The 57,334-nt window shown below is 41.7% G+C and overlaps 1 protein-coding gene and 1 non-coding gene across 5 annotated transcripts; one reads left to right on the top strand and one right to left on the bottom strand.

The window, feature by feature from the left end:
- Positions 1–14,854: 14,854 nt before the first annotated feature.
- LOC139533879 (anoctamin-4-like) lies at positions 14,855–57,074 on the bottom strand. Of its 4 annotated transcripts, XM_071332334.1 has the most exons (29): positions 56,579–57,074; positions 55,299–55,379; positions 49,422–49,658; positions 37,680–37,874; positions 37,241–37,377; positions 36,769–36,921; positions 35,839–35,939; positions 35,379–35,423; positions 35,144–35,275; positions 34,676–34,782; positions 34,278–34,333; positions 33,819–33,940; positions 33,438–33,572; positions 33,054–33,150; positions 32,373–32,433; positions 24,565–24,647; positions 23,240–23,380; positions 22,796–22,960; positions 21,572–21,608; positions 21,274–21,385; positions 21,122–21,179; positions 20,500–20,597; positions 20,266–20,408; positions 17,054–17,206; positions 16,598–16,745; positions 16,372–16,491; positions 16,165–16,273; positions 15,871–16,065; positions 14,855–15,515 (listed from the first exon to the last, which is right to left on the bottom strand). In XM_071332334.1, exons 1-28 carry the CDS (start codon positions 56,817–56,819, stop codon positions 15,883–15,885), a joined length of 3,450 nt encoding a protein of 1,149 aa, XP_071188435.1. In that variant the 5' UTR covers positions 56,820–57,074; the 3' UTR covers positions 14,855–15,515; positions 15,871–15,882. The 4 variants fall into 4 exon arrangements, with proteins under 4 accessions (XP_071188435.1, XP_071188434.1, XP_071188436.1 ...); XM_071332333.1 differs by having other exon boundaries at positions 14,855–16,065; XM_071332335.1 differs by lacking the exon at positions 55,299–55,379 and having other exon boundaries at positions 14,855–16,065; positions 56,579–57,073.
- trnas-uga (transfer RNA serine (anticodon UGA)) lies at positions 32,573–32,646 on the top strand. Its single transcript has one exon. It is a non-coding gene; the product is annotated as a tRNA-Ser (tRNA).
- Positions 57,075–57,334: the final 260 nt, after the last annotated feature.

The following is a 57,334-nucleotide window of genomic DNA, read 5'->3' as shown; positions in this document are numbered from 1 at the left end:
TGATAAAACATGTTTACTGGAGAACTGAGACGAAGTAGAGGCTCTGGACAGGGTGGATGAGGTTTAATTAAATGCAATTTATTCAGAGGTAAAGATATCTGAAATAGCGTGCACGGACCCTTTCATCAAGCTCAAATGGAACTCTCTGAAAAAAGCCCAGATAACAGAGTGCATATACATTTTATACAGTACAGAAAGTAGGTTGAGTCTGGAAGTTCTGGTCCTCTGGTTGGTTCTGATGAGTTGGGCGAGGTCTCCTTCAGGCCAGTATCACTGTCCCATTGGCTCTGAGTAGAGTTCTTTGTCTTCAGAAATGTTCAGCTAAAACAGGAGATTAGGTGTGTGCGTAGATGTTCCTATTTTGACATTTCTGTGTGTCTCTGTAAAATGTTCAGACTGAAGAGGAGTTTTTGTGTGTGCGTAGATGTTCCTGTCTTATCTGTGTTTATGAAAGGTTTACGTCAGCCCTCTGTCCTTGGGTATGTGTGTGTCTCAGTTTCTCGTGATATGCAGTACCCGGCACCACTTTTCTTATCAGTCTTTATGAAAAAGGCCTGTGTCAGCCATCTGTCTCTGGGTGTGTGTGGGTTTCCGTATCTGCTATGAGTTTGTGAGTAACCCTGTTTGGAAAGAGTTTAGTTATAACAATGTATTAGCAAATATGCTTGTGTTATAATAAATGATATTTATTACAAATCCCTCTCTTCACGTCTCCAAAGAGACGTGACATAAACTAGGTAAAAGTAAGAAAAGCAAAAGTAAACAACCAGGGAAACTTTCTCAGAGAGAAAGTTTTAATTCCCTCTCTTCACGTCTCCAAAGAGACGTGACATAAACTAGGTAAAAGTAAGAAAAGCAAAAGTAAACAACCAGGGAAACTTTCTCAGAGAGAAAGTTTTGATTCCCTCTCTTCACGTCTCCAAAGAGACGTGACATAAACTAGGTAAAAGTAAGAAAAACAAAAGTAAACAACCAGGGAAACTTTCTCAGAGAGAAAGTTTTAATTCCCTCTCTTCACGTCTCCAAAGAGACGTGACATAAACTAGGTAAAAGTAAGAAAAGCAAAAGTAAACAACCAGGGAAACTTTCTCAGAGAGAAAGTTTTAATTCCCTCTCTTCACGTCTCCAAAGAGACGTGACATAAACTAGGTAAAAGTAAGAAAAGCAAAAGTAAACAACCAGGGAAACTTTCTCAGAGAGAAAGTTTTGATTCCCTCTCTTCACGTCTCCAAAGAGACGTGACATAAACTAAGAATGGCGTTTAATTAGTCATCAGTCCAATAGCCTGGCTCAGCATCCTCCAGGGCAAGCATAGGAAACATCTGTCCCTTCTCTGCCTGGTTGGGATCAATAGCAGTAGTTATGATCCTAGTGGTCAGCGTTCGAATACATGGAATGCAGCAGCATCCACAAAGCACCAGTATCGCAGTGAAGACAGATATAGATACCAGTATGGAGGAAACAAGCATCTTATATTTCCCAAACGCATCCATCCAAGAGTCCCACATAGAGGTGTCAACCCCGGAGTGGTGCTTCATCTTCTCATTAAGTGTACGAAGACCCTCTAAGGCAACAGTAAGACTACCATCAGTTGCTGTGTTATTGGGAATGAAAGTACAACATTGCTCCCCGAACATGGCACAAACACCTCCGCGTTCAGCCAACAACATATCCACCGCGATTCTATTTTGGAATGCCATCAGGGATGTAGCTGCCAATTGTCCATGGACCGCCTCGAAACCTTGTTGAGTCCAATTACCTAATTTTTTAACCAAAAAACGAGAAAATGTTAAACCCTCAGGTCCATCCCTCTATACAACCTGTACCAGGTGGGCTCGTCGCCACCCGGGAACTTCAAACCTTCACAACAGGGAGGACAAACATCACTTTTTATTCATTCGACAACCTCTACTACAGCAAACCAAGGGTCCTCCTCTGTCAGGCCCACTCTCCTGCGAAAGCTTGATTCCGTATCAGCCTCTCCAACTGGAGCATCAAGCAACGGCATCATACCAGAGGTCCTTGCCCCATCTGTAACAGACTTCTTCAAACAAGGTATGATACAGGTAGCACAGCACATGAGCATAAGAAAAACAACAACTAGAGTCAGAAATCCAGTAACCATCATTGTAGTGCCAGTATCCATCATTGTAGTGCACTTACCAAACCAACCACCCAGCCAGGGGAACAGTCCACTCTCCTCCACACCTGCAAGACCCTCCATCTCCACCGATAACCTTGCCAACCCACTCAGAGCTTTTTGAAATGCTCCCATCCGGACTAGTATTGTTAGGGACAAACGTGCAACACTGTTCTCCAATCATTTTACATACACCTCCCTGGTTGGCCAGTATCATGTCTAGTGCTAGCCTATTCTGTCTAGCAGTTCGAGAGGTGGCATCCAATTGTTCAGCCATCCCCCTAAGTGCAGTGTGGGTGTAGTTGACAAATCATTGTTGATTATATTAAAGATAATTGATCCAGGCATTTTGTTTAGTATCACCAATAGCTGGGCCAATGGTGGGCATCAGATGCCACAGACCATCATTTCTGTTTAATGCCTGGAATTCGTGGGGGGACCCCTATTGGGACCCCCAACAGGTTGGTGTGGATGTTATCTGTACCCTCGGACCAAGGAGCGTCACGGCTCTGCCATCTCCTGGGTTGGTTCCGAGCCTCTGTGTCATGTGCAGCTCTCAGAAGTTGGTCAGCTGTAACCTCAATAATAGGCAATGGTGTTATCAGACTGGCCAAAGCACATGTGCCCTGACAATCTCCTTTCAAAATGGGGTCAATCGCCTGGCAGGTCCACACATCCACCATACATCAGCAACACCTCCAGTTAATAGTGGCATTGGTGATGCAGGTAGCAGTAGGGAGCCTCCCATAGTCTATACCCCTACCTGTACCAGTGTTACAGCTGTAATATCCCCCATATGCCTTAACCCCCCATGGTGTCTTCTGGGGAGGGACTTCTGGGAACACAAGACTCAGAGTTTTACACAGGGTTGAATTTGGCTTAAACTTTCCAATATGCACATCCAACCTTCCCCATTACTTAGGGCAAATGGGTGAGCAGCCAGAATAGGTCTGGCATGTCCACATACGACACAGTCCTTTCTATTTATTGTTTTGCAGGCCAACCACATATTCTCCCTTTCCTCATAACCAGTTTCAGTCCCCAATTGTTCACTATCTGAGATGTCTTTTACATTTATTACCTGTCCCAGATTGGAGAGCTTAGGTGGTGGTGTGGGACTTGGTCTTGAAGTGGTGGAGGAGGCCGGCTGAACCCTGGTCCGTTGGAACTGGTGGTGGTTCTGGCAGCACCGTGATGGTAACATCCCCATCGTATCCTAAACAGACAGCTCAGGACCACAAGCAGTCCTGTAAAACCCCATCCTCTCCCAGAGAACACATCATCAGCTAGAGACCAAGCAACACTTTCACTTCTATGAACGTACACAGTGAGGAAAGGTCGGGGTCAGGGAATTCTTCATTAAGGAGTTGACCCCTGAGCTTTATTAGCATCAGTTCTTCTCCTTAACTCTGTGATCATTCGGCAGTGTCAGTGTGTCTCACCCTCCAAGTGCGATATGCCCCCAGGTCGAGTGAATCACCTTCTCCTTTAATTCATCTGTAACGCATAAAATCCTGGACATACAGGTTTGGTTAACCACCAGTTTCTCATTTGTTTTATCTGATTATATATTTAACTTCTATACCTATTTGTTAGCTATAATTATTATTATTATTTTTTTTTTTTTATAATTAGTTTATTATCCAATAGGCCCCATCCTATCCTAGACCACAATGTACCCATCCCCCTCTTGATACCTGGCTCTAGCCAGGTAACAACCTTACCTATTCTAAATAATGACTTAGGTAAGAATAGTAAAATATTCTTATGTTCTACATTATCATGTAGGAGCGCCCCTTTCATGTCTCCATTCAGTAACTGTTATCTACCCATTCTGTTATCCATGTCCTGGCGCCCCTTCCGAAACTCCCCTCTCTGCTCTCAAACCTTCAAGGTCTCAGCAGTGTAGGGAGGGCCTGTCTGTCTGCCCTTTCCCTTATCTGTCTGTAACAACTGTTTTGTTTCCAAATTTTAACTAAATGTCTCACTGTTTGGCTTCATCTAAACTCATGGATTTTTAGAAAAACATGTCTATGGTGGCAATTTCTAGAGTCCTTACATATTAATTTACCTCAAAACCAGTATACCAAATGACCACAAATGCTTTATCTACATGACCATCCCCCGAAGCTGATCAGACTTCAAGAGACAGCCATGATGCAGGTCAAAGGTTACAACACCCCCTTACATTCGTGTTCCATACCATGTCTAGACCTATTAAAGAACCCCTTATCTTTAAAAATTAAACATTTCCTTGTCTAATTAAAACTCAGAAAATAAAACTCTGAATATTCCATATATGAGTGTGCCCCTTTAAGATACCTTGTCTCTGGGAACATGTAAATCCCCTTAACCCAAACGTTTACTACAAACAAAACATAATTACATAGTTATACCTGTCACAAGAATTTAAAACATGGCCAAGAGGATTAAGTCCTCACCACATTAAAGCTCAGGCTTGGACTTAGGTACCGAGCGGCGACCAGTTAAAAAATAGTTATTAACCTGACCCGGATTTGCCAATTCAGCACGAGCTCCCGAATGATCAAGCTCAGTTTAATTCCGATGCTACCTAGAAGGGTGTCCGAGGCGTGTACGAGGTTGCCAACAACTTACATCTTCAACTTACACTAACTTCTAGTCCCGGACACTGATACAAACTTGAACAGACACTTCAATCTTATGGATACTCCTAGTTCTAGCAACTAGCCCCATTTCTAAGATGTGTCATTACTTCTCACTTATCTTACGGATACTCCTAGTTGCAACTAGCCCCGTTTCTAAGATATATCAGAATAAATGGCAGATATCTTTACACAAGTGCCTTCACATGTAAATACTTTATACCCTGCCATTGGACCTTGTGATTTGTTGTACATCAAGAGCGGGCATATGACCTCCCTCTCTTGGTGTACCACACATCTATCTTAGCCTTCAAAGTCTGATTGGCCCTCCCACGAGGTCTTGAGATTGGGGCCTGTACATTTATATTGTTCCTTTCCCCCTGCCCTGTCCTGTATTTTTTGTTCTAGGTATTCATTGAACTCTAGTTTTGGGCCATTAGCGGCTGCCATGGTAAATTTCAGGATCAGGTTTGACTATCTTAGTGCACTTAGCCCGTCACTGGCCGAGGCCAGCAATGTATTCTCGGTGCTGACACCGACTTATCTCTGGTGCCCCACACTCGTACACAAAGAATTATTTACAGCAGTTATTACTGTTAAACAGATTTTGTTAATCGAGTTGTTATATATTTTCCCAGAAGGTATCAGAATCGCCCTTCTGGAACAATATATCTACGAACTCAAGCGCTGCTAAAATAATTATCAATTCAATTATAGGAATTATTTTGCAAAAGTTATCAGCGTTTTTCAGTTTTTCGAGTTGTTATATATTTTCCCAGAAGGTATCAGAATCGCCCTTCGGGAACAATATATCAACGAACTCAAGCGCTGCTTAAATAATTATCAATTCAATTATATGAATTATTTTGCAAAAGTTATCAGCGTTTTTCAGTTTTTCGAGTTGCCATATATTTTCCCAGAAGGTATCAGAATCGCCCTTCGGGAACAATATATCTACGAACTCAAGCGCTGCTAAAATAATTATCAATTCAATTGTAGGAATTATTTTGCAAAAGTTATCAGCGTTTTTCAGTTTTTCGAGTTGTTATATATTTTCCCAGAAGGTATCAGAATCGCCCTTCGGGAACAATATATACACGAACTCAAGCGCTGCTAAAATAATTATTAATTCAATTGTAGGAATTATTCTGCAAAAGTTATCAGCGTTTTTCAGTTTTTCGAGTTGCTATATACTTTCCAGAAGGTATCAGAATCGCCCTTCGGGAACAATATATCTACGAACTCAAGCGCTGCTAAAATAATTATCAATTCAATTGTAGGAATTATTTTGCAAAAGTTATCAGCGTTTTTCAGTTTTTCGAGTTGTTATATATTTTCCCAGAAGGTATCAGAATCGCCCTTCGGGAACAATATATACACGAACTCAAGCGCTGCTAAAATAATTATTAATTCAATTGTAGGAATTATTCTGCAAAAGTTATCAGCGTTTTTCAGTTTTTCGAGTTGCTATATACTTTCCAGAAGGTATCAGAATCGCCCTTCGGGAACAATATATACACGAACTCAAGCGCTGCTAAAATAATTATCAATTCAATTTTAGGAATTATGGAAATACCAACATCACAATAGAGGACAAATACAAGTCAGTTTTCAGCTCGGCGGCTGCACCACGGGCCAAAAGAAAACTCAGCTGTCCTCCCAAAAGTTATCAACTAGTGAGTCTCGTGAAAAGGCCAATCTTACACAACATTTCAAATTAACATTTCCACATTTAGTTTTATTACATAACAACACTAACACATTGATCGCAGGTTAAGTTCTTCACAGTGCATTTAGTTAAGTGCCACGTCAACCATTCGCCCGACTATCTGAACTTGTATTTTTGTTTTATTTTGTTGATTCCCCCTAGGTAACTTCCAAGTGTTTTAACCAATCAAATGTTGTTAAGTCTGGGGAACCTTTTCTAGACTTGGATTCTCACGGAATTCTCACTCAACCCGACTGTCTGAATCTTTTTATCAAGTCAGTTACAATTATCTTCTACCCGACTATGTGGATTTATCACAACACCCATTTACTTAGATTCTCACGGCTTCTACCCGACTATATGAATCTGAGTCTCACGGCTTCTACCCGACTATGTGACTCTCTATATCTCAGATATCTTTACATGTTTACTTTTACATTTACAATAGACATTTATCATAAATTTGACAGTAACCCATACTCAACCTCAGTACTTCTGATCTTTAATTTGGATTTTCCTAATATACAATATGCAGATTTTTGATTTAACAGGTTTCTGCTTACCTTTGTTTTGTAGGCCTTATAGATCAGTTTCCTGAGGTGAGCTAGATTCCCGGCTGCTCCTTCGACAGGTCACCCTTCCTTTCTGATCCGTCTCTCACTTGTCTCTTTTCTCTATCAACTTTTTATGGACCGAATTCAGAGAAGAAAACCATCCTCTGCTACCATTTGTTGATAAAACATGTTTACTGGAGAACTGAGACGAAGTAGAGACTCTGGACAGGGTGGATGAGGTTTAATTAAATGCAATTTATTCAGAGGTAAAGATATCTGAAATAGCGTGCACGGACCCTTTCATCAAGCTCAAATGGAACTCTCTGAAAAAAGCCCAGATAACAGAGTGCATATACATTTTATACAGTACAGAAAGTAGGTTGAGTCTGGAAGTTCTGGTCCTCTGGTTGGTTCTGATGAGTTGGGCGAGGTCTCCTTCAGGCCAGTATCACTGTCCCATTGGCTCTGAGTAGAGTTCTTTGTCTTCAGAAATGTTCAGCTAAAACAGGAGATTAGGTGTGTGCGTAGATGTTCCTATTTTGACATTTCTGTGTGTCTCTGTAAAATGTTCAGACTGAAGAGGAGTTTTTGTGTGTGCGTAGATGTTCCTGTCTTATCTGTGTTTATGAAAGGTTTACGTCAGCCCTCTGTCCTTGGGTATGTGTGTGTCTCAGTTTCTCGTGATATGCAGTACCCGGCACCACTTTTCTTATCAGTCTTTATGAAAAAGGCCTGTGTCAGCCATCTGTCTCTGGGTGTGTGTGGGTTTCCGTATCTGCTATGAGTTTGTGAGTAACCCTGTTTGGAAAGAGTTTAGTTATAACAATGTATTAGCAAATATGCTTGTGTTATAATAAATGATATTTATTACATCTCCCAAGTTGTCCCTCTTTAAACACTTGTGCCCAAATACTACTTCCCTAAATCAAACTGCCCTCCATCTTTCCCACCTGACTATCCTTCTTCCTCTACCTGGGTAACACTTTTTTATCTTCCATGCCAAAGAAACCAAACGTCAATCAAGCCTGATTGATTGCACCTGCTGCTCATTCCTGGTACATAGTTATTTAAATTAGTAAGGAGCTAGGTTTCCATCCAATTGGCGACAGATTTTCATGTTGATATTCTAAAATCTGCGCATTTCCCAACAGTGGTGTGTCCACCAAACTGAATTGTTGTGGATAAAAATCAGTGCATGATGATGTAGTGCACACAAAATGTACTTTTCCGCCTTAGTTTTAATTTACCAAATAAAAATCTAATGTCCAATGTATTCCATCACATTTTCAACTCTCCCAATAGTTTAGTCACAAAGAATATTGCGTTAAATAAACAATGAGCCTACTCTGGTCTTGGCACGTGCGCTCTAGCCAACAGCTAGCAGATACTCGGCGGGTATGTTAGTCTGCAATACATGAGATTATTTTGTATTTGTCAAATTGCAGTCAAGCATTGATAATCATGTCAACAGAATAAGACCAACATTTATTGGAAAGGAGCATCAAGCTCATACTGTGCACTTTCACCACCCTGTGAAGTTCATCATCATTTATTTCATCCGTAGCCTAATAAACGGCATGATTTTCCGAATCGTAGTGGGAGGACCACACACCATGTCATCGCATGACTCCAAGTTTACTTCGATATGTTGGTTATTATATCAATATTTGTGCATAAAGGCGTTTCCACCGCCATTTCTCGCACAAAAAGAAAGAACAAATGATTTCTTAGAAGTTATAAAAATGTACCAAAACCTGTTTCCATCACAGCTGTTGTGATTTTCTTATATATGGTATGTCTTTCCGTGCATAAAAACTGTGGATGGAAACGCGGTTACTGTTATGAATTGCGACACTGTCAACTTTTTCCATACTGCACCTTTGGGCTCCCGAGTGGCGCAGCGGTCTAAGGCACTGCATCTCAGTGCTAGAGGCGTCACTACAGACCCTGGTTTGATTCCAGGCTGTATCACAACTGGCTGTGATTGGGAGTCACATAGGGCAGTGTACAATTGGCCCAGCATCGTTAGGGTTTGGCCGGGCTGTCATTGTAAATAAGAATTTGTTCTTAACTGACTTGCCTAGTTAAATAAAATACAAAAATAAACTTTACATGGGTGAATTACCATAGTGAAACACATGGGAGATTTTGAAAACACAGAGAGAAATACTGTCTGATTATGATAAACAGCTGACTGCACGTGTACAAACCCCTAAAGTAGATGCTGGGCTAAGTGCTTGTGTGTGTGCGCATCTGTGCGTGTGTATGTGTTAGTGTTCATAATTGTTGCAACCCCTATTACTAGCCTGTTCAACCTTTCTTTCGTATCGTCTGAGATTCCCATAGATTGGAAAGCTGCAAAGGGGGAGACACTCTAGACCCAAACTGCTACAGACCTATATCGATCCTGCCCTGCCTTTCTAAGGTCTTCGAAAGCCAAGTTAACAAACAGATTACTGACCATTTTGAATCCCACCGTACTTTCTCCGCTATGCAATCTGGTTTCAGAGCTGGTCATGGGTGCACCTCGGCCACGCTCAAGGTCCTAAACAATATCATAACCTCCATCGATAAGAGACATTACTGTGCAGCCGTATTCATCGACCTGGCTAAGGCTTTCGACTCTGTCAATCACAACATTCTTATTGGCAGACTCGATAGCCTTGGTTTCTCAAATGACTGCCTCGCCTGGTTCACCAACTACTTCTCTGATAGAGTTCAGTATGTCAAATCGGAGGGCCTGTTGTCTGGACCTCTGGCAGTCTCTATGGGGGTGCCACAGGGTTCAATTCTCGGGCCGACTCTCTTCTCTGTATACATCAATGATGTCGCTCTTGCTGCTGGTGATTCTTTGATCCACCTCTACGCAGACAACACCATTCTGTATACCTCTGGCCTTTCCTTGGACACTGTGTTAACTAACCTCCAGATGAGCTTCAATGCCATACAACTCTCCTTCCGTGGCCTCCAACTGCTCTTAAATGCAAGTAAAACTAAATGCATGCTCTTCAACCGATCGTTGCCCGCACCTGCCCGTCCGTCCAGCATCACTACTCTGGACGGTTCGGACTTAGAATATGTGGACAACTACAAATACCAAGATGTCTGGTTAGACTGTAAACTCTCCTTCCAGACTCACATTAAGCATCTACAATCCAAAATTAAATCTAGTATTGGCTTCCTATTCCGCAACAAAGCATCCTTCACTCATGCTGCCAAACATAGCCTCGTAAAACTGACTATCCTACCGATCTTCGACGATGCCATTTACAAAATAGCCTCCAACACTCTACTCAACAAATTGGATGTAGTCTACCACACTGCCATCCATTTTGTCACCAAAGCCCAATATACTACCCACCACTGAGACCTGTACGCTCTTGTTGGCTGGCCCTCACTTCATACTCGTCGCCAAACCCATTGGCTCCAGGTCATCTACAAGTCTCTGCTAGGTAATGCCCCGCCGTCTCTCAGCTCACTGGTCACCATAGCAGCACCCACCCGTAGCACGCGCTCCAGCAGGTATATTTCACTGGTCACCCTCAAAGCCAATTCTTCCTTCGGCCGCCTCTCCTTCCAGTACTCTGCTGCCAATGACTGGAACGAACTGCAAAAATCACTAAAGCTGGAGACACTTACCTCCCTCACTAGCTTTAAGCACCAGCTGTCAGAGCAGCTCACAGATCACTGCACCTGTACATAGCTCATCTGTAAATAGCCCATCCAATCTACCTCATCCCCATACTGTATTTATTTATCTTGCTCCTTTGCACCCTAGTATCTCTACTTGCACATTCATCTTCTGCACATTCTACTATTCCAGTATTTAATTGCTATATTGTAATTACTTCACCACCACGGCCTATTTATTGCCTTACCTCTCTTATCCTACCTCATTTGCACATACTGTATATAGATTTTTCTACTGTATTATTGATTGTTTGTTTGTTTATTCCATGTGTAACTCTGGGTTGTTGTATGTGTCGAACTGCTTTGCTTTATCTTGGCCAGGTTGCAGTTGCAAATGAGAACTTGTTCTCAACTGGCCTACCTGGTTAAATAAAATTGAAATAAAAACAATAAAAAAGAAATAATACATTGGGTCTTGTAAGTAGTGTCTTCTGCAGGTCACGGCTGTAAGGGGGATGTGCTACTGGGTCATTGGTATTTCATACATCCCCTCATCCCCTGCAGGTCAGGGGTCACCAAGGCTATGACATTAGAGGTGTAACTTTAGCCCACCCTTCAAAGTTCCCATCCAACTTTGTTTACGACCTACAGTGGCAAGAAAATGTATGTGACCCCTTTGGAATTACCTGAATTTCTGCATAAATTGGTCATCAAATTTGATCTGATCTTCATCCAAGTCACAACAATAGGCAAGCATAGTGTGCTTAAACTAATAACACACAAATTATTGTATTTATCTTGTCTATATTGAATACATAATTTACACATTCACAGTGTAGGGTGGGAAAAGTATGTGAACCCCTAGACTAATGACTTCTCCAAAAGCTAATTTGAGTTAGTAGTCAGCTAACCTGCAGTCCAGTCAATGAGACTAGATTGGAGATGTTAGTTAGAGCTGCCTTGCCCTATAAAAAACACTCACAACATTTGAGTTTGCTATTCACAAGAAGCATTGTCTGATGTGAACCATGCCTTGAACAAAAGAGATCTCAGAAGACCTAAGATTAAGAATTGTTGACTTACATAAAGCTGGAAAGGGTTACAAAAGTATCTCTAAAAGCCTTGATGTCCATCAGTCCACGGTAAGACAAATTGTCTATAAATCGAGAAAGTTAAGCACTGCTGCTACTCTCCCTAGGAGTGGCCATCCTGCAAAGATGACTGCAAGAGCACATCGCAGAATGCTCAATGAGGTTAAGAAGAATCCTAGAGTGTGTGTGTGTGTGTGTGTGTGTGTGTGTGTGTGTGTGAGACGGAACAGGTTGCTGTGTCGCTCCAGGCAACCAGTGAGTGGTTCTTTCTCTCCCTGTAGCAGGTACAGAGGAAGACAGTCATACATCTAATCTGTTTGGGCAAACAGCCTGCGAGGAGGGCTCTTTATCAGCAACATTAGGGCCGACAGCTGGGACCCTGACATTCAAAGACATGCACCATGGCACTGTCGCCACGGGAGTGCTGAAATCATTTATGACATATGATAAAAATACAAGACCATGTTAGAAACCAACACACATCAGTTGTGTGTTGGTGCTTTCTGTTGCTCAAAGGGCCTATGCATTATTCTGGCAAAGCTCTCACTGGGGTTGGGAAATGTCTGAGGGACACTGTGTGATTCAGGTGTGCTAGAGCTTTTTCACCCTCACATTGTAGTTCCGGATCCTGACAAAATAGCTTTTACCCGTGAGCCTTGATCTTGGGGTATACAAATTTGACCATTATCAAATCCAAGTTGTCTGTGGTAGCCCACCGAGCTAAAGCCTTAGAATTAGCTCTAGGAGCTGACATAAGTTTTCAGGTATCAGGCATGGTTGATCATTAGGCAAGCAACATTCAAGGAACCACACAATGCAGGGGGTCTCTTCAATTAAAATCTGAATGTCTATATTTGAGAACTCCGATTAAATGTTATTGAACACCAATAAGTCTGGGTATAACGTGAGACATTGTGTTTGATGTCTGAATCGTGGCTGAGACAGACTGGAGAGGTAGACTGAGTAGTCCTGCATGAATAAGTATTAGAAAATGAGTTAGAATGGATTAATTAAAAAGACTAGCGAGGGATACAAATTTGAAGAAAGAAAAACCAGACGGGTCAAGGAACACTGGTCACTGGTCTAAACGAAATGGATGAAAACTCAAAATGAAGCTTACATCCCATCAAACAGGAGCCTGGACATATACATATAATCTATTCATTCATTCTATTTCTATGTTCCCAGGTCCCCTACCACTTCATATTGGACATTTCTGCAAAAATACCGGATATGAGGCCATGGTCAAAAAATACAGGATATGAGGCCATGGTCATATGATCCATATGAGGCCATATGAATCGCAGATTCCCAGGAAAGCCTTACGCAACTCAAAGCCGATGTCAGGGATAATCCTCTTAGAGGAGAAAATTTGCCTTAATAGAAAACAAACACGCCATGTTTCCCCTCCTGTTTTTAGTTCTCAAAATGGAGAGTTTACGTGTGGATGGGCACCCTACGCTAACTCCTCCACCACACCACAATAATCCACCCTGAAGGACATGGCACTGGACTAAATAGAACTTATAGCCTCCAATTTGTAGTGATGTGCATCATGTGCATCATGTTCAAGCGAAAGTTACAGCAGATTACAAGCATTTTGCAAGGGTCAGGAGGATTAAGCATTTTGAATATATAATATGGAAAAGTTATGAAGCTTAAAACAATATAGAAAGACCCTTATGGATACGGTGGTTATTAGATTAGTACATCCATGCATTATTACTTAATACTTAAGCTACATCTCAACGACTCAGATGCTAATGTGATTTCCAACAGCTTCCAACTCCACATGTAACAGTTCCAGTCAAGGTCAGACAGTTAGACTAAGAAGGGATACTTTATGTAACCTCAGAATGGCTTTATAATGCTAACACAATATGACCATAGACAAAATACTGTAAAAGCGGTTTTCATAAAACCTACAGAATGGTTTGGAACTTCCCAGTGGCATTACAAAGCCCTTTTCTCAGGCTTCCAGGGTCAAGACAGTTGCAAGATGAGTGTGATTCCGTTGTCAAGACAATCAACTTCCAACCAAAATGCTGTCTCTCTTCAATGACATTCAGCCAAGAAATTTTCCCCCAACATTTGTGTATTTTGTGCTCAAACAGGAACATCCAATCTCTGCTTGAATCCAGCCCTGTGGTTGCTGCTGAAAAGGCCTTTCAGTGTGCTCTGTGTGCCAACATGACCTTGACTGGCCACTTCAGCAATCTTCTTGTTTTGTCTTATTAGACCCCTGAACCTCAATCATGAATAGGAGCTGTAACAGTTTAAAATGACATCTTATCCTCAATGTAACTGTTACCTATCACAGAAAGGGATAACAAGCTATTTCACCTTGATAGGCTGTTATAGTGCCAAATGTGTGAAACAAGTCTGACAATTCCTACAGATATGAAAGAAAGTGGTTGACATTGAGGTGGTGCTTGGGGAACCAACTGTTGCCCTTGGCAAAATGTGTATTACGTAGACACTAGGAATTATATAAACGTACAGGAGAAAGCTGCCAACAGTAGAGAGCATTCAAATAAACATAAAGCTTTAAGGATTTGACAGATATTTTACACCAATAATGGTGTAAACCAAACAAGAATTGCTCCAGGGGCACAAAACAAAAACACCCTACAATGTCACTGGTAATTTCCCCTACAATAACGTAAATAAAGATACTTCTCATCTTCAAAGTATCAGAACATGACTGTTTATTTTTGGACACTTGTCAAAAAAATGTGAGAACTAACTGTAAACCTATTCCCTTCTCTCTCATTGTTTTGAGGCCTCTAACTGCATCAGAAGATAGGTGTATTGGCGCCCCTTGGTGGCCAAGTAGGGAACTGCAGAGGGGGAATCATGTGTTACCACACTAGACACTAGAGGCAGACAGTAGCTGCAGCTACAGTTACTTGGTGGGCAGCCTCTAAACGTGCTGGAGGAGACATCAGTGTTTGTGATGCATACTGTGTTCTGACAACCTGACCTACCCACTAAGGATGTGCTAACCTTCATGGAGATTCTCATAGTGGCACATTCTGTCAGATGGAAACATGTTGAAACGGTTTTAAAATTACATCAAAGTGCAAATTGGACAATTACAAAACCGGTTTGTAACAAATATGAATTTTTATTACTCTTGTTATTAGTATCCATTGTAAAGGAAGGCATTGGATGTTTGAGCAGTCTGCGTTCACTAACGCAGATCTGATGGAACGTTTCAAAATAACATTGTAAGCAGCACACAACGTAAGCAGAGAACATGGCCGAAGGTTTACAACCTTGTAAAAGCAATTGATCATGATTCCTCATGAGTTTGTCCTCAAAATAAAAAGACTAGGATTGTAAACAGGGTTTGTCATTCAACCGCACAGATGACTTTTTTAAAGTTGTGACAATAGAACTGCAAAAGTTAGTTTTTTGTGTTTCTTTGAAATCTACATTCAGGTTTTCAAGAAATGTACAGTTGTGAGTCCAAAGTGGAAGGAGCAATCTGGAAAAAAGTAGTAAACCCATTGTCAAATGTTCCAATGTATGTCCTCTTTTTTCCCCTCACCCACTGGCCTCTCAGATTCAGAATGACGTACAGTACGTTTGAACACCATGGCGAGGAGCATGCTGAATGCAGGTTTGTTGGACGGTCCTCTTGGGGGCGCTCACCTGGTCCAGTGAGAGACGCAGACAGGCAGGACAGTCCCTGGCGTGCATGCAGCCAGTTCTCTGTCATTCCCACACACAACGCCACCGAGCAAAAATGGACACCAGCATGACCTGTGGAGTCATAGATGATCACAACAGTAGTGGAACTTCTAGACAACAGGAACAAATAGGACATTACTTTATTTTATTTACTTATTTCCCTTCCTTGCACAACCTGGTCCCTTGTCGTCCCGTGCTTCAATTGGCAAATCTTACTTCGATAGCTGATGTGTGTTGAGCGTTCAGGCATAAAATGACAGCTGTGCTTCACCCAGATGAGTGGTGCTACACATTGGTCATACAGGTGAGTTATTCTTCCTATATATAAATGTAATTCCTATGCGCCACACTCTGCAGCCTGCAAACTTATAGATTGCCAGTCAGTATTCCGTGCTGGTCCCTTCAGTGCAGTGTAGTTATTTATCACCTGTTTGTGCATTCAGAGCAATGCGTTATGATGGGCCCTGTAATTCTTCTTTTTCTCCTTCTGCAGTCTCTCTAGCTCGGCCTCGTACATCATCTCTTGGATCAGGTACTTCTCCCGCCGCATGCGGTCCCGTAGGTCCTTGGGCAGGTCTGGGATCAGGTAGGCGATAAGGTTCTTGATGGTGAAAACCATGTGCTACAAAAGAACAACACCAATAGTACAGTAATTACAGAATCATCTCGGCTGAATATTGTGTTATGGTTTTGTTGAATGGAATGAACTGTACAAACTAACCTCGAAGACTATGATGAAGGCCAGTCGTGCGGCCAGGACATGCCAGAACTGCAGCGTGTAGGAGTATGGCTCACCGGGCGAGTCTGGGGGCTCTCTGTAGTCACGGTACCTGGGGGGTCAAACACAGGGTCGAAAGGTCAAAAGTTATGACTTTTCTGTTCAAACAAGCCCAACCATACCAAGACTCTCTTTGGTCACCAAACCTACCTGCAGTACTTCACTGCTTCTCCAAACGTATCCGATCCATCTGTCCTGGGCACCGACGTGTTCTCAAAATCAGACACTCTGAACATCGATAGACTGGCGTTCACATATCCCATCATGCACCTGGACAAGAAACAATAAAATGTCAGTGGTTTGACGTTGTGATGCCAGAATACATGTCAAAGGCAGACACTTTGCCTGTGTGGTCACTGTGGTCAGGCTCGCTCACCTCTCCCCGGCCCGGCCCTGCCCGGCACACGGGCCGTACTTGTATGCGTATACAAGGCGTGGGATGAAGTCGGAGGTGACGGCGATGACAAAGGCGTTGGTGATGACGGACAAGATACCGATGCCCTCCAGAATGCCGTACCAGATCCCTGGAGGGAAAATAACAATGTTCTTGCTCCGATGCAAATGATTTATTACAGTTCACCAGCAAGCAGCCTGTCAGGACTTCTTCAAAAAATACTTATAAAGGTGTTTGAAAATGATTCCAAAAGTATAAAGCATTTTAGCCGGCTAAAATCGTCTGTCTGTGCTGAAACTAAATGAAATAGGGTTTCATTCAGTGAAAATAGCTGAGGCACGGTGTTGGCGTAAAACAATTATGTCTATATGGCATGTTTTGCGTTCCTTGAAAATGGCCCTACAGTAGGGGATTGTCAGACCGGAAGATGAGCCTAACCTATGTCTTTGGCTTGAGAGGGCAGGGGTCTCCGCCACTGGGTGACAAACTTGTAGGCGTCCAGGCGGATCTCAATGATGTTGTTGAGGAGGGCCAGGAGCGGGGCCAGGGGGAAAGCTGCCACAAATATGGTGGTGAAGCCAAACTGTAAGACTGAAACACACAGACACAGAGAGTAAAGCGTCACCAGTAGTCCTATTCAAAACCCCATTCAAAAACCCCATTACATTTTGTACAGATGGCCACCCCAAAGCCATATTCACTCATAAAGGCCAATATGATTTGAGGTTATACCATTCAATGTCGCAATTGTTACTGTATGTCAGTGCGTGTGGGCATTTCACAGGACAAAGTTAGCCATTTGATTTTGTGCTTCGTGAAGAGCCTCGCCAAGGAAGTCACAGTACATCGGGCGTAAATAGAAATCAGCATTCAAAAAGCCTACAGAGACACCACATAATGGATCTATGCAGCATTATGGGTTAAAATAGCATTATGGGTTAAAATAAACAGTGACGCATGCATGTGGATATAGCTGCATGCTGTGTGCAACCACGGAATCCTAGCCTAAGCGTTACACTGATCTGTCATTGTCATAAATGTCACGGTCATCTGACATTGTCATACATAAATCTGTCTACACCAAACACATGTAGGAGAAATGCTTCAAGTAACCATTGTGTGATTAATACATGGCATGTGCCTGCTTTATGTATACCTCACATAATCATACTTAAAGGACAACTCCACCTCAAAAACTAATTAAACAATACCAAAAGATAGTTTTGGGGCAGACTCTTCCTTCAATATACACTTGGAAAATCCATGTAGACATTAATGATTCATATTTACCAGCATTCACATTGATGGTAAATAAATGTAAACATGATATATACAGTACATGGCATGTATATAATGGTTTACATGAGCAAACACTGTACGAGTGCTAGTTTATGGTTAACCTTCGACCTCCAGCTCCCCAGGGGGGCAAAGAGGATAAATCAGTCATGTAGATCAACTTATTCTAGAATGTAACAAGAGCAGGTTAGAGATCTTACTGTCCAAACATGTTCCGGTTTTTACTCAACAGTTCTTAAAATATCAGACTGTATTATAGGATTATAAAATAGTGAAATGATGACATTTCAATAATGATCTCTCCTAGTTAGTGTTGGCAGAGGCTGCATGCCGTTTTAGAGGATGTCATTCCTGTAAAGGTGAAGAGCTTGATATGGACATTTCACATGGAGAATTGCAACGCATTATAATTCAGTTAACTTTTCAATAATGACATCATACACAGGTCATAACCACTCATTCTTTACACCAGTGTTTACTTGGTAAATTACATTCCTGGGTCATTTGTAATACTGGTATAAATTGTTAGAAATTCTGTATTCTTATGACAGGTGTTTTTAGCCTTATGTGGGCCCTGTGACGTTTAATCTATGAACTGGCCACTTATTCAAGTAGGCTGTATTTCAGTCTGGAATCTCAGACTGAAAGGTCATTTCCACCACCCAGAAACTAGCTAGGTTAATCAACATCCTCTGAGGTGATCTATAGTCATCAATAGACTGTAGTCAGGTGTGTTATTGTCTTGGCAGTCTGGAGAAAAAGTTGCCACTAACACCAGCACTTTGCCCACTGCAGAACCACCTGCAGCCCCTCATAGGACACTGTTTTGCCCAGTGGAAATCTTTTTTCTATAGAAGTAATTAGGTCCTTAGCTAATATTCATGGTCTTTCTCCTCTCCATGTGCAGTTTGCCTGGCAAAGCAGAATAGGATGGCAAGGAGCGCAATAAACATATTTGGCACATGCATTCATGACCTAACTAGTAAACAACATTTTTTTCTACAGTACCTTTCATGTTCACTGCAAGCAATCAGGCAATCAGGGAAAAATGACAACGGAGTTGGTGTCCCACATCTGACCAATAGGTTCTCTCAACTTATTAACAATTTACATTACACTACTCTTATTACTGTTGAATTATTATTGTAAGCAGTGCAAAAATAATTGTAATTAGTCATTGCTACACTGTACTTACTGTTAGCGTAACTAATGGTTACGTCTAGGGGTGCTGCTAGGGTTAGTTGTGCTGCTCTAAGTCGGAGCGTAACAATGAGTAATTAAATTCTTGTAACACTGTACTCACAGGAATAATTACACTGTACTCACAGGAATAATTACACAGTAATAAGAACCCTGTGTAAAGTGTTACCCAAATTTTTTAAGGAAATGGTTCATCCAATATACACATGTACATTGTAAGACGTCTAGAGATAAGGTTAGACATCAATCAATCCATTGGTATTATATACCTGGCCACAAGTCCCAAATTCTAACATTGTTGTTTTTTTGTCCAAAGACCAATGTAACTCAATATCCCCAAAATTAACATGTTTAGTATTTCATGTCCAAATCATTCCACATTGTCTACAATTGAGCCATTTCTAGTCAAAGCGTGTGAACATAACAAACAGAACAGTGTAAGCACCACTGATGGGAATGGGACAAACAGAAAGAACAGGATCTATCGATGAAAACATCAACACATTTTTACACCCATCTTACACAGAGGAGTTGGCTATGTTTTCTGCACTTGTGTATTAACTGCATACAAGATGATGACGGCAATGACTCTGTGTTCTCAATGCAGAGCAGTGGCTTACTTGGTTGCTCACTCAGGTCTATATCGCTCGAGCCACACTGATTCTTCTGATTGGTCAATTGATTGATAGTGAGATAGAAATGATTTGCATTTTAAAGTAACTGTCCAGTGTTTCCAGATTTCTATGGAATATAACCTAGAACAAATTACAATATGAGTGAAATATTTTTCATCCAAAAAATGGTACTTAAGTATGTTAAAAAGCAGCTTTTTTGTATTGGAACGTTGTGGCCTAACAACAGAAAGGTGTGGGTGTACACTGGTAAAAACATTTTTTTTATATGAGTAGACCAACTGATTGGCCAGGAGGATGACATCATCCTCTATGTGGAAATAGCAAGCAATTTTTTAAATGGTCTGTTTGAGGTGTTTTTTAAAGTGTTTTTTCTCCAATGTATGCTTTGGCCACAAATACGAGTATAGGATGAGTCAACAACATTATTTGGGTATGAGTTTACAGAATATTACGTTTTAAAAGTGAGATTTTCATTGGACAGTTGCTTTAAACATGGGCTCAGGGTCAAAGGGCACATACTCATCTCCAGGTATTCGTCAAACAGTCCATAGGCATTCATGGGCTGCAGGTTGTAGTCCCTCTCCCACTGCGGGAAGCTGGCCTTGGCGTTGGGGCCGTGCTCCTGCCTCAGCCTTCGCCGCGTCCACCAGTTCTGGATCAGCCTGACAAACAATAAAGTCACGGGGGGTGACTGGTGGAGATGACACCCTAGGCGCTAGTTGCGTCTAATTGGCTAAGCCAGGCCATACTCACGGGTAGCCCAGCTCCATGAAGTTGTTCCAGGTCTGCTTGAGCACCATGATGATACCCATCTGCATGCAGAGATCTATCAAACAACCACTGGGATGGCACTGCACAGAAAGGGGAAACAGTGCCGACACTTTATTCAATCAACAACTCTTCAACTAACTATCCAGTAACCCTACACCCTAACTCTAATTTTCTGGTTCATAACACAGAGGTTTGAGTGAGAGTACAGTGTTCCAAGCTACTTTCCACTTAATCTGGAACGGCATAAATTCAATTCAGTTCTGTGCGGAGACGTGTTAGGAAATATACTAAAGAGATTAGTGAAATCTCCACCCCTCTAAACGGAAACTCTCAGACAGTTTCTGGCAAGTCTACGGGACAAATTGTCCCCTCCACTTCCTAAATTTGAAAGATGCGAGCACCTGCGAAATTGTGATGTGATCAGCGATGAAAAATCTACGTACTGGAACAAAGTTCCTAATTCGTAGTGGCATCCCACAGTCTGTCGTTAGATGCTACTACCATTTATGTTATGTGCATCTGTCCACGAGAGTACTTTCCACTATAAATTTTCCACATTGAACACATTTGAAAAGACTAATGAAAAACATACAAGTTCACTCACCTCTTCCAGTTTCCAGCGGTTAATGAGGCGGATATAGGCTCCTGGCCGACCAGTGAACCTGACAAAGGTGGTCACATCATTTTACTAACTAATCTCTATGAAATATAGCTGGGTATTACAATTTACACCATGAAGTAGGGATGTTTCCTCACCTGCCCAGGAAAAAAGCTATGTAGAAGGTAGAGCTGTTGAGATTGACAAACTGAAACAGGAACATCTTCAGGGTGAAGCTGTTCTCCCACTCGGACTCAGTCCTTGGCTGCTCTGTGGATACAGAAACAGAGGGAGAGAGAAAATAGAGAATAAGATTAAAATAGAGAAAGAAAAGAGGGAGACAGAAAGAGAGAGGGTGTATATAAAATGACAGCCCCTGCATTATATTGACTGTAATTACCTCTGAGGATGGCATGTTACAGCATGATGACAGATGGAGGAACAGTTGTAGCTTACCTAAATTGGTGAGCAGAAGGGCAACTTTTTCATACAACTGAAAAAAAAACAAGGTTACCAGTTAATAGGGTTTGTTTTCCATGATTCTCATGCTGTTGTAGATAAAACGCGATACGTCATGGCATTGAAGGGCGTTAGGATCCATTTTTATCAACATTTTGAGCGCAACTGTATTTAACTATATCAAAAAGCGCTACACGACATTAGGGTTTCACCACTGATAGACATTAATATACACTGAGTGTACAAAACATTAAGAACACCTTCCTAATATTGAGTTGCACCCCCCTTTGCCCTCAGAACAGCCTCAATTCATCAGGTCATGGACAAGGCGTCGAAAGCGTTCCACAGGGATGCTGGCCCATGTTGACTCCAATGATTCCCCCATGAATTGCTGGTAGTGGATCTCTACTCCAAATAGCTTGTTCCATCTCATCCCACATATGCTCAATTGGATTGAGATCTGATGACTGGGCAGGCCACTGCAGTAAGCTGAATTCATTCATGTTTGTGGAACCATTTCTGAACAATCCTAGCCTTGTGGCATGGGGCATTATCCTGCTGTTAAAAATCTATTTGCAGACAGATACACTGCTGCCATGAAGGGATGCACCTGATTGGCAATGATGTTCAGATATCCTTTGGCATTCAAATGTCGCTCCACTTTTATCAAGGGGCCTAATGTGTGCCATGAAAACACACCCCACACCATCACCACCAGCCTGCAATGTTGACATACATCAGTGTGAAACAGCAGGAACCAGGATTCATCAGACCAGGCAATGTTTATCCAATTCTCCAGTGTCTTCGTTGCTTAGCCCACTGCAACCGCAGTTTCTTGTTTTTAATGAAAGAAGTGGAACTCTGTAAGGTTGTCGGCTGCCATACCCCATTCGTGTCAAGGTACGACGAGTTGTGCATTCTTTTGTGTGTTTTTGGGCACCAATATTGTACTGGACTGTCAGTTGACTAACTGTAGCCCGTCTGCTGCTCTGCACAATTTGTGTCACAGCCTCCTTTGTCCCGTCATCAATGACCCGTTTTTTAACCACTGGTTTGCCATTGGCTGGATGTCCTTTGGGTGGAGCAGGTGTTCCTAATGTTGTGTACACTCAGTGTGTGTGTGATATATATGTGTGTGTGTATGTGTATGTATGTATATATATATATATGCCACTTTTTTAATCTCATAATCCTAAATGCATTTCTCAACAAAGCCCTTACCACATTGAGGAGCATGATGATGCAGAAGTTGATGCACACGGCTGTGCCGGTGGTGGCCACCTGAGAGTTATTCCTGATGAGAGCCCAGCCGAAGGCGGCAAAAGTGCTGACTGTGATCACGCGGTAAATCACGATGCCGAAGACGGCAGCGATCACCACCAGTATCTGAGGTCAATAAAACATTCTGGTCAGACACACCGATAGCAACAAGGCAAATTTGATAGCTCACTGGCTTGAGTTGGCTTGCTTGCAACATCACAGTTGTGGGTTTGATTCCTGCATGGGCCACTTACTGAAGATTTGAATGAATTCAAACAAAACCCAGTGGGAAACTAGTTCAACAAGCGGCAAGCATGAGGCAACATGCAAACCATTTTAATGAATCTGTGCCTACGCAAATTAATTTATTATGAAATATTCACTATACCTACTCCAGGGACTTACCATAAAGAAGATTCCAGAAGCTGAGACGATGAGTCGGCTGTACTTGTCTGTAAAGGCCTGGTACGGCTCAGGCTTCCCAGATATGGGGTTCATCCTCTCCTTTTTGGAATATTTGGCCTCAAACTGGGGACGGATTTCCTCCTGCAGCACACAGAAAGCTGGCTGAGCCACAAACGCTCCCAGAATGTTCTGCAAACGTCTGCAAAATGTTCTAGGAACGTGATCATGACACGTCTCCTTGGATTTCTTGAAACAGCTGTAGAACGCATAACTGTGGGTATTTCAAGAACACAGCAGAGTGTCATAACCAAGGTTGAATATTTTCCTGGTATTTTACAAATGTTCCATCTCAAGAATAAAATCACTTTTCTCCCGGGTAACCCAGTATTTCCCGCCAAAACTGGAAGTGTCATTCAAAGTGTTTAATTTTTTGAGTGTGGACTATGTCACTGTATTATATGGACATCGCTCAAACCATGAAGCGGGGAGAGAAACTGTTATGCTGGTGCAGGACATGCAGCCTACAAAGTTAAAATTATAGGCAAGTGAATTTGATTGAAAAAAATGTATGTAGTAAGGCCTATTTTACATTTCTATAATTAGTAGGCTATATACACACCTTTCATAATATTTCCCCTAATGTTGTGTGACGTGTGTATTAGCGTATAACCACCCCGTTTGGTAATATTTAGATATGTGCAAAACTGGCAAACACATTTGGATAGAAAATAAGTGGGCAGAATGTATATATTTTTGTTATTCAATTTAAAACCCTAATTTTAGAAAGGGGGTGTTTAAAAAAATATATTACATGAATGTACCTCAACATAAAAAAAAGAAAACAATTTTGTGCTCCATACTGAGGTGGGCTGTCTGTCCCCAACGTGAGCGTTGATGATTGATCATGGAGATTTGTGATAGCAGAGAGAAGGCCATAGACTCGATAAATTATATGTCTAAATCTTAACAGTTATATTTCACATCATGCTGTTCATAGAAATAATTTACCGGTTTCTTGCTGTTAGTTATCCAGAGAAAAGGGATTGGGTTTGGGTGGAAAATCTCAGTAACCCAGTTCCCGCTACTCAAACCTAGTCATAACCCGAGTGGGAATCTCAAGGCAATGCTCCCTCTTGTAATATGTTGTATATTTCAGCAAAGTGGAACATCCCTAGGACCTTCATGGTATGATTGTTAAAATCTTATAAGAAATGTAAAAAAAATATATATATATCTGAAAAGATCTTCTTGCAAGAAACACACACGTTATGCCTGGGAGATTATTTCTAATTTGATGATGCTGACTACAATGAAGATATATTTACCTCCTCTTCCTCCCAGTCAATTAGGTCCCAGTCATACGCAAGGACCGCTCGCCGCCTCTTCCAGAACTCGAGAAACACGGTTGCTAAAATACACAACTAGGTTAGTGTTTGAGGGTTGTTAGGGCTAGGTGAGTATGTGTCATATTCAATGTGGGACAAATATGTACACTTGTGTTCAAGCTATAAAACAGTGTTGGCAATGTATTACAAACAGAATCATTTAAATTCAACCATCTCTTGCAATGCTGCCAAAAACAGGAACCATTTAAATTCAATGTTGAAGGAAGGTTGTTTTGCATGACTCAAAATGATTAAATTATCACTTCAAGAAGTTCTCCACATTCAGATAAGACAATAATACAAGTATTTTGCAGCAGGGTTGCTGGGTGCCAGGATTCATACTGTTACTTCAGTTATCTAAAATTGTTCACTATTTTAGCTATTTAGCATGGTCACAATAGGTAATTTCACCAACAAGCCATTGCTGCCTTTAAAGCACTGGAGAGAGAGGGAAGGTTCTCCTGAACAAGGTCCTTTGGATGGGTTACCCATTGCCAATCTGTTTACCAGTGTGTCACTTGACAATCAGAGCAATTTCTCTTTGCAGAGGCTGGACTAAGATCAGTTAAACTAGTAGCTCTGAATGCAAAGGCACATGTTTTAGTAGTTCCAGACCGTTGCGTGATGCCGGCCAGTGACTAGCGGTCTCTTTTGGTGGAAAGGCACATGTTTCTGCAGAGCCAGCAGCAGGGGAGCACACTTCAGAGGAATGTTAATGAAGCGATTTCAATGGTATTCTACTGTAGGTGAATGCCAAGAAATAGTCCGTGTTGGACAACAGCAAGGCCCTGCAGCAAGATCCACTGCTCTCCAGACAAAACCAGGTAGGTTGTGTTTTATACTTATTTACAGGCAGTCCAACGATACTGTATGGCAGGGATCATCAACTAGATTCAGCCGCGGGCCGTTTTTTTCTTGAGCGGATGGTTAGGAGGTTAGAACATAATTACAAATAATTTGTAGACTGCAAAAAGACTGCCCAAACAGATTGTTTGACTAAAACAATAATTTCAAACCTTGCTTGCATTTGTATATGATCACGTCATGTCTCTCTATCATGCGGGAGAATACTTGGGAACAGATTTCTTAAATTAAAGTAACTAAAGCTGTTTTCTTTTTTACAGTCTCATGTCCAACAATGAAAATTCCCCCCACAAAAAAAAGAAAACGTTTTTGCTCAGAAATCTTTGGGGGCCAAATAAAACCACCAGCGGGCCAAATTCGGCCCACAGCCCGCCGGTTGGGGAACCATGCTGTATTAAGTATCTGAGGGCCTATGCAGTTATTTAGCCTTGATTAATCCCAAATGTATTTTAAAATGTTTTGCTTTATTGTCCTACTTTTAAGTGTGTCTGGATATTGTGTCAGATAAATTACTAAAATGTTAATGTAATTGCACTACAGAAAATTATTGCAATCTACCAGTTGAAAGAACACCGAATGCAGTTAGGTTGTTTATCACTTGTAGATTTTCCATAATTTGCTCTAGCAACAACAAAAAGACTAAAAACGTGAGTAGGCTATGGGATTGTTACAAAAGAGTAGTGTGCTATTGAAGTGTAGCTAACATGTATTACTTACATGTTTCAGGTTAGTTTATTCATTTTTGCTACCTACTGTAACTGTTTCACGTTTTCAGCTGATCTACTTTGTTGCATGAAGTTGAGTGAAGCACAGTTAACGCAATATATTTGACCATTGAAGTACTGTAACTTTGTACCAAGGAGATTAAATCGCCAATTTGTGACTAATTAATTAAAGGCAGGGTTAGATAAAATATTTTTGGTAGACATTACACTCAAGAGAATGATGAATGGTGGAGATTTAACCTACATTTGACCCCATTAACCTATACATGAATCTCGCTAAGACATTAGATAACACGTTAGATAACACATTAGGGAAGAAATTCACAATAGGAGAAACAGCACCACTGGACCCCCCACCCGTATTGTTCTTATTTTGAGGAAATAAGCATCCAGCATCGTACATACTCTGCTGTTCTCTCGCGCGTGCAAAGATGGCCGAGGGGGAAAAAACAATTTGTTTTAAAACCTCTTGAAGCTAGGGGGCAGAATTTTTATGTTTGGAACAATAACATTCCCATTGTAAGCTGCCTATTTCTCAGGTCCAGATGCTAGAATATGCATATAATTGACAGAGTAGGATAGAAAACACTCTAAAGTTTCCAAAACTGTCAAAATATTGTCTGTGAGTATAACAGAACTGATTTTGCAGGTGAAAACCTGAGGAAATCCAACCCGGAAGTGACTTATATTTGGAAAAATCCCTGTTCCATTGCCTGCCTTTCGTCCATTTAAAGGGATATCAACCAGATTCCTTTTCCTGTGGCTTCCTCAGGGTGTGAACAGTCTTTAGACATAGTTTCAAGCTTTTATTTTGAAAAATGAGCGAGATTTATCAAAACGCGTCAGTGGATAGACGGATGTCCCTCAACACGGAACCTAAACCGGCTGCGCGCGTGCGCTATCGTGCATACATTTATTTTTCCCCCCACACCAAACACGATACACAGGTTAAAATATCAAAACAAACTCTGAACCAATGACATTAATTTGGGGACAGGTCGAAAAGCATTAAACATGTATGGCAATTTAGCTAGCTAGCTTGCACTTGCTAGCTAACGTTAATTTGTCCTATTTAGCTAGCTTGCTGTTGCTAGCTAATTTGTCCTGGGATATAAACATTGAGTTGTTATTTTACCTGAAATGCACAAGGACCTCTACTCCGACAATTAATCCACACATAAAACGGCCAACCGAATCGTTTCTAGTCATCGCTCCTCCTTCCAGGCTTTTTCATCTTTGAACTTATATGGTGATCGCATCTAAACTTTCATTGTATTACTACGACAACAAAGTTCGTCTTTCAGTCACCCACGTGGGTATAACCAATGAGGAGATGGCACGTGGGTACTTGCGTCTATAAACCAATGAGGAGATGGGAGAGGCAGGACTTGCAGCGCGATCTGCGTCAGAAATAGGAACGACATCTATTTTAGCCCTTGGTGTCGCAGATGCTCGTTGGCGCGCGCAAGCAGTGTGGGTGCAATAATTGAATAACATGGATTTCTAAATTTATTTTGCAACGCTCGTGCACGCGACGTGTCCGGTCTGGTCAGCATGTTCTTGCACGCGACCCTGGTTGCTCGACATTTTCTTTCTCTCCAGTATTGAATAGTTTACAGTCCGGTTGAAATATTATCGATTATTGATGTTAAAAACAACCTGAGGATTGATTATTAAAAACGTTTGACGACCTTTACGGATACTATATGGAATTTTCGTCAAGCCTTGATGACTTGCTTAGGCTGTGGAATCCTGAACATAACGTGCCAAACAAATGGAGGTATTTTGATATAAAAAAAATCTTTATGAACCAAAAGGAACATTTGTGTAACTGGGAGTCTCGTGAGTGCAAACATCCGAAGATCATCAAAGGTAAGCGATTAATTTGATTGCTTCTCTGGCTTTCGTGACCAATCTACATGGCTGCTAGGTGTTCTTAATGTTTTGTCTAGTGATCGATAAACTCACAAACGCTTGGATTGCTTTCGCTGTAAAGCATATTTTCAAAATCTGACACGATAGGTGGAATAACAACAAGCTATGCTGTGTTGCGGTATATTTCACTTGTGATTTCATGAAAATATATATGTTTAGTAATTTTTTTATTTATTTGGCGCTCTGCAATTCAGCGGTTGTTTACGAAAATGATCCCGATAACGTCTTTGTTGTAATATCGCAAACGGATGTGGCAGTTTCACCGCTGGATTCAAGCTTTAAGTACACGATGCCTAAGTAAAGCCATCACAAACAACGACCACTGATCAACACGTGACCATTCAAAACAGTATGACAAAAATCATGACTCATGAAGTATGCAATCAGTAACCATAACGTACACTGAAGAAACATGCAAACCCTACTGTCACAAGCTCTTATGAAGAATGACAGCCTCTGTCAAGTCCAAAATGTTGTTATCTAAAGCAATTGGTGGTTGACGCTACATGCTAATGTCTCCGTCTTGTCTGGATTGGTCCTGGTCCAGTGTAAAGGAGTAGATCGATGGGCTGTCCCCAGAATGACAGCTTCTCTCTGGACCTTTCCCAGTCAGACGTCTGGGTCTGGCAGCCAGAACCCACGCCAACGGCGGGTGAGTGAATCACATACAGCTGAAGTCGGAAGTTGACATACACCTTTGCCAAATACATTTAAACTCAGTTTATCACAATTCCGGACATTTAATTAAAAAAATAAAAATGAAAAAAAATCCCTGTCTTTGGTCAGTTATGATCACCACTTTATTTTAAGAATGTGAAATGTCAGAATAATAGTAGAGAATTATTTATTTCAGCTTTTATTTCTTAAATCACATTCCCAGTGGGTCAGAAGTTTACATACACTCAATTAGTATTTGGTAGCATTGTCTTTAAATTGTTTAACTTGAGTCAAACGTTTCGGGTAGCCTTCCATAAGCTTCCCACAATAAGTTGGGCGAATTTTGGCCCATTCCTCCTGACAGAGCTGGTGTAACTGAGTCAGGTTTGTAGGCCTCCTTGCTCGCACACGCTTTTTCAGTTCTTCCCACAAATGTTCTATAGGATTGAGGTCAGGGCTTTGTGATGGCCACTCCAATACCTTGACTTTGTTGTCCTTAAGCCATTTTGCCACAACTTTGGAAGTATGCTTGGGGTCATTGTCTATTTGGAAGACCCATTTGCGACCAAGCTTAAACTTCCTGACTGATGTCTTGAGATCTTGCTTCAATATCCACATAATTTTCCATCTTCATGATGTTATCTATTTTGTGAAGTGCACCAGTCCCTCCTGCAGCAAAGCAACCCCACAACATGATGCTGCCACCGCCGTGCTTCACGGTTGAGATGGTGTTCTTCGGCTTGCAAGCCTCCCCCATATTCCTCCAAACATAACGATGGTCATTATGGCCAAACAGGTCAATTTTTGTTTCATCAGACCAGAGGACATTTCTCCAAAAAGTACGATCTTTGTCCCCATGTGCAGTTGCAAACCATAGTCTGGCTTTTTTATGGCGGTTTTGGAGCAGTGGCTTCTTCCTTGCTGAGCGGCCTTTCAGGTTATGTCGATATAGAACTCGTTTTACTGTGGATATAGATACTTTTGTAAATGTGTCGTCCAGCATCTTCACAAGGTCCTTTACTGTTGTCCTGTGATTGATTTGCACTTTTCGCACCAAAGTACGTTAATCTCTAGGAGACAGAACGAGTCTCCTTCCTGAGCGGTATGGCGGCTGCGTGGTCCCAGGGTGTTTATACTTGCATACTATTGTTTGTACAGATGAACGTAGTAACTTCAGGCGTTTGGAAATTGCTCCCAAGGATGAACCAGACTTGTGGAGGTCTACAATTTATTTTCTGAGGTCTTGGCTGATTTCTTTTGATTTCCCAAAGAGGCACTGAGTTTGAAGGTAGGCCTTGAAATACATCCACAGGTACACCTACGATTGACTGAAATTATGTCAAGTAGCCTATCAGAAGCTTCTAAAGCCGAGACATCATGTTCTGGAATTTTCCAAGCTGTTTAAAGGCACAGTCAACTTAGTGTATGTAAACTTCTGACCCACTGGAATTGTGATACAGTGAATTATAAGTGAAATTATCTGTCTGTAAACAATTGTTGGAAAAATGACTTGTGTCATGCACAAAGTAGATATCCTAACCCACTTTCCAAAACTAGTTTGTTAATAAGAAATTTGTGGAGTGGTTGAAAAATGAGTTTTAATGACTCCAAGTGTAATGTAAACTTCCGACTTCAACTGTAAATCAAGTGCTATATATTGCATCTGAAAATGCACCTTGGAGCATTGCTCCATTGTTTGTGTTGGTCAATTCATTCTTCTTGGATAAACTGAATTTAAATAGTAGACTTACAGTACAGTATTATATGTAGAGTGTGTAATGAATACCTGATCCAATGTATGTTGAAGTTAAATCCCTCTATACCATAAATTGCTCACCATAAAAGATGAATGACAAGGACATTTATAAGAGTGGTTTCCATAAGCCCTGAAGACAATGTCTGAATTTGCAGTGCAATCAATAATTGAAAAACTAAGAGTTACAGCTATTTTAATGAGCACAGTCTGGCAGCGCACTCACCACCTCAGCTTTGGAAGTCACCTGAGAAGAATAGAAGAAACATTACACAACTTGTATTTCTCATTTGAACTATCTGGAAAATAGAGAGGACTGGTAGTATGGATTAGTGTTTGGGCAGTTTACAGTCCGGTATCTACAGTGTATTAAAGCCATAGTTGTGTACGTGCCTGTTGTGTACGTTTCTGGAAAACAGATGGAAGAGGACTGGTGTGGAAGAGGAAATTAGATTTTTAATTTGATTTAAAAATTTTAATCTGTTCTTCGTCTTGTCTTTAAGGTTGTTCTGTTCCCTGATATGTAATATAACTAGTTTGTTTTAGAACTGTTTCTAAACTGCCCTGTTGTAATTTCCTGTCAAACAATCTTTCATTGTTCCTGTTGTCCCAGGATGTGTGGGGGAGTGGACATGTCCTTGATATGATTAGTCTTTCTCAGAGTCTACTATCTGTGGTGATAAGCAGAAGTACCGGACTCATTTGAAGTGCATGTGAAACACCCCACCCCATCCTTGGTCTGTATAAAATGTCTGTGGAGAACAAATAGCGAGTCAAGTTGGTTTTCCCTTGCATGCATGCTCGTAATAAAGCTTTTTTATTTTGAGATTGGACTGCCTTTTTCCACCACACTGGTTACAGTCTACAACTTCTGTATGGTTACTTTGCTATATGTTGCAAAGGGCTTGGCCCTGGCCATTACGAGCGCTTGTCCAGATGTGCTAGGTCTAATCTAGGTCCATTTCCCCAGGGACATTTTGGATAAACTGTAGACATTTGATCATCCCTTCCTCTACATCAGTCTATCAGCTTTGCGCTCGTCCTTTATCTCACTAACTCTTTCCCCCACCTGTCTTCTCACACAGCCGCCCAGGTCTTCATTTGGCTAGCGCTTCTGTTGGCGTTTGGCCTGCAATTCTACCTAGCTGTGTTCTGCCTGCTGAAGTGCTGGAGTTTTGACACGAGGCTAAAGCAGGTTCTTAAAAACCTGCCCTCTACAGGGAAGCTCCTCACAACAGGTAAGCCTATTCCAGGGATGTTGCCTTGACACAGTGCAGTGATCCATGAACTGACCATGGCAAGTATGTAGTTTGACAAAAACTTGTTTTTGCTTTATCAAATCCACTGAACACTTTCGATCTCCCTACATTCTGAAATCAAAAGTTAAGCAGGTTGAAACGCGACCTTTCATTTGAATAAACTGGAGGCAATGTTAATAACACCTGTATTCCATATGTTTCAGTCCCTTCCACCATCATTCAACTTCCAGAGGACTTGAAGAGTGTGAAACCACCGGCTTACTGTCGCTATGACGTAGAAGTGGCTGAATCCTCCCTGCCTAGACCCTGCTGCTATGACGATGAGGAGGCTGGACCCTGCACTAACGCTCCCTATACACCCTTTGCCTGGGATCTTGTGCAATGCTGAGGAGAACCATGTAACACTTCACTGTAAATACTGACACTTAAATATAGTGAACATGGAATGCTGATCCATAAAACTGTTGAGTAAGTTACTTCTTAAACTTTATTTTTCAATAAAATGAGATTTGTTTTAAATTGAACCTATAGTATTTACACTAAATGATAACTCACCCCACACAGCCATGAATACAGCAAAGAAAACTGTTGCTCCGTTGTCAAAAAGATGGGTGACCTAAAGCCAAGAAACAGATCAATAGCAATTGCTTAGAGAAATGAATTCAGTACAAACACATAAAGTAGTCACATTTGTATAGAAAGATTACAAAGGAGGGTTGTTTGTTAGACATTTTCCAGAGCAAGCTCACAAAGTAGTCCCGTGTAGCTCAGTTGGTAGAGCGTGATGCTTGAAACGCCAGGGTTGTGGGTTCGATTCCCATGAGGGACCAGTATGAAAATGTATTCGTTCACTACTGCAAGTTGCTCTAGATAAGAGCGTCTGCTAAATTACAAAAATGTGAAGTAAAAAGGTTGCCTTGCTAAGTGTGTTGTACTTATGTTACTGTGGCATAGCTCTGGAGTAAATGTTTGTCAAAAAATGCAATATTGTTTTAAAAAGTATATGACAAAAATCCCTGTTCCTGGAGTGCTGCAGTGTACGCAGGCTTTTGTTTCAGCCCAGCTCTAACACAAAATAATTGTGGTCTAAATTTATGACCATCATTAGTTAATCATTTGAATCACACACAGTGGCTCTCCAGGATCGGAATTAGCCACAACTGCCCTGATGTTTGTCAGCATTGCTCAGTCTGGGGCAAACGTTTAACATACTCTACATGGTAGTACGGAAGTCACCTTGGCATAGATGCAGCTGTCTGAGAGTCTCAGGTAGGGGCAGTACTCGTCACATATGGGGCACATGATGATGTCAGTGGCCTGGCAGATTTCTTTACTGGAGAATCACAGACAACCTTTAGCCTGGTTCCATACACTCATCAATTCTTAGTGCATTTATCAGCCTGTGTCAGTGTTGCATTGATAGCATTGGTAATAGACTTCTACCAGACTAAGGCCAAATTTACACCAGTGTAAAGCATGTGTCTGTTTGGTATTTTTTCTAGTGGAAGAACACAAGACCAAACATAGTGAAGGATAAAATATGCATAAAATACTAAGGTAAAACAATGAGGTAAAACCTAATTGAAGAAGACCAATGAGTATTAGGTGAGCTCACATTACCTGACCTGGCAGTGGTCTAGGGTGAACCAGCCGTAGAGGAAGACCATGAGCCCAACCAGCGCCGCAGGGAACAGCATCCCAGTGTACCAACCCAGCCAGGCAAAATAGAGACCAATTTTCTCCCCGAAATACCGCCTGACAACACCGCCAGGAGACAAACATGTCATTATGTACCACCCCTGAAATTATGTTGTGGCTTCATACGTTTTTAATGATCTAGTAAATTCACTCCTTCATTGATTAATTCATGTGGCTTTAATACATGTGGCTGGTGAAGTTGTATTGCTTGCAGGATCGAGGACAACCTGCAAGGTGCAGATAATACATTGTATTAGATCTGTGATGTCCTTATAGAGCAGGAGTGTTAACACAGTGTTGTACCTTATGAGGTCCAGTGGCTGGTACTTGTACCACACACCCCACCAGGCCCAGCATTCATACAGCAAGTGTCTGTGGTTCTCTGCCCCATGCGTCCGGATGGAGTTCTTACTTCTGTAGCTCCCCTGTTAACACACACACACACACATTATTATAACTACAGATGTAGGATCTTAATTTGATCACTTTTTTTGTTGCTGACAGGAAATGCAAACTTGTAGTGTATTTGAGTTTGAAAAATGCTTTGAAAGTTTGTATTTTCCACTTTGAAATATAAGACTTGATTTGTCCCTATGAAAAATGTATCAACCCCTACAAAAATGTCCATTAAATAAATAAAATAATAATTCACATTTCCGGTTGCCGCAGGATTATTTTCCTGCTGTAGTGAACCGACTCAAAGGAAGATCCTACAAGTGATATTTATCTTCCAAGTCAATGTGTGAAGTGTCAGTGCATTACCTCATGAAGGGGAAAAGCTGCCTCGTATGAACTATTGCTCAAAAGACGATTCAGCCCTGGAGCATAAACAAGAACATGAAGACACCGTCAAACCCTCTACACACCAGAGACATGCTGTATCTCAAACGTGGAACACATCTAGCAGTGGACTTGTACTACTTGGAGAGGCGCCAGGTAGCCTACCGGTTAGGAGCGTTGGGCCAGTAACTGAAAGGTCGCTGATTCGAATCTCTGAGCCGACTAGGTGAAAAATCTGTCAATGTACCCTTGAACAAGGCACTTAACCCTAATTGCTCCTGTAAGTCTCTCTGGATAAGAGCGTCTGCTAAATGACTACAATGTAAATGTATTATCCAGAGGCCATTTGTAACTGTGTTAGACGACGATGACAATCTCACCCATTTTGTCTTTGCCCTCCTCATATTTGACCCTTTGCAAGATATGATGGACGATGCGACTCCTGGTAGCGTTGTTGAAGAACGTGTCTTTGTTGTGAATGGTGAAACTGTAACATAATATAGATACAGAAAAGGATCCTAGATCATATTTCTTCTAGACCGTTCCAGTCCGTTGGATTTATTGAGCTTTTGAAAAGCACACCATTTTGGCCTGATGTCATCTCAGTGCATTCTATATCATTTTGCCTCGACTGGCGCTTGTGAGCCCCCCCAAAAAGGCCACTAAAATTGGACCACACCCACAAGGAAATTTTGTTCATTTGTTTACACTGCAAAAATGTGGTACCCAAAACTAAGAATTGTGGTTTAAAGATGGAAGACAATGATTCATTTTCACCTTTAAGTTAGTGAGGAAAAAACATATACCAGACTGGTGGTGGACACACACACACACACACACTCACTCACTGATGTATTCTGGAGCGACTGAAGGGGGCGGTAAAGCTCTCGTTCTCCTCCAGGTCAGGGAGGGCGTTGTTGTCAAACTTCATAGGTTTGCGAGGCAGCCATCCTCGAAATCTGTTGATTCTCTTCTCCATCCTGGATGGTGACAGAAAACCCAAAACCACATCAAACATAGCCAGAGACCATTAACATTAGGGTTGTGCCCCAAAATTCAACCAATAAATCAATTCGCACTCACCTACTCATGAACTTGTACCGTCGATGCATGTAGTAGATTTTTCTCCTGAAAACTCCCACAACATTATCAACTATTAAAAATCTCAGTGCAATCTGCGGCGGTCTAGCAGTCTAGGTCACTTAAGCCTCTGGAACACACGGTGCTCGCATGTGTTAGAATGGTAAGAGTGCTCTAGAGGGGTCAGATTCTATCTAACAAACATGAAGAAATACAGAAAATAAAAGTGCATTGCAAATAACTGTAGATTCATAGTGAGTGAGAGAGTGAGAGAGTGAGTGAGTGAGTGAGTGAGTGAGTGAGTGAGTGAGAGAGTGAGCGAGAGAGAGCGAGAGAGACAGAGAGACAGAGAGACAGAGAGAGACAGAGAGACAGGCAGTGTGTGTGGTGGGAACCTGTTTGTCGATGTGATTTATGTGTGTGAGTGTCTGGAACTACAGAGGCTGTGTGTTCGTCTCCCCACCTGAACGGCATCCGAATGTTCATAAGCTCTGCGTAGCGACACAGCACCTCCCAGGGAGCATGCAGCTTCAGGAAGATCACATCACTGTTGCACACAGACAACTGTTGGAGGGGAAAAGACCCAGCATTAGAAGTATTACGTCCTGTTGATACTATTTCTTAGAACAGTTTCTTAGCACATTAAAAAATGTGAATAATATATAATCTAATGTTTTAAATGAGAATGTTTCTATTCTAAATCATGTTGCCACACATGTATCGAGCTTCAGTAGATATGACATTATTTTGATCTCTTTTAGTCCTAATTTGGACTAATCTTCCAAGAGTAGAGAGGTCTATGGACTTCATACCTGGACATAAAGAGGAAAGGGACAGTTGAAATATTGATTTTCTTTTCTCTCTCATCATTTCCTGTGACATCAATTTCCTGTGACTGATCTCAGAACAGTTAACAGGCATTCGCTGTCATGGCTACGGAATAGTTTTTACTAGGATCTTTAAAAGATACCAAACTATGTGAGTTTGATTTCTTTAAAATCCCAGTAGCACAGTTATATAGTCAGTACTGCATTCTCTGATAATTTCAAGCAGAATTCTGCCTTGCATCTTGTTGTCATCATAAGCAGTCTGACAGCAAATGATGCTGTTAAAAGAGAGAAGAAGCATAGTCTCTTTGAATGCTCCATATGATGACCTTGATGTTACTGCGTCAGCACACTAGGCGTCAGCCACTCACACACATGCAAAAGCACACACTCAGCACATTGCTTCCCTGCTCCATTTAAACAGGCTTGAGGATGAAACTTGCCATCAGCACATTTGCATTGGTTTATGAGTGAAAGGCAGAGCTTCAGTGACTACTGTAATACTGTCATACTATAATATACTATTACTGTAATACTATGTTACTGTAATATTCCGTAGTACTCGCCTCCTTCTCCATCTGCAAGCCCTCGGCCCGGATGTTGCGCTCAAATATTTCCCTCTTCTCCGACTGTGGACCAGACTTCCTGTAAACCAGGATGTAGTCGATGTGGCACTTGCCATCGCTGAAGCACAAGCCACTGGACCTACTTCTCCCTACCTGGGGAGAGAAACAGAGGGAGGGAGTAACCACTATAAAGTTGTTTGACCCAAAGTGACTTTAATATATTTTACCATTAACATTTACAGAGGCAGTTGAGCTAAAGTGCTTTGCTCATAAGCACAATATCTAAATATGCTCTTCCAAGGGTTACAGTATATATCACACTACTGTAGTAAGAAACCAATGAGCTCACCCTAAGAAGACGAAACATCTTTACAGATCCCCCAAGGAGGATAAGAATAACACTGACAGCAGCCAGCTTCAACCCACATCGACCATACGTGCTTTACGGACACACCTGTAATTGACCTCTCACCTCTGGTGCCGGGTCAGTCCTGGTGTTGTCGTCCAGGATGCTACTGGTCCCGGGGTCGAGCAGGGTCGAGTCGCCATCTTTGGACGGAGTGCTCAGCCCCTCCAAACTCTCCATTAACAACTTCACATCCTTCAAAACTGGACAGAACATCAGCAGAAAACCCAGCGTCATTGGTCAAACCCTCAATATGTTGTTGATTCTGTGGACACCTAGATTACTTCCTAACTCACTTAATCCATCAAAAACAATTAACAACATATTGACAAAAATCTAAAAAAAATTATAATAATTAAGTGCATGACTACCACTCAGATTTCAACTTCACAAAAGTTTTTTTGTCTCATAAAATTTGCTCTTTAAAAAGATGCTGCACAACAGTTACATTATGGTAATGTTATTTGGTTGAGGTACCCCTTTAAGGAGGTGCCAAATGGCTTACCGGGGGGTGCCACGCTGTTCTGTGTGCTGGGGGAATCCGGTGCCCCAGCCAAGGACTCCTCCATTCTGACTGGCGACCTGTTGTGGGGGAAAGAGAAATCTGCAGCCTCAACCCCAGGGGACGGGGGACGCAGAACTCTGCGTCTGTGGGGGCTCTGCCATTGGAGCTCAGCCCCATGTAGAGAGAAACTCACACCTGGAGGAGAGATACAGAGAGAGAGACAGAAAGACAGAGCGAAAGAGAGAGAAAAAGAGAGAGAAAGAGACAGTGAGAGAGAGAGACAGTGAGAGACAGAGAGGAGAGGGAGAGAATTCATCATATAATCAACCATCAGTAAAGACTGAGGCCCCACATTTAGTGGAAAACAGATGACAGAAGAGGGTGAGTGGTATTATCAGAGCTCAGTAAATAAAGTAAAACTCACAGTTAAATAAGGGTTCAATAAAATACAAATACAAATAAAATAACCTAACCTAACAGTAAGGGAGCTGGAACATTTACATTGTAATGTTTGAGACCTTATCAAACCTTCAGGAGACATCCTCTGTTGGTTAGGAAATGGGAGATAGGTGAATCCAGAGTCTTATATAGTAGGGCTGGGAATTGCCCGGGAGTTCACGATATTATCATCTCGATACTTAGGTGCCGATATGATAATGTATGGCAAATCTCACGATTCTATATGTATGGTGATTCTATATGTATGGTGATTCTATATGTATGGTGATTCTATGATTTTATTGCGATACAGTGATTTTATTGCGATGCGATACAGTGATTTTATTGCGATGCGATACAGTGATTTTATTGCAATGCGATACTGTGATTTTATTGCAATGCGATACTGTGATTTTATTGCGATGCGATACTGTGATTTTATTGCGATGCGATACTGTGTTTTTATTGCGATGCGATACTGTGTTTTTATTGGGATGCGATACTGTGATTTTATTGGGATGCGATACTGTGATTTTATTGGGATGCGATACTGTGATTTTATTGAGATGCGATACTGTGATTTTATTGGGATGCGATACTGTGATTTTATTGCGATTCAATGTTTCTAACATATTGCTCACCATATGTCTGCTGCAGAGAGACAAGAGAGAGCCATGAGAAAACTAGTTTTGATCAGTCAGGGAAATAAGTGCTGAAACCATGTTGGCTTAATATTTAAAAAGAAGATGGAGAACAAGCTATAGGAGGTAAATACCAGAGTTTTGGCACAGGTTGGCCCACAGCCGATAGCGCTAGTGTAACGGATGTGAAATGGCTAGCTAGTTAGCGGGTACGCGCTACTAGCATTTCAATCAGTTACGTCACTTGCTCTGAGACTTAAGTAGGGTTTCCCCTTGCTCTGCAAGGGCCGCGGCTTTTGTGGAGCGATGGGTAACGACGCTTCGTGGGTGACTGTTGTTGATGTGTGCAGAGGGTCCCTGGTTCGCGCCCGTGTCGGGGCGAGGGGACGTACTAAAGTTATACTGTTACATTGGTGCCGTGACCCGGATCACTGGTTGCTGCGGAAAAGGAGGAGGTTGAAAGGGGGGTGAGTGTAACGGATGTGAAATGGCTAGCTAGTTAGCGGGTACGCGCTACTAGCATTTCAATCAGTTACGTCACTTGCTCTGAGACTTAAGTAGGGTTTCCCCTTGCTCTGCAAGGGCCGCAGCTTTTGTGGAGCGATGGGTAACGACGCTTCGTGGGTGTCAGTTGTTGATGTGTGCAGAAGGTCCCTGGTTCGCGCCCGTGTCGGGGCGAGGGGACGGTTTAAAGTTATACTGTTACATTGATGCTGTTGACCCGGATCACTGGTTGCTGCGGAAAAGGAGGAGGTTGAAAAGGGGGTGAGTGTAACGGATGTGAAATGGCTAGCTAGTTAGCGGGTACGCGCTACTAGCATTTCAATCAGTTACGTCACTTGCTCTGAGACTTAAGTAGGGTTTCCCCTTGCTCTGCAAGGGCCGTGGCCTTTGTGGAGCGATGGGTAACGATGCTTCGTGGGCGACCGTTGTTGATGTGTGCAGAGGGTCCCTGGTTCGCGCCCGTGTCGGGGCGAGGGGACGACGTAAAGTTATACTGTTACATTGATGCTGTTGACCCGGATCACTGGTTGCTGCGGAAAAGGAGGAGGTTGAAAGGGGGGTGAGTGTAACGGATGTGAAATGGCTAGCTAGTTAGCGGGTACGCGCTACTAGCATTTCAATCAGTTACGTCACTTGCTCTGAGACTTAAGTAGGGTTTCCCCTTGCTCTGCAAGGGCCGCGGCTTTTGTGGAGCGATGGGTAACGACGCTTCGTGGGTGACTGTTGTTGATGTGTGCAGAGGGTCCCTGGTTCGCGCCCGTGTCGGGGCGAGGGGACGTACTAAAGTTATACTGTTACACTAGCTAACGCTACCAATAGTAGCAAAAATAAATAAATACTTTTTGTGTCAAATATTGATATAATATTGTCCCAAAATAATACACCCCCCCATCACTATTATACAGACATGCAAATCATGAGTAAACTTTACAGTGGCCCCAAAGAAGATGTAGAGATATATCTATCTCTATACAGTCGGGTCTGAAATGATTGACACCCTTAATAAAGATGAGCAAAAAAGACTGTATAAAATAAATAATACAAACACTCAGCTATATTGTTTGCATACTAATGCAATTGATCAGAGAAAGAAATTGCGTGCCCTTAAGTGATTCTGTGCTCCCCCTGAGGAGCCATTATCTAACATGGCCTAGTGAGTAGGCTAACAACAGCCCCTCTGAAGAGGTCTGTGACCCACTCTTCCATTTGACGAGCCTAGGCTCTGGGGAAGGTCGTCGCTGGTCTGAACGCTGAATTTCCCTTTGTGACAGCTCCGCGACTCAGCAGAATATTTCTGCTGAGCCCCAGACATACAGAGGAGGAGTGGGAGAGAGAATGCTCCCTTCCCGCAGTGGCTGAGGTATTGAAATAACAGCAGGTAATAAAACCACCATGAACTCTTTCTTCCTGGCTGAAATCGATGGGCGGGTTCCCTCAGTGACTTCAGTTGTAATAAACGTTTCACTTAGCCATCAGCTGCTAGGAGGTATTTTATAGCGCGAGTAGAGGTTACTGCAGCCCCAAAGGAGATGTGAGGGATAAAAGCCAGGGCACTATAGAAATCGAATGATTCCATCCATAATAACATTACATTTGAAAGGGTTGTCCAACGCAGCTCTGCCGGTCTGAATTGACACATCAAAGCATATCATTTGCACACTTTAAAATGCCATCTGTGCCCATCAAAATCCAAATGACCTGCTACTTCCAAACACGAGGTCTATATCGTGCTGTTACCACGACTACCACAGTACCCTCTAAGTTCAAGATTAAGCACAAGTCACAACATTGAGAAAACCCTTTACATTTAAAATATACTTTACATGATTTATATTAACTAGTCAGTAGATTAGACCCTGGAAAATTATAAATATTGAACATGACAAGATGATTGGCCTACTAATAGACCATTAGGTTGATCTAGGTTGGATGATAAGATATGATATAAGCATAGAAGCCTAGGTGTCCATAGAGAAACAAAGCCAATCAATAATTAACAACAGTGGTTCTGTTGCCTCTGAGTGACCACTAGGCAGCAGCACACACACATTTTAGTCATTTAGTAGATGCTCTTATCCAGAGCAACAGTAGTGAGTGCATACATTTTCCAATACTGGTCCCCCATGGGAATCGAACCCACAACCCTGGTGTTGCAAGCACCAAGCTCTACCAACTGAGACACACACACACAAAACACAAACTGATTTACACAGAGTCAGACAGTCACAGTGCAGAGTCAATGGGCATATCGGCCAAAATCCTGACCCAAAGTACACACACAAAATGCCAATTGTCATGTGGTAATCCATGCCATAAGCGTGGAGGCCAAGCCAGTGCTAACATGTTGCTATGCTAGCTATCTCAGGAGGATGTTCAGGCTAAGCTAGTTGGTTTAAGTAGTTTCCCACACAAAACCATTGTACAGTCACAAACACATAATACTCCTCTCCACTGAATAGTACTATCAGAAACTTCTAATTGATAATGAGAAGTACATTACATTCAGGTGTGCTGCATCACATCACCAGCTAATTACAGGACAAATAGAGTGGCTCATGTGAAAAGTCTAAACAGGATCCATGGGATTTCCCAACTCTAACGACACCCCATTGAAGTTGAAATTTAAAACGTTTAATGGTTAGAGTAAGGGCAGGGAAGTTCCAAGGATCCCAGATAGCACCAACAGTGGCTCATGGCCTCTGCACATGAACAGGTAAGCATTGAGTCTCCCACATGGAGGGAAAATAGGCTCTATTCCTCCAGGAATGGGGGTCATTACCAAGATGCAATGAAGTTAGCAGACAGCAAAACAAAGTATGAAGTTACATTCAGTGGATGTAATGAAATTACACTCAGGAAATGTAACATGGGACTAAAGTGATTCTTAGGTGACTTAATTTGCTAATCTGTGAGTAAAGCTGCACCATTTAGCTAACATGATTTAGCTACAGTGGCGACAAGCATGGTCTCTTTTTTGTTTTCTTGAGTGAGGCAGCTCCAAAATGGAGGTGTTTCAGCCTAGCTCAGTGCTTTCTGTGGTGGTGGGGCGAGCCAGCAGAAAATAGGAGCATTGCGCCGTGATTGGCTCAGTGTTCTGTCACTCATGGGGACACTATGTCATCGCCAAGTTTAAGTCCTTAGTAAGAGTAGACATCCAAAATTTCAGTCCTTTGGGTCCTGCCATAGAGCTTTATTACAAGTCTCAAGATCATTGGCCACATATAAAATTACGTCAAATCACGTTATATGTACAGTAGCTTTGATTGGACTGATCATGTCAACATCTTACTTTCAAAGTCTTAGCTAGCAAGTCATCATCATGAATTAAGTCAACAAACTACTGGCAAATCATTTTTAATCCTTGTCATATGAAGAGAAATAATGAATAGAAATTATAGATAAAACGTATCGGTGCTAATCGGCCATTAGACATAAAGATTACACAACAAGTTGGAAATCACAAATTCAACAATGAGTGGTTTGTAAGAAATCAGTGGCTGACTGCAACATTGCAAAGCAATCACTAGTCTGCTATTCAATGGAGTGGCTGTGTGTTTTTCCCCCAGTGTACCCACCATAAATCCAAAGAATGCCAGACTTTGATGACAAAGTTTGATGACAAATGTGTTGTATGCTGCTGCATAAATGATGTAATATGCCAGAGAGATATGTATACTGTAGCTAAGAAAGTAATACTAAGTGTATGTTGTGTAGTAAGCTGTTAGTAGCCCATGTGCATCACCTTAATATTTTGGTTAATTTTCACCAACGTGGTATTGTAAACACATCGTTTGTGGCAGGTGTGTGGTTATTTGCTAATTTTTGTTTGTACAGTGCTACTGATAGTAGTGGTGGTGCTTGGCTTGCACGTGCAAATTCAGCACACACAACATTATATAATAGAATTGTGTTATTTGACTTGTCAAATTAAAAGCTTATTTAATGCGTCAAATAGTGTTATATGACATGTATATTTTTGACAGGCAAAGACCCAAACGGCGTTCAATGTGTCTCACCCTAATAATTTGGTCTATTTTCACCTCTTAATTTTGTCTACTGTTCTAACTTGGTGGTGCACATGTAGCCTATAACCTGTTTAATATAAATGTAATAATTGAATATTGTAAGAGCTTTCATTGTCTGTTTATGTGCCCCCTTTATTTTTCCTATGGTTCTGACTTGTTGTACAGAGAGTACACTAAGAACGGCCCATGTTCTGAATTCTGTCGCTGTACATTTCAAAAGTCCTGAACAAATAGTTATATTGACTACGTCCGTAGTCGCTCGCTCATTAATCGAAATTACAGATTGCCTCTTATCCGCTTGTCGTCCTCTTATGCCATAGTTTGTACATCTCCATTGTCAGTAGAAACCACATTTGTTTAAACAAGTCAGCCATATCAGCTATGTTTTTTTTAAAGGCAGTAAATGAGGCTGAATTAACTTTCTTCTCTGGCAGACAAGGCTCCGCTGAAAGCCAAGTGTAGCAGTGGTAAGGTGTTAGGACTGCTGTTGGGACAGCTTTATGTATGACAGCTTTATTGGGGCAGCAGGTAGTCTAGTGGTTAGAGCGTTGGGCCAGTAACCGAAAGGTTGCTAGTTAGAATTGCCGAGCTGACAAGGTAAAAATCTGTCATTCTGCTCCTGAACAAGGCAGTTAACCTACTGTTCCTAGGCCATCATTGTAAATAAGAATTTGTTCTTAACTGACTTGCCTAGTCAAATAAAGGTTAAATACAAAATAAAATGTAGGCCCTAACAGTTTGTGGTCACTGTTATAGTGCAAATAATGTATTGTTTAGTGTTGTGTTGTGTAGTGGCTTTGCTGGCATGCACCCCACATTTTGTTTTGTGTGCCCCACCAAGATTTACATGCTAAAATCACCACTGTTTAGCTAACATTATTTAGCCTGGCTCACAATTCACAGCAAATCAAATCAAATTTTATTGGTCAATTACACATATTTAGCAGATGTTATTGTGGGTGTAGCGAAATGCTTGTGTTCCTAGCTCCAACTGTGCAGTCATATCTAAACAATTCACAACAGTAGTGTTCCCTACAAAATAATCATTCTGTCAAGAGTCAAATTGTTTTTCCCTCATTCCCATAAATGTTACCTCTTACATGATGAAAAAGAGATTGGTTAGTATTGATCCAGAATATTTATTTCACATTTCATGTTATTTATGACCACACAAATCTAATGAGCTGAGCTCATAGAGGTCCTATAATTCATGTGATTCTGTATGTAATTCTATGGCTTAAACAGTCGGCACTCATTAGATCTGTATCATTATAAGACTCTCTGTTATACCTGAATTTGAGTGATTCCATACGAAACCAGGACAAAATGTCATAAATATGCCAACTTTTCTTAATTATTTCTCAATTATACTTTTAGATAAATATGTCAACAATACCTCCCCCAAAGAAAAATTATATGAATAAAATAGTGAAAATCCCCAAAAACCATGGTATTTCTTTGTCCTGGTTTCATATGAAATCTCCACTCATTTGTAACATAAGCTACTGGTGAGGTCACCTCAGCCTTGGCAGCAGAGGAAAACAGACAGAGCACCGAGATATTTTGGGATGGACGCCCATTTTTGGATCTGAATGTCTGGAAATAGTGAACTCGTCAAAAACTAGACCACCCACACAATATATTTATCATGGAATCTACAAACAATCTAAAACTGTTGAACAGGACAGACAACAGCAAATGTTGCATGATACCCAGTCAGACACACCGATTAACCAACAATCTAGGCTACATGAGAATACTTAAAAATCAGAAGTAGGGTTCAAATAAATAGTCAAAGCTAGTTTCGGTTGGTTTTCAAATAGCTTTTTAGCGGACTTCTCCACGCATCGAGGAAACAAGCCCAAGGCTTCCAGGCTCCCACTGATGCAACGATGGTGAGTTACATTGCATTACATTCTTGGGTACAATAAAACTTTTGTTGAATATTAAGATGTTTTGCAACAAAGTCCATGAACTGCTAGTTATGCTGCGAAAATGACTTTTGAATTGAATGAAAAATGCTACAGTATAACAGTATTGCTAGTTGATTTGTAACCCTGAATCATAAACCACTGATGATTGTCAGTAGAGAAATCTTTCTTGCGAAAAATTATTCCCCAATGAAATCGCTAGCGCCTCCTCAGTTCATATGACATAACCTTGCCTTAGCATGACAGCTCACAGTAGGCTAGCTGGTTGGGTAAGTGAGCGGAAAATAAAAAGGGGGGAGGGTTGCCATGGGGACCAGGTATCAGGAAGACAGAGGAGGGTTCTGTACCACTACACCAGCACAGTCAGGGGACAACAGACCTCCAGGCTTCGTTAGGCCCCGGGGCAACACAATGGCCGTTTCACGCCTGCCAGATGGGAAACAGAGCTCAGACACACGGCGTCTCCAGTGAGCACTGACCAACTTCTCCTTCCCTGAACCATGCATAATGGAGGAGTGTTACACTTAGGACACACAGCTCATTTACAACCCCCGGAGTGAAACCGTGTGGGAGGGAGGGCGATACGGGAGCCAAGGAGAGATGGGAGAAAGAGGGAGAGAGTGTGTGTGTATGCGTGTGTGAAGGTCAAATGCCTGTACGGTTCAGGAACACAACAGTGTGAAAAGAGAACAGAGATGATAGACAGTAAAAGAAGAGTACATGTGGGTCATAGCATATGAGTGAGGGACAGAGAAAGAAAGAGATCGAAACAGAGAGGGGGGGAGCGAGCGAGAGCGACAGAGAGAGAGATCACTGCAGCAAAACCACTACAGAGGGGAAAAAAACACTGCTGTGGGTCAAGTTGCCTGCAGCACTCACCATGCAAGGTAGAGAGGGAGAGAGCTTCAACCCCTCAGAGGGCAACAGGAGGAGGGGACGACACAACCCAGGGGCCGACCCAGCGGAGGCTCTGCAAGCGCTACAGTAGCTACAACTAGCTAAACTTGGCTCCCGCACTAAAGACCCCGCAGGGGGAAAAGGACCTTCTGCAGAGGCAATTAGCTGCATTCCCCATGTTACTTCCACTCCCGAGCACCGCAGCGCTCTGCTCTAGCTCCTGAGCTCCCTCACACACACACACACACCACTCTGCTCATCCCCAAAACATCCCTCAGATTATATAAACCTCTGTCCAGCCGGCACGAGGCAAAGCTCAGGAAGAAACAGATGCAGACCAGCTTAGATCCTCTCTCAGGGAAAAATACAAGCAGAATGTCTATGCAGAGAGAGGGAGAGAGCGAGAGCAAGAGCAAGAGAGCTGCAAGACAATCAGTATTCTTAATCAGTTATCCCTGTCAGCCAATCCGTGGGATAGAAGCTTTGAGGGTAGCCAATCGGAGCAGGGCTGCCTCTATCAGTGTGGTTGTTGACCAAAGGAATGACAGTTTCTGCTGCTCTGGGTGTCAATGTGTTTTTTAAAGCCAGCACCTCACACACATGCACATAAACACATTGATGCACACACACAATTGTTGTGTACAGTGTGTATATTTTAAAAGGAGGAATCCCTTAGAAAACTCTACCATTAGTTACCCTACTTGCATGCAACACTCAGAGTGAGTGAAACGCTACTGCAAATTAAACAAATCCTACATATACTATAATAGCTGGCTGCTTTCCAAAAGTGTGTTTTCAAGTCTGTTGTACGCTTTACCATGTTAGTAACACCATTTTAACAATTTGTTTTCAGGCAGGATCCAACTGGAACAGTCTGCTAACCAGTGGTGTAAAGTACTTAACTTCTTTGGAGATCGGTGTCCCTTCCACGGGACGGTTGAGGCTAATGCGATTAGCATGAGGTTGTAAGTAACAAGAACATTTCCCAGGACATAGACATATCTGATATTAGCAGAAAGCTTAGATTGTTGTTAGTCTAACAGCACTGTCCAATTTACAGTAGCTATTACAATGAAAGAATACCATGCTATTGTTTGAGTGCACAATTTTGAACATGAAAAGTTATTAATAAACAAATTAGGCACATTTGGGCATTCTTGATACAACATTTTGAACAGATATTAAATGGTTTATTGGATCAGTCTAAACCTTTGCACATACACTGCTGCCATCTAGTGGCCAAAATCTAAATTACACCCGGGCTGGAATAATACATTATGGCCTTTCTCTTGCATTTCAAAGTTGATGGTACAAAAAAATACAAAATAATGTTTTTTTTCTTCTTTGTATTATCTTTTACCAGATGTATTGTTATATTCTCCTACATTCCTTTAACATTTTCACAAACTTCAGTGTTTCCTTTCAAATGGTACCAAGAATATGCATATCCTTGCTTCAGGGCCTGAGCTACAGGCAGTTAGATTTGGGTATGTCATTTTAGGCGAAATTAAATGTAAAAAAAGGGGCAGATCCCAGAACTTTAAAGTATTTTTAATTAAGACTTTTTGGGGGTATCTGTACTCTACTATATTTTTTTGTTGTCAACTTTTACTTACAATAAATGTACTTTTTATTCCATACATTTTCCCTGACACCCAAAAGTACTTGTTACATTTTGAATGCTTAGCAGGACAGGAAAATGGTCAAATTCACACACTTATCAAGAGAACACGTGGTCATCCCTACTGCCTCTGATCTGGCAGACTCAATAAACACAAAATGCATAATTTGTAAATAATGTCTGAGTGTTGGAGTGTGCCCCTGGCTATCCATACATTTTTAAAACAATAAAATGGTGCATCTGGTTTGCTTAATATTGTCACGCCCTGACCTTAGTCCCTTTTTTATGTCTCTATTTTGGTTTGGTCGGGGCGTGAGTTGGGGTGGGCATTCTATGTTTTGTGTTCTATGTTTTCTATTTCTGTGTGTTTGGCCGGGTGTGGTTCTCAATCAGAGGCAGCTGTCTATCGTTGTCTCTGATTGAGAACCATACTTAGGTAGCCTTTTCCCACCTGTGTTTTGTGGGTAGTTGTTTTCTGTCTCTGTGTCTGTACCAGACAGGACTGTTTCATTTGTTCCGCTTTTGTTATTTTTTGTTCTAGTGTTCAGTGTTATTAAAAATCATGAACATGTACCATGCTGCACGTTGGTCCTCTCCTTCTTCCTCAGACGAACACCGTTACAAATAAGGAATTTGAAGAGATTTATACTTTTACTTTTGATACTTAAGCATATTTTAGCAATTACATTTCCTTGTGATACTTAAGTATATTTAGAACCAAATACTTGGACTTTTACTCAAGTAGTATTTTACTGGGTGACTAACTTTTACTTGAGTAACTTCCTATTAAGGTATCTATACTTTTACTTAAGTATCACAATTGGGTACTTTTTCCACCACTGGTACTAACCACAAATAGACTGTGTGTATGCTTATGTAACAACCATATTTGTTTCAAGCACAGAATTTTTTCGAGCATGGTTAGGTTTTGTGATGTACAGTATGGTATTTCAAATATTAGATTCACAGTCAACCAATAAGGTGGAAAGCATCCACATATTATTTCAAAAAGGTCAGCGGTGGGTTGTTCCACCTCAAAAAGCACAAGAAAGAGGATTTACACCCATTATCTCAGATTGTTCTGAAATTCTTTCTGTTAGAAACATAAGATTAGCACTCCTGCTACATTATTTTGTTGAGATATTAAGCTAATTTATTGAGTATTATATGAATCCTATAAATTAAAAATTGGCAATTTGCATGCAATCAATTAGCTTGATTTCTCAGAAATCAAATTATATTTCAACAAAATAATGCTGCAGGACATCTTATCTGTTTCTAACTACAGAAATAATTTCAGAACAATCTGAGATAGTGAGTGTCATGACTTGCTGAAATGACATGGAACGATCCAGGTGTGTTCATACTATAATGTGATTCCAGGATACTCTCTTCTGTGCAACTCAGAACCAACAGACTGACTCGATATAACTCATCAGAGGGCCGAATGAATTTATTTCAAATGACTAACTCAGTAAAATCGTTGAAATTGTTGCGTTTATATTTTTGGTCAGTATACATCTACTGATGGCTCTCACTACTGCCATCTACTCCGATTACGGTCAACGCCAAAGGTTCTGAGCTTAGGCAGGATAAGCCGTTTCTAGACCGGATTTTTAGTGACCAAACCACAGAGCTGAGATTAGAATGACGTCAGGGTTCAAAGTTGAAAGGTGAAACCTTACTTGTGCTGCTTTCGCTGATGGTCTCCTGGCTGGCGCTGCAGTGGGATGATATAGGGTTGATTGACAGGGAGGCAGGACAGGACACTGGCTCTTGGTACTCAGGGAGTTGCGGGGCTGCGGCAGCGGAGGCCTCGGAGCGAACCCCATCAGGACTGTCACACAGGGGGTGACCTCTGGAAGGGAATGGACTGTTCCAATGAGAGATACCAATGGCCACTTGGCCCCCGAGATCAAACCCTGTAGGGAATATTAATATCTCAGACTGAAAGAGTTTCTCAAAACAGACTCCCTTCCTATAACACATAACCCTGGAAAGCATGTGAATGTGAACACTTGTCCTTGCAACTTGCATACTTAGTCTATTTCTCTTACAGCAATGTCAGGGTTCTTTGAAAAGCCTTGATATTGAATAGATCCCAGAAAGTCAGACATTGCAGAAAAATCCCATTGCTTGAAAAGGGAAATGAGTGATATTATTCAAATAATTTCCTGTTTCATAATGAAACTAAGGTTGTTGCTCTCTGGAGGATTGAGTTTCCACTTACGATTACATTTCCCATATCTCAGAAATTCAGGGTCCACTTCCCTAGTTGAACCAATTTAGCAAAATGCAGACATATTTCGCTCTCCCAGTTCAAAAGGAAAAACGGGGAGGGGGGGGGGGGGGGTGGTGGGCTATGTCCATAACAATGCTGCTCTCTAGTGGTTGATGTTGCCAACTCCATGACTGTCCTTTCCCTTGTCTGATGAGTCCATCTTCGTTTCTCGTTTGTCAGTGGTCTACTTCCACATACATCTTGGGAAGTATCAGAACTAAGTATGAGGAGGCTACTTATGACAAAAAGTATGTTTTGACAGTTGCCAACTAAATCTATATTAAAAAGGTATGTTGTGAAACATTTCCACCTGCAAGCACCTTTGTGGAAGTCTGTAAATTCTGTAAAATCTGTAGAATTAAATAAGAAAAATATGGTAACATTGATAGCATGCTGCATAGTGTACATTTAACTTGAATTGATTTAACAGAGTTTACTTTATGCATTTGACTTTCCTTTTGAAGCATACCACATGAAGGTTGCCAACAAACCCAACAATCCTAAAGACATTGTATGAACGCAAATATCCAAAGAGCAAAGAGATCCTTCTTTAGCTTTTCTGGAAACACAACCCCAGCACATTATAAGATACACTTCAAATGAGTGGATTTGGCTATTTCAGCCACAACCGTGGCTGGCAATCTCCATAGACAAACATTGACAGTAGAATGGCCCATCTGAAGAGCTAGTAGCCTTCTTATTAATGCTGTGTAAAGCATCAGTAGACAGTAATGCATAATTCATTGCATTTTTTATTAGGCTATATATTACACTGAAGCAAGCACTAAAATGGAATTAAGAATGTAGGAAAAAAAATGTATCGCCTCTACTAGGGGTGGCAACTATATTACTACTATTTATTCATTAACATAAATCTTTATTCCTATCATTGCAAATGTAGTGGATCCCTGGGAAATCTCAACCTCCATTGCAACTGTATGCCACTTGAAATGCTATAGCATACAAGGTAATCCACACCTGCGTGTGCTTCAGGGTGCCCTCTAAAACCATCCATGTAATGAGCTGTTTGAATGATACAGTGTGTTCTAAGCAACATCTCTGTCGCAGTCATCATAAAACAAATTGCCCTGCCTAGCTCTCTGAGGAACGTGAGGCCCAGATCACCACCGCCAGCACTTCCTGCCTCTTAGCGGGACCAAGGTACACTACTATGCAGGTGCCTAGAATTGGGCTAGATTTGTATTATTTTGTATTTATTAAGGATCCCCATTAGGCAGCAGCTACTCTTTCTGAGGTCCAGCAACATTAAATCAAATCAAATTTTATTGGTCACATACACATATTTAGCAGATGTTATTGCGGGTGTAGTGAAATGCTCGTGTTCCTAGCTCCAACAGTGCAGTAGTATCTAACAATTCACAACAATACACAAATCTAAAAGTAAAAAAATGTGTTGCATTAAGGCAACATATTACATGACATTACATTGCATAACACTTTTCACAACACATTATATGCTCCCTCGGGCAACTACTCTACTACCACATATCTACAATACAAAATCCGTGTGTACTTGTGTGTAGAGTGGGTGTATTATCATGTGTGCCTCTTCACAGTCTACAGCCTTATTCTAAAATGTATTAAATTAAAATGTTTTCCTCATCAATCTACACATTGTAGCCCATAATGACAAAGCGAAAACTGGTTGACATTTTAGCAAATATATTAAAAATTAAAACAGGGGTCTCCCGAGGGGAACAGCGGTCTAAGACAGTGCTGGAAGTGTCACTACAGATCTGGGTTTGATTACGGGCTGTGTCGCAGCCGGCTGCGACCGGTTGTCCCATGAGGCGGTGCACAATTGGTTAAGCGTTCAGCATGCGCGCTGACTTTGGTCGCCAGCTGTACAGTGTTTCCTCTGACACATTGGTGCGGCTGGCTTCCGGGTTAAGCGACCAGTGTGTCAAGAAGCAGTGCGGCTTGGCGGGGTCGTGTTTCGGAGGACGCATGGCTCTTGACCTTCACTTCTCCCGAGTCCGTACGGGAGTTGCAGCGATGGGACAAAACTAACTATCAATTGGATATCACGAAATTGGGGAGAAAAAGTGGTAAAAAGTACAAACAATTTAAATATATACATATTACAAAAAGCTCTCGGCTGTGCTTCCCTTTGTAGTCTGTAATAGTTTGCAGGCCCTGCTACATCCGACGAGCGTCCGAGCCGGTGTAGTACAATTCGATCTTAGTCCTGTATTGATGCTTTGCCCGTTTGATGGTTCATCTGCGGGCATAGCCGGATTTCTTATGAGCTTCTGGGTTAGAGTCCCGCTCCTTGAAAGCGGCAGCTCTACCCTTTAGCTCAGTGCGAATGTTAACTGTAATCCATGGCTTCTGGTTGGGGTATGTACATACAGTCACTGTGGGGAAGACGTCCTCGATGCACTCATGTGGTGTACTCCTCAATGTCATCGGAAGAATCCCGGAACATATTCCAGTCTGTGCTAGCAAAACAAAACACAGTGTCCTCCATCATTCTTAAATGGAAGAAGTTTGGAACCACCAAGACTCTTCCTAGAGCTGGCCGCCGGCCAAACTGAGCAATCAGGGAAGAAGGGCCTTGGTCTGGTAGGTGACCAAGAACCCGATGGTCACTCTGACAGAGCTTCAGAGTTCCTCAGTGGAGATGGGAGAAACTTCCAGAAGGACAACCATCTCTACAGCACTCCATCAATCAGGCCCTTATGGTAGAGTGTCCAGACGGAAGCCACTCCTCAGTAATAGGCACGTGACAGCTCGCTTGGAGTTTGGCAAAACACACCTAAAGGACTCTCAGACCATGAAAAACATGGTGAACATGGTGAACATCTGATGAAACCAAGATTGAACTCTTTGGCCTCACTGCCAAGCAACACGTCTGGAGGAAACCTGGCACCATCCCGACGGTGAAGCATGGTGGTAGCAGCATCATGCTGTGGTAATGTTTTTCAGCGGCATGGACTGGGAGACTAGTCAGGATCGAGGGAAAGATGAACAGAGCAAAGTACAGAGAAATCCTTGATGAAAACCTGCTCCAGAGCGCTCAGGACCTCTGGGGTGAAGGTTCACCTTCCAACAGGACAACGACCCTAAGCACACAGCCAAGACAACGCAGGAGTGGCTTCGGGACAAGTCTCTGAATGTCCTTGAGTGGCCCAGCCACAGCCCAGAATTGAACCCGATCTAACATCTCTGGAGAAACCTGAAAATAGCTGTGCAGCGACGCTCCTCCAACCTGACAGAACTTGAGAGGATCTGCAGAGAAGAATGGGAGAAACTCCCCAAATACAGTTGTGCCAAGCTTGTAGCATCATACCCAAGACTCAATGATGTTATCGCTGACAAACGTGCTTCAACAAAGTACTGAGTAAGGGGTCTGAATACTTATGTAAATGTGATACCATTTAAAAAAAAATGTTTTAATAAAATGTCCCCCCAAAAATGTAAAAAACTGTTTATGCTTTGTCATTATGGGGTATTTTGTGTAAATTGATAGGGGGGAAAACTATTTAATCCATTTCAGAATAAGGCTGTAACTTAACAAAAATGTGGGAAAAAACAAGGGGTCTGAATACTTTCCGAATGCACTGTACCTGATGTGAAATAGAGTTCCATGTAGCCATGGCTCTACGTAGTACTGTGCACCTCCCATAGTCTGTTCTTGACTTGGGGACTGTGAAGAGACCTCTGGTGGCATGTCTTTTGGGGTATGCATGGGTGTCTGAGCTGTGTGCTAGTAGTTTAAAACAGACACCTCGGTGCATTCAGCATGTCATGGATATTATTAATGTTAGCTCTCTGTGTACATTTAAGGGCCCTGTTCTGAGCCAACTGTAATTTTCCAAGGTCCCTCGTGGCAACTGACCACACGACTGAACAGTAGTCCAGGACGACCAAACTAGGGCCTGTAGGACCTGCCTTGTTGATAGTGTTGTTAAGGTAGAGCAGCGCTTTATTATGGACAGACTTCTCCCCATCTTAGCTACTGTTGTATCAACATGTTTTGACCATGACAGTTTACAATCCAGGGTTACTCCAAGCAGTTTAGTCACCTCAACTTGCTCAATTTCAACATTATTTATTTATGGCTTTACTCAAAGCCAGTGGCATATCAATAGCAAAGATTGAAAAAGTAAGGGGCCTACACAGCTGCCCTGGGGATTATGTTGGAGAGGAAGCCTCTGTGTTCTGTTAGACAGGTAACGCTTTATCAACAATATAGCAGTATAGCAATATAGTAAAGTCATAACACATACGTTTTTTCGGCAGCAGACTATGATCGATAATGTCAAACGCAGCACTGAAGTCTAACAAAACAGCTCCCACAATCTTTTTATTATCAATTTCTCTCAGCCAATCGTCAGTCATTTGTGCAAGTGCTTGTTGAACGTCTTTCCATAGAAGCGTGCTGAAAGTCTTGTCAATTTGTTTACAGTAAAATAGAATTGTATCTAGATTCATCATGGGCTGTGATCAGCTGGCCTGGTCAATAAGTGAATTCAAACAATGATGAGTGCAGCAGTCAGTATGTTTGACCAGGCAAATATTCTGCATCAATTCAATACATTTGATTAGATGTAGCTCATCACTTTAGAACACCATTTGCTTGGAATCCAGGAATTGTCCATGGTTATAATACGCTTATTCATTTCCGATATTCAACAGCACTTACTAGAGTAAAGACTACAACAAACCAATAGGGTTGAATTAGGGGAGACTGATCGTCCATTAGCACTTTAGGGGACCCATAGTGATGCAGAGTACCCTATCCTGGCAAACAATGGGGAAAGATTTTAAATCACACTCATCCAGGGGGTATATCGACTCCTCTGAAGGCAGCTTATTGAGAAAGGCTATTGATGTCATTTTCTGAAGACTAGAGGTGGCTCAAGGTAAAGCATGTGGGCTACATTTAGAATGATCAATCTGTGAATGACTTGTGCCTGGTCAAAAACTCATCCATGCATCCATTAACATTAGCTTTTTATGTAGGCTACTCTATATCAATTTCATTGTCAAGAACTCCACATACAGCACCTGAAGAATTGTTCATGTGCAGGTGTAAAAGATGCATGATATTGGATCTTGTCTACTTCTACCTGATAAAGGATAGACTCATTTTTTAAAAGTCTGATTTCTTGGCGTGGTCAGCATTTTCACACAGGGTCTATTTTCCAAACATTTCTGAAAGTTTCAGTGTGACTTTTTCCCGCCAAACCAAATATGGCCTCCCGTTGCGGTCTCTTTTGGATATAGAGTAAGACATTCTGTAAAGTACAATTACCGATGGTGATCTGACTGACGCAGCTGTAAAAGGTTCCCGTTCCAGTGGAGACGTTGTAACTGCCACTGCTTGGTTCACGGTCTGGAAAGACAACATCATCATTGGTTGCCCTTGATCAGAGCCACTCCCACATCACACTCAACCTTCAAGAACATGTTTCTTCACCCCAGATAACCTGGATTCATCCCATGCAAGGTCACACACAGTAGTCGATTTACTGCTTTGGAGTTTCTTGGAGGACATTTTTGTGTTTTAGAACAGAAGACAAAAACGCCCCCATTGGTTCGATTAGCTTTTATGGAGGAGCTAAATCTTGCCAGAGGCTGCTGAAACTTACTAAATAAATAACGTCTGTTTTTGGATGGACTTTTGTGTCTGGGATGGGGCAAGTGCTGCAATATAATCAATACTGTACTCAGAGATACATGTTTCCTTTAATTCAGGGGGATGTTTGTTGTCGCCACTCTGAAAATGGACTGAAAACATTTGCGCCTAACTATCCAATGTGTATTTAAAGTAAAGGCACACTAAATAGGTCCTAAATTGCAATACTGTTTCCACGTCCACTACAAGACCTATGTCGAGTCAGACTACTCAAAATATGCAATGGTCATTCATTAGCCAAAAAGACATTAACATTTTGGAAACGTTACTAATTATATTAAGGGGAAAGGGTGCCAACATTTACAAACAATTACGTAGGCCTACTTCAGATAACATGATGCAAAAGGTTTAAAAAGACTCACATCTTGTATTTCCACACTTGGTGTCATATTGGAATACTGGTGTGCATGCATGTCAATGACTCTCCATAATGGGTGAATGTGAGCAGTTTTGCTGGCTACGATTATGAGGGTCATCCAGTCAAATAAAACATTTACCCTGAAACCTATGGCTGATGAGCTGAGAAATAACCAATTCAATCTGGGTCATCAAGGGAAATTAAAATGTTAATGTTTAATAACTCTGAGTTGGCCTATAGAAAAACAATCACATTTAGGCTTCATCAGGACTATACATGATTTATATTAAGCATCTATGTACTTGCTTATGGCTGCCCTTAAATGTTTAATTTAAAGTTAGTGTGGGATGTTAGTGTAAATTGTAGCGCACTGTACATTTTGCTACATTGTATCACCACCCCATGCACCAACACTTATCTACAGAATCAGATATAAGCGCTCTGTGTAAAGGGGTTATTCGTTTGTTTTCATTAATCTCGTGTCGCCTACTTTGAAAACCTTAAAGAAAAAATATACAATGCTTTCTTTGGACTTTACCTGCTGTGGAACAGGAGGATAGCCGCGTGTCTGTCGCCAGTGCTGGGCTTCCAGGACACACCCGTCCCGTTTCATCCTGAGATTGCAGACAAACAATATGTTCATTGACGTCTCCAGTTTTACATCCCCGTTGCTGCTCGGTCCCTCCGCTGCATATCCCTGGTTGAATCCTCATACCCTTGTTGAGCTGACGAACCAACCGAACATCAGTCCCAGAACAGTCATGATCCACGAGCATCATCACCAGCAAGTTCAATTCCTGGGATATGTTAGCCAGCCTACATGTCTCGAGCACACGTGTAGCTAATATTTTAATGACTATAAATAAATACAGAACGTAGGCTACAACTACTCAGGATGTATAACGTTTTTTTATGGATAATTTGGTTTGCCATTCTGTTATCGTCCACCCTGACTTCGTCCTTCCAAATAGCTTGGAGAATAAGGTCGATGGATTTAGCATTGGGCGAAGAGTTTGGGACAGGCGTGGTTTTCATGCACGTCGACCAGGTGGCACCCTGCCACACTCCTGACTGTTCATAGGCTGCAGATTAATAGATGGACGTGTTCCTACAGCTAGAGACTTACAAAATACGCATCTTTATAAATTAACCATGAGTGTAGCATATTGCTGTAGCCTAAGACCATTAAATATATTTGAACCTTAGAGGCATTTTCTGATTTAAGCACACAACCTTTTATTGAAAAGTACTTACATTTGACTGACGTCAAACAACAAATTCTGCAGCATATAGC

The sequence above is a fragment of the Salvelinus alpinus genome, chromosome 11 (assembly GCF_045679555.1).
Source record: "Salvelinus alpinus chromosome 11, SLU_Salpinus.1, whole genome shotgun sequence".
In the NCBI taxonomy this organism is placed as follows: domain Eukaryota; kingdom Metazoa; phylum Chordata; class Actinopteri; order Salmoniformes; family Salmonidae; genus Salvelinus; species Salvelinus alpinus.
The sequence above is the reverse complement of the archived record's forward strand: the minus strand, read 5'-3'. Positions and strand labels throughout refer to the sequence as shown.

Bases quoted from the DNA above. Each gene is read 5' to 3' on its own strand.
- LOC139533879 (XM_071332333.1), bottom strand. From the start codon at position 56,819: ATGATGCTCGTGGATCATGACTGTTCTGGGACTGATGTTCGGTTGGTT. The intron at 37,378-37,679 runs GTAAGCCATTTG...TGTTCTGTCCAG, and splicing joins GAACAGCGTGGCACCCCCCG to TTTTGAAGGATGTGAAGTTG. The intron at 23,381-24,564 runs GTAAATATATCT...TGTGTGCTGCAG, and splicing joins TTGACTGGGAGGAAGAGGAG to GAGGAAATCCGTCCCCAGTT.